The sequence below is a fragment of the Gallinula chloropus genome (genome assembly GCF_964237585.1).
Source record: "Gallinula chloropus genome assembly, chromosome: 17".
Classification (NCBI taxonomy): domain Eukaryota; kingdom Metazoa; phylum Chordata; class Aves; order Gruiformes; family Rallidae; genus Gallinula; species Gallinula chloropus.
In genome coordinates this window covers 15,542,274-15,610,354 of record NC_140102.1, presented here as the reverse complement: position 1 = coordinate 15,610,354, position 68,081 = coordinate 15,542,274, and the positions used below count along the sequence as shown (strand labels likewise).

General features: G+C 61.2%; 3 protein-coding genes across 3 annotated transcripts in view; all 3 read right to left on the bottom strand.

Annotated features, from left to right (window-relative positions):
• Positions 1 to 4,029, bottom strand: part of DGCR6L (DiGeorge syndrome critical region gene 6 like) — a gene marked incomplete at its 5' end in the record, with an annotated part of 9,565 nt that extends 5,536 nt beyond the window's left edge. The window contains 3 exons of the mRNA XM_084272246.1: positions 1,707 to 1,807; positions 3,586 to 3,746; positions 3,911 to 4,029. Coding sequence (XP_084128372.1) covers positions 1,707 to 1,807; positions 3,586 to 3,746; positions 3,911 to 4,029 — 381 coding nt within the window. The remainder of the gene's footprint in view (positions 1 to 1,706; positions 1,808 to 3,585; positions 3,747 to 3,910) is intronic.
• A 12,470-nt stretch (positions 4,030 to 16,499) lies between these two features.
• SCARF2 (scavenger receptor class F member 2) lies at positions 16,500 to 38,845 on the bottom strand. Its single transcript, XM_084271909.1, is given in 12 exon segments — positions 16,500 to 18,486; positions 18,812 to 18,964; positions 23,265 to 23,386; positions 24,698 to 24,815; positions 24,902 to 25,005; positions 29,027 to 29,155; positions 29,981 to 30,199; positions 30,327 to 30,846; positions 31,130 to 31,231; positions 32,883 to 32,941; positions 38,416 to 38,648; positions 38,651 to 38,845. Coding segments are annotated over 12 exon segments (3,153 nt in total). The 5' UTR covers positions 38,843 to 38,845; the 3' UTR covers positions 16,500 to 17,284.
• A 5,234-nt stretch (positions 38,846 to 44,079) lies between these two features.
• On the bottom strand, positions 44,080 to 56,499 carry PRODH (proline dehydrogenase 1). Its single transcript, XM_084272077.1, has 14 exons — positions 56,435 to 56,499; positions 55,274 to 55,464; positions 50,271 to 50,302; positions 49,799 to 49,942; positions 49,606 to 49,670; positions 49,013 to 49,129; positions 48,851 to 48,930; positions 48,517 to 48,598; positions 47,436 to 47,528; positions 47,190 to 47,336; positions 46,860 to 47,035; positions 46,672 to 46,770; positions 46,213 to 46,301; positions 44,080 to 44,399 (listed from the first exon to the last, which is right to left on the bottom strand). The coding sequence occupies exons 2-14, from the start codon at positions 55,411 to 55,413 to the stop codon at positions 44,212 to 44,214; spliced, it is 1,452 nt and encodes a 483-aa protein (XP_084128203.1). The 5' UTR covers positions 55,414 to 55,464; positions 56,435 to 56,499; the 3' UTR covers positions 44,080 to 44,211.
• Positions 56,500 to 68,081: the final 11,582 nt, after the last annotated feature.

The following is a 68,081-nucleotide window of genomic DNA, read 5'->3' as shown; positions in this document are numbered from 1 at the left end:
GGGGCAAGGCCCTGCCAGCACCTGCAGCCCGTGGGGAGAGACAGAGACACAGAGAGGTGGGGGAAGCTGCTCTGAGATCTGGTCCCACTTCTCATCCCCCGACTCTGGTGTCACTGGGGGTGCAGGGCAGGGGCATCAATTAGAGAGTTTTCTGCCCTTTATCCTGTGCTGAGTCTGTTCTGCCCGTGACACTGACTGCAGAATGATCTCTCCCTGTCCTTAGCTCCACTCCTCTGCCTCTCAATAGGTATTTTCTCCCCTGTCCAGCTGAGAAGGGGAGTGATAGAGTGACTTTGGTGGGTGTCTGGCCTCCAGCTGGGGTCAAACCACCACAGAAGTGCTGAAATCTTGGAGAAAAACACAGTTCAAACACAAGCTTTTGCCTCAGCTCTGGTGGCTGGTGACCCTGCATGATGGGCAAAGCCCAGTGGAAACCCAACATCTAAATACTGCACCTTGTAGTACCCCTCTCAGGTGCCCAGTGCCAAGCCAGCTCACAGGGGCAGCTCTCTGAAGCCTGAAACCACAGAGGGCAGCTCCAATTAAACAGGCACTAATTGTTACTGTGCTGATCCCCAAATGCTCTGGCAGCACAAATACCAGGGGATTAAAGACAAAACAATCCAACCCCCAAACCCAAAAGTAAAGAAATAACTCTAACAACACCTGGCAGGAGAAAACCAAAGAGAAAAGGGGGGTGAGGTGGGAAGAAGGTGCCCATCCTGAAGCTGCTCATCCCTCAGGATGAGGAGTGACACTGATATGGTCTGTTTAATGAGTGAAGAGGAGACTGGGAACACATTAACCCAGGCAGTGTAGCTCATTACTTGCCACAAGTGTAAGTTACTTGGAGTCAGAAGCGACAGGGACAGCTAAGAGAGGTGCAGCCTGGCTTCAGCCAGCTTGATAGCTGAATGAGTGACACAGAAAACACCCCACAGGTGAACTGATGCAGTGCTGGGCACAGGCAAAGGTCAGGGAACTTCTCTGTTTGCCTTATGCTGAGGCAAGTACCCACCCCTCTGTGTTGAACCTCCATGGATGAGGATAAATAACCAGCTCCTTGCCATTTCCTTGCCCTCACAGAGCAGCCTCTGTCTTCTCACAACTAGATAAAGCCTTTGGCTCTGACAGGTGGCTCCTAGTAATAGGTGAATGGTTGGACTGGATGATCTTTTAGGTCTTTTCCAACCTTGATAATTCTGTGATTCTGATTCTGTCTTTCTCCAAACACCTCAGGATGCTTGAAGAAACAATTTCTATCCCTAGGTACCTCAGGGCAGCTCCTCCTTCTCAGTGCTCCTGAGCACAGGGGGATTTTTGGGGTATTCTCTGCTTCCAACTTGCTACAAGGCAGATTCACCAGCCCCCCCCACCCTGTGCTTTTTATCAACCCCATGCAGGCTCCAGCCTGGCTTATCCCAAACCCTGTGGAAAGCACAGATCTTCCAGGGCAGGCTCACAAGATTCCCAGATCACATCTGGACCTTAGATGGCATGAGCCTGGGAGCCTGGATCTGGGGAGCACAAGGGGCAGAGGAAGGAGGGGACCCCCAAATTGGGATGGGGAGGCTGAGCAGGCAGGGCAGCTGGTGGCTGTGGAGGTGACACAGCTGGTTAAGCTGCCTGGAGACAGGCTGTCAGCCCCTGGGAAGGGCCACAGCCCCCATGGCAGGGAGGGGGGGCTGCCCCTGGCCTCCCCTTACCTCCATCTCCCGCTGCTGCGCGGCGCGGAGGAGCGGCAGGTTGTGGGGTCTGCAGCACTGCTGGGCCTCCTTGTGCCGGTGGAACAGCTCCTGCTTCATCCCTGCCACGAGCTGAGGGTCAGGGGGCAGCACCACCACAGCCCCTCCCACCCCACAGCCCCCTCACAGCCCCCCCCAACTATGGGCACCCCCCCACCCACCCAGCCACTACCCCCCAACCCAGGGGCACCCGGTCCCCATCACCTGCGGGGTCCTCATCGGCTGCTGCCCCTTCCCCATGACCCCCCCCCAGCCCCAATCCCCCCAGGGGTCCCCCCAGAAGCTCCCTGGGATTGCTGCTTCCCCCTGCCACCCTCCCACCGTGCCCCTCACCCGGTACCCCCACCTCCCTGCAGCCCCACAGGTTCTGCCCCGGCACCCCAGGACCCCCAAGCTCAGCCCAGTCCCCCCAAGATCAGCCCAGCCCCGCCCCAGGGCCCACCCCCAGCTCAGCCCAGCCCCAGGGTCCCCCTCCAGCCCAGCCCAGCCCAGCCCAGCCCTAGGGCCCCCCCCAGCTCAGCCCAGCCCAGCCCCAGGGCCCCTCCCCAGCTCAGCCCAGCCCCAGGGCCCCTCCCCAGCTCAGCTCAGCCCCAGGGCCCTCTCCAGCTCAGCTCAGCCCAGCCCCAGGGCCCCTCCCGAGCCCAGCTCAGACCCAGGGCCCCCTCCCAGCCCAGCCCAGCCCCAGGCCCCAGGGCCCCCCCAGCCCAGCCCAGCCCAGCCCAGCCCCAGGGCCCCCTCCCAGCTCAGCCCAGCCCAGCCCCAGGGCCCCCTCCCAGCTCAGCCCAGCCCAGCCCCAGGGCCCCCTCCCAGCTCAGCCCAGCCCAGCCCCAGGGCCCCCTCCCAGCCCAGCCCAGCCCCAGGGCGCCCACCCCCCAGCTCAGCCCCAGGGCCCCTCCCCAGCCCAGCCCCAGGGCCCCTCCCCAGCCCAGCCCAGCCCCAGGGCCCCCCCCTCCCCAGCCCAGCCCAGCCCCAGGGCCCCCCCCTCCCCAGCCCAGCCCAGCCCCAGGGCCCCTCCCCAGCCCAGCCCAGCCCCAGGGTCCCCCCCCCCCAAGCTCAGCCCAGCCCCAGGGCCCCCCCCAGCCCAGCCCAGCCCCAGGGCCCCTCCCCAGCCCAGCCCCAGGGCCCCCCCCCAGCTCAGCCCAGCCCCAGGGCCCCCCCCCAGCTCAGCCCAGCCCCAGGGCCCCCCCCCAGCTCAGCCCCAGGGCCCCCCCCCAGCTCAGCCCCAGGGCCCCCCCCCAGCCCAGCCCAGTCCCAGGGCGCCCCCCCCCCAGCCCAGCCCAGCCCCAGGGCGCCCCCCCCCCAGCCCAGCCCCAGGGCCCCCCCCCCAGCCCAACCCAGCCCCAGGGCCCCCCCCAGCTCAGCCCAGCCCCAGGGCCCCCCCCAGCTCAGCCCAGCCCCAGGGCCCCCCCAGCCCAGCCCAGCCCTAGGGCCCCTCCCCAGCCCAGCCCAGCCCTAGGGCCCCTCCCCAGCCCAGCCCAGCCCTAGGGCCCCTCCCCAGCTCAGCCCAGCCCCAGGGCCCCTCCCCAGCCCAGCCCAGCCCCAGGGCCCCCTCCCAGCTCAGCCCAGCCCCAGGGCCCCCTCCCCTCCCCAGCTCAGCCCCAGGGCCCCCCCAGCCCAGCTCAGCCCAGCCCAGCCCCAGGCCCCTCCCCAGCCCAGCCCAGCCCAGCCCCAGGGCCCCCCCCCGCCCAGCTCAGCTCAGCCCCAGGGCCGCCCCTCCCCAGCCCAGCCCAGCCCCAGGGCCCCTCCTCAGCTCAGCCCAGCCCAGCCCCAGGGTCCCCTCCCAGCCCAGCCCCTGCTCCCCCCCAGCCCCACCCCGGCCCCCCCGGTGCCCGCCGCGCACCGCGGTGCTCGCTGTGCAGCTGCAGGCGCTGGCTGTAGAGGTTCTTCTCGGTGAGGTGCTGGATCTCCAGCAGGCCCTGCACGATCTCGAAGACGGTGCCGTCCAGCAGCGCCAGCGCCAGGTCGCTCAGCGTGGTGTAGGAGAGGCGCTGCTGGCAGGGGCTGCGCGGCGGGGCGGGGCGGCTCAGCTCGGCCCCGGCCCCCGGCCCCCGGCCCCCGGCCCCCGGCCCCGGCCCCGGCCCCGGCCCCGGCCCCCGGCCCCGGCCCCGGCCCCGGCCCCGGCCCCGGCCCCGGCCCCCGGCCCCCGGCCCCCGGCCCCCGCTCACCTGGGCAGCGCCTTCACCAGCGCCTGCAGCTCCGAGAGCAGCCGGTAGTGCCGCTCCTGCTGCCGGGACAGCTGCTGCTGCTCCGCCGCCTCGTACCGCTCCATCGCCCCACTGCGCATGCGCCGAGCCACCCTGACCCTTCCCCTTCCCTCTGCCGAGCCGCCGATCACACCGCCCGCTGGCCACGCCCCCGCAGCCCGGCCCGCCAATCGATCTGCACCACCCCCAGATGGCCACGCCCCCTCAGCATGCTCCTCCAATCACCCTTCATCGCCCCCAGATGGCCACGCCCCCTCAGCCCGCTCCTTCCATCGCCCTGCCCCACTAACGCCTGACCCAGCTCTGGCCACGCCCCCTCAGCCCGCCCCTCCAGCCGCCCTGCATCACCCCCAGCTGGCCACGCCCCCTCAACCCGCTCCTCCAATCACCCTGCATCACCTCCAGCTGGCCACGCCCCCTCGGCCAGCTCCTCCAATCATCCTGCATCACCGCCCCGCTGGCCACGCCCCCTCAGCACGCCCCTTCCATCGCCCCGCATCACTACCGCCTCATCTCCCTCTGGCCACGCCCCCTCAGCCCGCCCCTCCAATCACCCTGCATCACCCCCCGCTGGCCACGCCCCCCTCATCCCGCCCCCTCTCCGCACGCCGGTAGCGGCGCAGGGCGGTGGCGGTGCCCGGCAGCCCCGCTCCGCTCCCCCCCTCCCTCCCTCCCTCCCTCCCCGGGGAGGCGGCCGCGGCCGCCCCGCTGCCCCGGCCCGAGAGCGGTTCGGGGTCCTGGAGCCGCAGGGCGCCCTGTGCTGCGCGGGGCCCGTGAGGAGCAGCGAGCCCCGCGGGCTGCGGGGACTGAGGGGGGTTAATGACCTGGGTTAATGAGGGTAATTAAGAGAGCGGGGAGGGGCTGGAACAGGCTGCCCAGAGAGGGGGTGGGTGCCCCATCCCTGGGGCTGTCCAAGGCCAGGTTGGATGGGGCCCTGGGCAACCTTGTGTAGCTCCAGGCCTGGAGGTTGGTGTCCCTGCCTGTGGCAGGGGGTTGGAGCTCTGTGACCCTTGGGGTCCAACCCAGCCCAGGCTGGGATTCTGGGGTTAAACCTCTGTTGCATCCACAGCTGCTCTTGGGGGGGAAGTGGGTTCAAGAGAGATGCTGCTAGGTCATCTGATTTTTGGGAGGGGGGGGGGTAGCAGAGCCCTTGTTATAACCAATGTGTTCAGAATAATATGCTCTGATACCTCTGAGATGGGTGTTACGGTAATAGAAGCAACTTCTTTGCCTAAATCCAAGTCTTTTGTATTGAAAACTCTGTGTTTCCACAGTCGATGACTCTGTATGAGCGCTGCCTCAGGAGATGGATCTGGTACCGCCAGGAGCAGAAAGAACAGGTGGGACAGGCAAGTATTAAAATCTCCATGTGTTTGTTCAGAAACCAAATCACAGTGTCACCTCAGTGCCAAAGCTGGAGCAATCAGCTCTCCACTGGAAACACCTCTCTGCTTTGCTGGCTCCAGGCTTTATCACTAAAGCTAAAAGTTATTTTATTTGTATATCTATCCTATTTGTATCAGAAATAGGTCTGGGGAGGGGATTGTGCCCCTGGGCTGGGCACTGGGGAGGCTGCACCTCCAGTGCTGGGTCCAGTTCTGGGCTCCCCACCATCAGAAGGACATTGAGGTCCTGAAGCGAGTCCAGAGAAGGGCAGCCAGGCTGGGGAAGGGGCTGGAGGGCAAATCCTCTGAGGAGCAGCTGAGGGAGCTGGGGGTGTTCAGCCTGGAGAAGAGGAGGCTGAGGGGAGACCTTATCACCACCGCCACTGCCCTGCCAGGAGGGTGCAGAGAGGTGGGCGATGGTCTCTTCAGCCAGGGGACAGGAGATGGGACAAGGGGCAATGGGCTCAAGCTGCCCCAGGGCAGGGTCAGAGCAGATGGGAGGGAAAAGTTCTTCCTTGACAGAGCTGTGGGGCTGTGGCACAGGCTGCCCAGGGAGGGGGCTGAGTCCCTGCCCCTGAGCATTTAACAGAGGGGAGATGAGGTGCTCAGGAATCTGGGTCAGCACAGGATGGGAATGGTTGGACTGGATGATCTTAAAGGTCTTTTCCAACCTGGTGACTCTGTGACTCCCTGTCATGAGCAAAACCCACATCAACACTTGCCATTCCAATTTGAAACTGCACTGGAAAGCCTTTTTCTTATCCATGCTGCTTTCTTGTTGCTTTAAAGTTCCAGGCCTGCTGCTTCCCTGCCTGTAGCATTGGCCTCCTCAGCTGTTAACTGACCACAGCAACACGATTACACTGAGAAACCACCCAAAATGAGATTCCCCTTTTGCAGGCTTACATTGACTCCTGTGTGGATATCAGCACTGTAAAGTCAAAAGGGTTTCTTAACAAGATATCAGGATAAACATGAATTAATCCTCCAGCTCCTTACCAAGCCAGTAGCTGCAGTTGCACTTCCAGGTGTGTGTGTGCAGCAGGACTCAGTTGCTGTTTCATTTGTGTTTTCAGACAATCCCATTCCCTTGGAAGTGATTCAGGGAGATGTAATGATGCTGAATAGATTGATGTAGATGCCACTTGAGACAATTAATACAACTTCAATCTGTGTATTTGAAGAAGAGGTTTGGTTTGGATTGCAGTAGGATCTGGCTGTGACTGTGTGGGCTCCAAAACTGAGCCACAACAGTGCAAGAGCCTTGAAGATAAAGGAAGTGAGGATGGGGAGTCATAACTAATGAGACCCACGACCAATTAAGAGACAGAGTGTATCTTGTTTCCAGTTAAAAGGGGCTCCTAACTAGTTTGTGCAGGAATGTGTTTTGGTAACTATGGAGAGAACCATAAAGAGCATGTGCTGAGAGAGAGGAAGATGTCCAGCCTTCATCCCTGAAGACACCAGAAGCCCCCCTGAGTGTCCCTGAGCATCCTCTGCCTGGGAGGAGTGAATCTAAATGACTTCCTGGGAATAATCTGCATAACCCTGCCTTTTCTTAGCAGTGATAGTGAATATGCAGAGTTCATCTGTATCAACAGGAGACATCTGGCTTTAAACTGCACACGGGCTGCGTGCCCAGCGCTGCAGGAAAGGATCCCAGCTTCACAGGCACCGAGGCTCAGGAGTTCTCATTCCAACTTTCTGGGGCACTGGGGAGCCCTGGGAAGGGCAAGAGCTGCCCTGAGGGTTCTGCTGTGCTGCTGCAGGCAGAGCTGCAGCTCAGGGCCCCTGGGGTCAGGGGGTGGGGGGCTGCTGGGGGATGGAATGAAGGGTGTTTTAATGAGAAGCTGTTGGCTGTGCTGCTCAGCTCTGGCTGCAGAGAGGTGGGAGAGCAGGATTAAAAAAAACCCCAACCCAACACTTGGCTCTCCTCAGCTGGGAAGAACTGAGGGCAGGTTTTGCCAGCTGCCCTTCTGCAGGGGTCACCTGAAGCCAGGGTTTTGCTGTGGCAGGGTTGCACTGTGCCAGAGTATTCATTCCCCTGGCAATACAACACAATATCTCCTCAGGAGCCATTTATGCTTTGAGTGTTGGTGGCCAAGGCTTCACTTCTTCACCAGGTACCAGCCCAGGACCAGTGCAGCTGTGGCCCCTCCAAGTGCCACATCCCCATAGGCACAGTGCAGAACACACCCTGCTGTGATCTGGTCCCCTTGCTGGGGCTTCTGCTCTCTCCCCCAGGCTGTTTTGGGGAGGGGAGGGGGGTGAAGTGTGGGAGTGTTTGGGCATGGGGAGGGTTGTCTTCACCCTGGCCACCCTGGAAGAGCCAGCAGGGCCACAAGAGCTGTGCTCAGCAGCTGTGGGGTGCCCTGTGCACACCTGTGAATGGAAAAAGGGGGGTGTGGGGGGGGCTCAACCCAGGGAAGAGAGCATCATGTTCCCCACCACAAGCTCCAGCAGCGCTGGGTGCCAGCGGGTGCCTTGGCACTCTGTAGCAAAGGCATCGTGGCTGAGCTGGCTGAGGGAGGAGGGGAGATGCTGGGGCCCCTGTGCCGCTGGGCTGCGGACGTTCCTCCTCCCCCCTCCTTTGTGCTGCAGGAAATCTCTGCTTCCTCCCTTCCCAGCGCTGCTCCCAGCTCAATCGCTACCAGATGTGGATCCCATGCGCTTCCCATTATCCCTGCTGGCTCCAGGCACTGCCTTCCTCCTGCCTCCTCCTCCTCCTCCTGCAGGCTCTGGGCACTGCAGGCTGGTCTCTGCAGAGGCTGAGCTGTGCTGCACATACCTGAGCTGGTCTGCATGGGGCTGATGCTGCCTGGGTGCTGAGCAGGGATGCTGGCAGTGATGGAGAGGGGCTGGAGCTGGAGCTGGGACCTGCACGAGTGCCATGGGGACAGAGAGTCACCTGCTGAGGGCAATCCACACCCCTGGGCTGGGGGGAGAGGGGGAGATGGGTGGGAAGGTGGCTGGAGAGCATGGGTGACCTGTGGATGTCTTCCATGCCCCAGGGAGGGAGCACATCATGATGTGTTGGGACATGCAGAGGGCTTCTGGAGTGTGGGCTCGGCTTGAGGAGTGTGTCCCTGGCCACAGTGGTGCCACAAGCAGCTGAGGTGGCACAGCATGGGTGGAGGAACCACAGGCCCTTCTGACACTCCCCAGAACCTCCTGGCACCTCAAAGGTGATCACAGTGGCTGGACCTGGGGGCTTGAGAGCAGAAACAACCCCACAGCTGGCTTCTGATGCACAGTAAGAGCCTTAAACTGGCCTGGATGGAGCTTCAGAGGGACAGATGGACTGAGAAAGCTCCTGTCCTACCTCACCATGGAGCTTTTTCGGGCAAGAGGGACTGGGGAAGAGTGCAGTGGGGTCTGAACATGATCCCTCCCTGCCCCAGCTGCTGCTGGCCTGATGTGCCCCACCGAGCAAGGTGAGGCCACTCTGAGTGCTCATGGTCACAGGGCTCTGTGCTGGGAGAGTGGGATGCTCCCCACCTGGGCACAGAGGGAGCCAGGGGCTGCTCCCGACCTGCTGCTTCTTCCTGAGCCCCCAGCCCAACTGCAGGGCTGTCCTCATGCTGCTGGTGCAGAGGTGGGTGGTGAGAAGCTGGGGGACAAGCACTTGTTGTGGGACAGAGCCCCTACCCTGGGATGGGATGGGATGGGATGGGATGGGATGGGATGGGATGGGATGGGATGGGATGGGATGGGATGGGATGGGTGGGGGCATCCAGGGGACCAAAGGCTCTGTTACCCAGCAGAGCTGCTTGCCTCACCCCCGGGGTTCAGGGGGTTCAGGCTTCCTGCACTCACCTGCAGGGGAAAATATTTCCCAGGATGAAGAGATTTGGCAAAGGTGTCTGCTGCCTCTTTAGGGGAGGGATGATTGGACAATCCCCTTCCCCAAAGGGCATGTTTGCCTGTTCATAAACACTGGAATACAGCATTTTGTATGGCCCCAAGTTGAGCAGAGATGGCAGCAGGAGTGCAGTGCCCACATCCACGGAGCAGGATGGGCTGTTGTTACAACCAGAGCACCCTGCAGTCAGGAATAATCCCCCAGAAAAACCCAAGCACAAACCCGTTTGCCAGAGACAGCTGCCCCAGCCTGGTGTCCCAGTGGGAGAGCGGCCACGTCACCACGGCTCTGAGTCACCACCACGGAGCCTGGAGCTCCCCCTGCCCCGCAGCAGCTCAGCCTGGGTTCTCTGGGCTGACACACAGCAGCTTTTGCACCGACTGTGGCTCTGCTGTGTGGAGGGGGAAGTGGCAGCAGCATCATCTGGGGCTCAGGCCAGGAGCTGGCGAGCATCCCAGCAGCGGCTCTGCACGCCGCGGCACCGCTCCGGACTGAGGCAGTGGTCCTGGATTTGGGGGTTCCAGTGCTGGGCCCTGGGGTGCTTGGTTCATCCTCTGCTGGTACCAGAGCTGGGGATGGAGTCAGTCAGCTCCTGCAGCAGCAAATCCCACAGGGTCAGGTCTCAGTGTGGCTCCTCTGCACCAGGCTGCATCCTGCCCTCCTCACCCAGCTGGGTTTGGATGCTTTCCCCAAGTCTCACCCTTCAAGAGCTGGACCAGCCCCCTGCACCCCTGGGGAAGGGGTTCCAGCATCAGACCCCTGACTCCATCCTGCCCTGGGTCATCATCACCCACCATGGTGCTTTGCTGCCCATCCCCAGCCTCCTCCCCACCTTGTTTGGGCCACTTGAACCTCGTGTCTTCCTCAGCCCCCTGCACGCTCATCCCCTGGGCCAGGGGACCACGTGGCTGGGACCACCGGAGCCTCATGGCCTCAGGCTCACCAGATTTCTTCCAATTTCAACACTGCAGAGTAAATGTGTTTCCCCTGCTCTGGCCCCTGGAGCTGAAACATCTGAACGGGATTTTCACCCCTGAGCTGCAGCTAAAATAAGAGCTGGATTGAGGTGGGCGCTGGCTCTCGGTGGTGCTGGGTGAAACGTCCACGCTCCCTTCCTGGCCAGCAGACCAAGGGCTACTGGGCTGGAAAAGCTGGGTCTGACCTGCTGGGAGGAGTGTGCATGGTCAGGAACACGGTGGAAAAGATGGCTGGGCTTTGGCTGGCTGAGCTGAGCAGCTGCTGGGTCTCAGAGGAGATGGTGCACAAGCACATCCTGACCTCATGTCCTGCCCTGGGAGAAGACACAGATGCTTGGCCAGGGCAAATCCATGCTGGTTGTGGCTCAGCAGCCCAGGAGCTTCTCATGTCTCCACTCTCTGCAGGGGAGAGGGGCTGTCAGAAGGTCTGTCTGACACAGGGTAATGGGTCACACAGATGACCCTGCCTACCCAGCCAGGGCTTGCTCTGAGCAAGGGACAGGAGCTGCTGCTGGAGGGGCTCCCAACCACTGCTATGGGTGGTCTTGGGTCACTGCATGGCACTTCATACCTGGGGGTGGGAGAGGAGAAGTTTGTGGGCTTGGCTGGGAGTTATGCACAGGGACCATAGGCTGCAAGGGGTGGAAAGGATGCAAAGGGTGTGGTGGGCAGCAAGGGATGCAAACAGTGCAGAGGATAAAAGGGATGCAAAGAGTCCAGTGATGTACAAAGGGTACAGTGGGATGCAAGGGATGCAGTGAGGTGCAAGGGATGCAGGGGTGTTGTAGTTTTGCCTGGCAGGGTTCTGGTGGAGAAGGGGGGCTGCAGGGGTGGCTGCTGCAGGAAGCAGCCAGCAGCTCTCTGCAGCCCCACAGAGCAAACACCAGCTGGCTCAAGGCCGGAGTCGCTGCTGACCAAGGCCGAGCCCATCAGCGATGGGCACAGCACCTCTGGGAGTCACAGTGAGGAGAGAAAAACCACAAGCAGCTGCTTTGTGCCCCCAGAGAAGGAGTGAGAAGATGTGAGGAGCTGTGCAGACACCAAGGCCAGGGAAGATGTGGGGCAGGGGAGGAAATGAGGCGCTCCAGGTGCCAGAGGTTCCCCTGCAGCCATCATGAAGCAAATCAGGCTGTCCCCCTGCAGCCCATGGATGATGATGGGGAGCAGAGACCATCTGCAGCCTGTGGAGAGACTGACCCACGCTGCAGCAGGTTTGCTGGGGGACTTGTGACTGTCGGGGATCCAGCTGGTGCAGTCTGGGCCTGAAGGTCAGCACCCCATGGAAGGAGCCATGTTGGGGCAATAGGTGAGGAGATGACACCCCAACAGAAAGGACTCCCGCTGGAGAAGCTCCTGGAGGACTGTCTGCTGTGGGTGGGACCCCAGGGTGCAGCAGGGGAAGGGGGTGAGGAAAACATCTGGTGAGGAACTGACCCAAACCCCCATTGCCCCAGTCCCTGCCCCTCCCTGTGCCACAGTGGGGGGAAGAAGGGAGCGAAACCCTGACTAAAGTGCAGTCTGCTGAGAAGGGAGGGGTGGGGGGAGCTGCTCTGAGATCTGGTCCCACTTCTCATCCCCCGACTCTGGTGTCACTGGGGGTGCAGGGCAGGGGCATCAATTAGAGAGTTTTCTGTCCTTTATCCTGTGCTGAGTCTGTTCTGCCCGTGACACTGACTGCAGGATGATCTCTCCCTGTCCTTAGCTCCACTCCTCAGCCTCTCAATAGGTATTTTCTCCCCTGTCCAGCTGAAAAAGGGAGAGATAGAGTGACTTTGGTGGGTGTCTGGCTTCCAGCCAGGGTCAAACCAACACAAAGGGGTGAAGGGATGCAGTGGGGTGCAAAAGGGTGCACGATACACAGTGAGCTGCAAGGGTCTCTCTCCTGTGCCCCAGTCACCACGCCAGCGGGGACAGAGTCAGGCCACACTCCTGTGGATATCCCCTATGGATATTTTCAGGGTCTTCAAACATCCTGTGAAGGACCAAACCCCCATCCCAGCGAGGTGCCTGCTGCTCCTCACCTGCAGACAAGGCGCCTATTCAGCCCCGTGCCCCGAGCCGTCGCTCCACCATCCTGTGCAGCTCTGGGGAGGGTGAAGGGGGGGAGCCCAGCCAGCCCCCAGCAGCAGCCCAGGCTGCTCATGTGGCTCCTAATGAAATCCAGAGCCTGGCAGAGCGATGACATCGTGCTGTGATTTGTGCTCCCACACAGACTAAACAAGGCCGGGCGCCTTACGGCGTGAGGCCCGGCCAGCCCCCGGCCCTCAGATCAATCAGGCAGCGGCCATGCCGGTGCCTCTGCCCATCTTCTGCCTAATTATTCTTCCTCTCCTGCTCCAAGCCCTTGGATCCAAGAGCACTCCTGCTTTCCAGAATGCAAAACTAAGGGCTTTTCCAACTGCTGATGGACAGAGCTGCTTCCAGAGGCTGGGATAAAGACCCTTGGGCCTGCTCGGAGATGGTTCCCTGGGCTCGAAATGCATATGCAGCCCCCAAAGTGCCACAGGGGCTGAGCTTTACCCCCTGTCTCGGTTCAGTTCGTTACTGCTGGGGGATTAATTAGTGCCCTGGGTCACATGCAAATGCTTCCACTGCTCTGTTGGGTGAGGGAGGGTCTTAAATTGGAGCCAGCCTGGGTAAGGTGTTGCATGCGTGGCCAGTGCCTGCCATGTGGGGGGCTCCAGCTCCCCTGAGCTGCTCCAGCTTGCTCAGAGCACAGCCTCATCCCCCTGAAACAGCACATTCCCACACATCCCATCCTTCACCCTGCCCCGTGAGACCCTGACAAGCCAGGGGCAGGTCTGCAGTTGGAAGCCCACCCCTCACATCCAGCAGCAAGGACAGGAGCAGAGCCACACTACCACAGCCTTTTGCCCAGGCCCACTGACAGCCAAATGGCCAGATCCTGCTCCCAGCACCCACAGCAGCTGCTGGGATGATGCAGGAGGTGAAGTCCCTGCAAGATGACCTGCTGCCCTGACCCCCCCACACCCCCACCCCTGTGGCTCCCTGAAGCCCAGCTCTCCAGGAAGATGCTCAGCGTGGTGCTTGGGCTCAGCATCGTGTGGGCATGGGGTCAGGAGGTGGCACTGCCACGTGTCTGGCACTGATGGGGTGCCTCTGCTGACAGAGTGCCCAGCCTGGCCATCCTCACCTTCTGCTCCTGGAGCTTATAGGATGTGTATATATGTATCCCCTCCCCAATATGTATATAAAATAGATAGATTAAAAATAGGTGGGGGGATATATGTGTATAAGTGTATATACTTGTATAGGAGGAGTATATGGGAGAGAGAGTGACTTGTATAGGAGGAGTATATGAGAGAGAGAGTGTGTATGTACGTGTGTATGTGTATATATATACACATATATGAAATAGTATATGTATATATGTGTATATATATACACACACACAAATAAAAGTGTTACTCCTGGAGTATAGAGTGTCTATATATATATATATTTATTTATAAACAAATGGATTTGCATGTGTTTGTGTGCATATATACACATCTAAACCCCCAGGCATACACACTCCTGCAGTAGGTATTTCTGATGATGTCCTGTGGCTTGTTGCATCTCAGGCACAGGGAAAGGCTGCAAGGACAGAAGTTCCCCCTCACCCCAAACTTTGCCTCCCCCCCAAAGGCTCTGCCATCCCAAGGCAGTGCTGCAGGTGCTGCCTGAGGTGTTCATGCAGCTCCAGGGCTGGTGGCAGAGTGTCCATGGAGCTGAGGACTTCTGCCCACCCCCATCCCACACCCCACTGGGGCTGAGCATCCCACTGGACCACAGTGCTTGTGGCACTGCAGGCTCCTTGGTGCCCCTCTGAGCCCCACCACTGGCACAGAGATGGGCAGAGCATGGATGCAGAAGTGGGAGGTGATGCCTGCAGAAAGGCTTCTTCTGTTTACTGCAGCTCAGATGCCACTGGAGTCCTCCAGATCACCTGGTCCAGTCCAGCAGTCTGGAATATGAAGTTATTTGATGCAGCAGCTGCTCCTCTTTGAGGTCCCAGTCTGTGGGCTGATGCGCTCAGCCTGGCTGCAGGAGCTCCATGCTACCTGGGTGCTGGCAGCATGGGGACATCAACCCTGTGGCTGGGGGACATCCCAGTGCCCTCAGCTTGGCCACCCCTGGAGGGAGGGCAGGTATCCCTGGGAAAGGTGGCTGGGAGCACCCACTTTTGGGGGAAAAGAAGGAAAGGGCTATTTCCCTGCGTGTATGTACCCACATGGAGCCACTACGTGGATAGGTAGGGATATCCCCATACCCTGATTTGTGCTGTGGAGCTGGTGGAGCTCCCCAAGCCTCCCACAAACTCCCCTCCCCAGCATGACATACCCCTGACTCTGCCATGCCCCCTCCCAGGGAGCACTGGGAAACTCCCTGCGTGAGCTCAGGGCGCCGCTGCCTCGTGCCTGCTGCATTCCCAGTGGAGTTTCCCTTCCCAGTTTATTTTTGGTAGGGCCTGAAATAGGAAATGAGGTTGGCAGTGAGCTCGCTGTTATCTGCTCGCCAGCCAAGCCAGAACAAAGGCACCGTTGTCCAACCCCACAGCTCCTTCTTTGGCCTGGGAAATTGGGACAAAAACGGGAAGAAGAGGGATGATCCCAGGTCACAGGTACCTCCACGCTCTGCTGCTTCCCCTGGCTGATGTTCCAGTGGAGAGGAAGGATGGTGGCCAGCAGGCAGGTGCTGCTCCATCACATCAGCTTCTTGCCAGCCTCACCCACTGCTCATGGGAGGCTGTGTGTGCCACACAAGCAGCCACATCGTCACCTGGCTGTCAGGGAAGGTTGCTCAGGGATGATGGCTCCTTCAGGAGGAAGCTTCTGCTCCACCTCAGGTGAACAGAAGACCTGGATGTGCTCCACATTAATGGCTTTCTCCTGTGGTTGGGTTTGTCTGCTTTTCCCTTGAGGTCAAAGGTCCAAGAGGGTGGTGGAAAGCAGCTCAGGGGAGCCAGTGTCTTTACCTGATGTGCAGCCTCTGGTGGGACTAAGAGCTACAGGGGAAATTGTTTGGTGGCTGCTCATTTGTGGACCCCCTAAATGAAGCCCCTCCCTGGTGTCTATCACAGGGTGCTGTCAGACAGAGGTAACTGAGGTGTGGTGGTGGGAGGGAAGCTCAGGAAAGAGATTCCTGGTCACCTTGTGCAGATCCATCAGCCCTTCACCAGGCCTCACCCACTGCAGAGGTGGCAGCACAGGAGATCAGAAGCACCTGCCCCATCTGAGCTGGAAGGAGCTGGTTGTCCTTCATCTTCCCAAGTAAAAAGGGGAGGGTGAGTGAAGGCACTCTGAAGGGTGCTCCACCAAGTTGCCTTTTTTTCCATCCTATTTCTGCTCTGAGATCATGCTGCTGGCTCCAGCTCCAGCTCCAGGATGCTGAGCTGTGCCCAGGAACATGCCAGAGCCCTGAGTGCCATGCTGGGTGGCTGTGGTCCTGGTGGGCTCATCCCATCCCGCTGCCCACCAGCTACCTCCATCGCCCAGGACTGCACTGGGGATGGTCTGTTGCTCTGGTGCTCTTCTCCTGGGCCATCATCACCCTCTGTGGTCAGAGCTTGGGGTGGCTCAGTGGTGGGCACCAACGCTCCCAGCTCTCCCAGGAGCTCTCCTTTCCTTTGGCAGGGAGGGTCCCTTGCAGCCCACAGCTCCAGCTCCTCCAGGCAGAGCCAGGCAGGGCTGTGGGTGCTGCAGCCCCAGGGTGGCTGAGGCTCTGCTGGAGGAGCTTGGGGTGGTGGAGGGGCAGAGCCACTGCTCCAAGGGACATGGCATTTACAGCCCCACAGGCAAGTAAGCTGCAGGGCTGGCAGAGCTTCCTGGGGCTGGAATCCCAGGCAGGAGCTGTGCAAGGGAAGCCAACTCACCTGCAGCCTGGGCTTGTCCCCTCTTGGCAGCACCACGCTCTGGGGCTCCATGGGGGAGCCCAAATGCTGCCAGGAGTGGCAGCTGGGACCAGAGACCCACACCCCACTGCCAGCCCCACATTTGTGTCCCAGCACCTTGAGCCAGAGCTCTCATGAGCCCCTGGGTCCTATCCTGGCTACGCTGGAGAGGGTCTGACCACGGAGCCATGCCCCCTGGGAGAGAATGCTGGATATGGGGCCGGGAGGGAGGGTGGTAGAGGTGGTGGTGCCTCCCCACCCTGCCTACCTGCCACGAGGTCACCCATCTCCCCACTGCATCCCGCTCAGGACCTGGCTGAGCACCTGAGGGAGAGCAGGTGATGCTGGGCACGTCGCCTGCCCGCGGGGGGCACGGGGCACGGAGAGGCAGTACCCAGCCATGAAGAAATACATTTTTTATTAGGAAAGCGCTCTGCAGAGAGGTGCCAGGCTCTGTCGTACCAAAGTGATCTCTCCAACTCCACCGGGTGGGGCGCAGGACCCCAGAGGGCATCCAGCTCCAGCCAGAAATAGTGCTTTGCTCCTGGCCAGAAGCAGCCCCGGGGGGGAGGGCAGATGGGAGGGTGGCATCGGTCGAAACCAGCTCGACCCCCACACCAGGCACAGTGTGGCTGTGGTGGGACCGGCAATGGAGAGCTGTTCCTGGAGCCCACGGAGGGGGTGTGATGCCAGGGAGGGATGGGAAGCGCATCCCTGGCAATGCCCCGGGCGCTGAGCAGCAGCACCCTCCCTCTCCCGTGCTCCTTGAGCCTGCCGGACCGGAGTGGAGTTGCAGGAAGCGAGCGGCTCCGTTACTGCAGGATACACCGTGGGTACAACAAGCGCTGCTTATGCGGTCGATAATACTGCTATAAACAAGTGGGAGGGACGTGCCACACGCAGATTTCCCCCCCTCCAGGTCGGTGGCCGAGCTGGCTCCCTGTGGTCCTGCCCTGTGTGGGGAGGGAGAGCTGCCAGACCCGGGCAGGGAGCAGGCAGCAGGGCACGGATGGGGAGGGCTGGGTCCTGTGGGAGGGGAGACTAAGGGAATAAAAAAAAAGGGGATGAGAGAGATGGAGCGGGGAGGAAATCGGAGGCTCAAGGCTTTTCCAGTGCCCCCTCACCAGTCCAGGCTTCCACGTTGGCTGGTCATGCCAGCAAACGTCCTTCCTCCCCAGTGCTCAGCTGGCCAGCACGGGGCCAGCGCCCGGCTCCTGGTCACTGCACTGCGGGCACGGCGGCTGCTCTGGGCTGCTCCAGGCTGGCTTCCCGGCTCTTCTTCCTGGGAGGCTTTTTAATGGGGGTTTTCTTGGCCACTTGCTCGTTGGGGAGAGCCTGGTCCTGGTTGCTGCCGCCGGCATTGGGCTTCTCCACCCGCTTGGGCTCCCCAGCCACTGGCTCAGTCACCCCAGGGATCAGTTTTTGCAGGTGGGGAGAGGTTGGCAGCAGGGCCTTGCTGCTCTTCTGGCCGCCGGTGGCTGCCGAGCGCTTGGCTTTCTGTGGAGGGGTGGGCTTCTCCCTCTGGGCACCCACTCCGTTCGCCCGGCTGCTTCCTTCGCCCTTGTTGAGGCTCTGAGTCTTTTCCTTCAGCTGGGCAGCCAGCTCGGAGGCCAGGTGGGGATGGAGGGGCTCGGAGCGGGATTTGCTGGCGCCGGGGCTGCGAGGAGCATCCCTGCTGTCTCCGCCCCGCCGCTCGGGCTGGAAGGCCCCCATCTTTCGGAAGGCGTTCTGCACCACCCCGTTGATGCTCTCCGTGGGCTCAGAGCTGCCTTTGCTCCTCTGCTTGGGCTTGGAGGGGGACTGGGGCTCCCCAGCAAGGCTGGCTTTGCTCTCGGGGAGGCCAGGCTCCTTCGGTGGCCTCTGCGCTTTCTCCTTGCCCCGCGTGCCGCCCTTCTCCTCCGCTCTGCCCTGCACGCTGGCTGAGGTCTCACTGGGGCTCCTCTTCCTCTTGGCCAAGCCCTGGCCTTGCTCAGGGGTGCTGGACTGGGTGGCCGCCCGCTCCGGGGACCGGCTGGGTGCCGGCAGCGAGTTGGATTGGCTGGAGTTGTACCTGCCGTGGATCCAGGAGACTTTGGGCTTCGTGGCTGGGTCTGGGGGACGGGGCTTGGTCCTCTCTGGGGATGGGGGCTTCCCGGGGCTGCGGGCTTCTGTCACAGCATCCTCCTCCTCTTTGGACTGTTTGGAGAGCCGGGCCACCCGGGCGTAGAGCGCGGCGCCGGCGGAGCCGGAGCCACAGGAGGAGCGCTCGCTGTCCGAGGACTTGAGCAGGGGAGTTTCGCTGCTGTCGGCTGGGAAAGCCCTGACCGAGCCCGTCTCCTTCAGGAAGGTGTATTCACCTGCTTCCTCCCCGCCACCTGGGGCCACCAGCTTGTCTGCGGGGCTGGCGGGGGTCCCCCGGTCCCTGCTGTCACCCACGCTCTCTGTGGAGTTGGGGGGGGAGAGCACAGGGGCATCAGGGGGATGTGTGCCCAGGGAGGGGAAGGACTGAGGTGCTCCTGCGTCCCACCCAGCTCTCCCCACACCTTGGGGTGTCACCCTCCCCCCCAGCCTGGGACCCCAGCATATGAGGGTGATTAAAACAACCCCAGAGCAGCCAGCGTGGGAAGAGGCAGCTCTGAGACCCCATGGGAGGCACCATCAGCACCTGCATCCCTTTTTGGGGAGAGGAGCCACGGTCCCCACCTTGGCACCCAGCAGGAGATGGCCCTGAAGTCCCCTGGGGAAGCACCCTGTCTCCCTGCTCACCTTCGTGGGGGACACAGTACACTGGCCCCTCATCCATGGTGTCGAAGGAGGAGAAGGAGCCACGGGATGACCATGATGGGGAAGGCTGCTCCACCACGGAGGGCGGCTCGATGAAGCTGCAGTTCAGGGTGTTCTCCAGGTCGTGGTGGGCCACTGTGAGGGCAAGGGAACTGCTGTCAGTGCCCATTCTGCCAGCCCCCCCTCACCCCCATGCTGGCTGGGAGGATGGGATGCTGCACAGCTCCCTCCTGCCCAACCTGCTGGGGGGGGGGAGGGTCATGGGGATGGGGGCAGCATCCCCAGGGCAGGGGTACATTTCTGGTGCATCCCCATCAGGCTCCCAGCCAAGTGCCTGCAGGCAGAGGCCATGAACAACCATTCCCTGTGCCTGGGGACAAGTGGCCACAGCCAGACACCCTTAGACCTCCTGTCTATCCCCCTCTGCATGGCAGGACTCCAGCTGCCTGCATGGAGGACTGTCCCCTTCACAGGGAAGGAAATGCTGCCCTTAACTGCACTGATTTCCACCCCAGCATCACTGTTTGCATTTCCCTTCTGCTTTTGCTTCTGCAAAAGGAGGCTGGTTTTTCCCAATTCTGCCCCTTTTTAAGCCTTCTGACAGCTTCTCCCATCCCAAAGCTGAGGAGGAGCATCCACACCCTTGCCTCAGCATTGCCCCCCCCCCCCTTGCTGTGGGGGTCCATCTGCAGAGATATCAAGCAGATGAGAAAAAAAACAAGGAAAAAATTGCTGTTAAAGATATAAAAGCAGAGCAGTGGCAGTTGTCTGGGCTTAGGAGGGGCTGCTGCTTCTGTCTGCCTGTTTGAAAGGCTTTTTCCTGGATACCTTCTCATCCCAACACACCTCATGCTGCTTTTCCTGGGTACCTGCAGCTCTGGCACCATCCTCAGGGTACCCACAGCTGGGCAGAGAGCAGCAACCCTCCCTGAGAGCCAAGCAGAATCAGATGCTCTTGGCTTTGGTCCTTGGGGGGGGGGTGGTGGCAAGGGCTGCAACCCAGGGAGAGCCCTGGAGCAGCAAGGGCTGCAAAAACCCAGTGTGTGTGTGTGTTTGGGGGTGGGGATGGGGGGCAGGATGCCCCTTGTACCTTGATACCTCCAGCTATCTGTTACCTCCAGCTAAGTCATGGTGTAATTTCTGGCTCAGGCTGTTTGGTTCTTGCACCCTGTCCCTGTTTTTGTAATGAAATAACTCTGGAGTGGCATTAGGATGCCCACTGGAACGTTTGTTCTTGATGAGGGGATCTGGCTTCAGAGCTGCAGGACCATCCCAAGTTTGGCTTCTTGGAGAAAGGGGAAAAAAAAAGAAGCAAAAAAGAAAAGCAGCAGCAGCTCTATTTAAAGAGCAATGGCCTGGAGAGGGGGGAAGAGGCAGTTTCAACGTGGCTTTCCTTGGAATAGAAACCAACAAGGGAAAATTAAAAGCAGCCGGCTGGAAGTGGATGAAGGGAGATGCTTCCTGAGAGGGGGTGTGAGGAGTGCTCAGGACTGTGGCCACCAGGAGTCTCTGGGATTCGGGTGAGACCCAGGATACAGCCAGAGGATAAAAAGAGGATGTTTGGTGCACCCAGAGCCAGGTCTGGGGGCTCCTGGATCCCCTGGGATTCATCCTTCCCAGAGCTCCTGGGCCCCTGGGATTCATCCTTCCCAGGGCTCCTGGATCCCCTGGGATTGATCCTTCCCAGGGCTCCTGGGTCCCCTGGGATTGATCCTTCCCAGAGCTCCTGGGCCCCTGGGATTGATCCTTCCCAGGGTTCCTGGGTCCCTGGGATTCATCCTTCCCAGGGCTCCTGGGTCCCCTGGGATTGATCCTTCCCAGAGCTCCTGGGTCCCCTGGGATTGATCCTTCCCAGGGCTCCTGGGTCCCCTGGGATTGATCCTTCCCAGAGCTCCTGGGCCCCTGGGATTGATCCTTCCCAGGGCTCCTGGGTCCCCTGAGATTCATCCTTCCCAGGGCTCCTGGGTCCCCTGGAATTCATCCTTTCCAGGGCTCCTGGGTCCCCTGGGATTCATCCTTCCCAAAGCTCCTGGGCCCCTGGGATTCATCCTTCCCAGGGTTCCTGGGTCTTCTGGGATTCATCCTTCCCAGAGCTCCTGGGCCCCTGGGATTCATCCTTCCCAGGGCTTCTGGGTCCCCTGGGATTGATCCTTCCCAGAGCTCCTGGGCCCCTGGGATTCATCCTTCCCAGGGCTCCTGGGCCCCTGGGATTCATCCTTCCCAGGCAGATGGGGCTGGGAGAAATGTGGGTGCTTCCCATGGGTCCCCTCCTGCTGCCTGTCCCCCAAACCTCCTGGGTGCAGGTCCCAACCCCGCGTCCACATTGGGCAATTGGTTCTGAGACCAAGATGACACAGTGAGGAACCACAGAAGGGCTGGGGGGGTGACCCTGAGCCCTCCTGGCCCCTGCTCCTGGTCATCCCAAGCTCCCCATTGTCAGTGTCCCCTGTGGGGCCAGTCAAACTTTGCTGCTTGGAGAGATGTGTCAGGGGGGTGGGTGCTGGAGCAGGCACCCCATGGTGCCCTGGCACCCCCAGCACCACCTGGGCCAGACCCACACCAGTACCCACACCAGTACCACTGACATCTTGGGCCAGCAAACCCAGTGACAGCCACACACATGGTGATGCCCAGGCCCTGGCACTGTGGCTGAGGACATCAGCCCAGGACAGGGCTGTGCCAGCTTGGGTGTGGGCTCAGATCCTGTGGGTACAAAGCCAGTGCTGAGGCTGAGGAGCACCTGAGGCTCCAGGCACCCAACCAGCCTTGGCAGGGCTTGTGTGACCAGGGTGATGCTGGAGCCCAGAGGTGAAAGCACCCCAGCACCAGCCAACACACAGCTGTGATGGGGAACCTGCAAGGGTGTCAGCAAACCCAGAGTCACCATCTACTTGGTGTCCTCAGCTTTGGTCAGCGCTGGTTTCACTGGGACATCCCTGCAGGGTGCTGGATGAGCACCTCCAGCACTCACCTGGCACCTCAGCAGCCCCAGACCCTCCTGCCAGGGTGGTGAACAGGCAGCCATTGCCACCACGGCCTCCAGGAGAAGCCACACACTGATGTGGCACCACTGTCACCAGGCATCACAAGGCTGCAGCTGCCACAGGCACCCCTGGGTGTCCCCAGACCTGTCAGAAGCTGGAGCCAGCATCAGGTCATGGCCCAGCAGGACCAGGAGCATCCATGGGAGAACACAGCCTTCAGTCACATGGCAAGCCCTGAGCAAAGCTCTCCCCTGCCAGAGAAACAACAACCCCCAACCCCACCACAAGGCCCCAGGAACAGCCCCAGGACCCTGCAGCCCATCCCAGGGCTGCTGCTGCCCTGTGTACACACAGCAGCTGGGTGGGTGCCAGCTGCCTCCGGGCTGGTGCAGGGAAAGCAGAGGCAGCCCCCACGAGCCCCCCTGCCCTCAGCACACACAGGCACCCTCTGTCCTCCCCGAGCCCTGCCTGGCCCCTTCCACAAACACAGCCTCTGTTATCCTCTGTTATCCTTGCAGCAGGAATGTTTCTCCAGCCCGGGTGCATCCTGCTCCAGGGTTGGGCTGTGCTGTGCCCCACACAACAAGGAGTCTTTCCCTGCTCCCCTCCTCCCCCTGCCCTCCATGCTGTGGAGCTTGGGCATGGTGTGCCAGAATTGGGGGGCCACTTCCCTGCTCCTCCTGGGATGGGGGGGGATCTGGCCTCCTGCCGAGCTGCTGCGTGCCAGGATGGGGCTGTTTGGGGTGTGCTGCCAGCACTGCACACCCTGGGGGGTGCTGGGCTTGGGGAGGGGGACACAAGGCAAGGTGTGCTGCCTTCACCCCACGCTGTGTTCAGCAGATCCTCAGCTCCTTGTGTTGGGCACAGGATGATTTCAGACTGGGGGGAAACAATGTTCCCCAACTGCTGGGATGCAGGGGGTCCCCAACAGCTGTGGGTCAGGGGCTTTGTTGGGTGTGAGTGTCCCCCTACAAGCCCAGTTCGTGCCTGGACAGCACAGGGAGGTGATGCAAAGTCTCTTCCCCCCTGGCCTTACTTCACCTGATCATGGCAGCAAGGCAGGCTCTGGCTCAGGTGCTCTGGCCCCAGGCAAAGCCAAGGCAGGATTGGGACCAAAAGGGTGAACAAGGCGTTTTGTTGCCACAGCAGGGTACCAGTCCTCTACCTCAAAAACTGGAAAAGCAGCTCAGCAGAGCTCCAGGCACCAGGCACTCATCCCCTGCAAAGCACAGGGATGTGCTTTGAGATGCAGAAGCTGCCAAGGGACTGAGCCCCTGCGAGCCACGCAGCGCTGCCATGGTCCTGAGCACCCACCTGTCCCTGTCACAGCTCTGCTCACCACCAGCTGGGGGCTGGACAGGGTGCAGCAAGACACCTGCACCGTCCTGCCAGGAGTAAAAAACCCCCCAGGGTCTGTGTCTTTATTCCTCCTTGAGCCCCCAGCACCTTACCCACGACCTTGGGCAGCTTCTGGCGGCGCAGGGGGATGCGTGGGAGCTTCATGCTGATCCGGCTGAAGCGCCCGCACAAGCGTCTTGGTGGCTTCTTGGCTGCTGCTGGGTCCTGGCTGGAGCTACAAGAGGAAAACCCATTAGAGAGGCACCAGCACCTGCCCTGCAGTGGGGACAGCTTTCAAGGGGACACACAGAGCAAGTCAGGAGCTCAGGCATGCCTTAAATGAGAAGAGATTTGGGGGAATCTCTGGGCAGGGGTTGCCCAGGGATGCAGAGCCAGAGGATGATGGCAGGGCCAGATTCCCCATGGGCTTTAAACCCCCCCCCCAAAGCTCATCCCAACCCAAAAGCAAACACGTGGTTCCTCTTTATTTGCTCTCTGGTTTTCAAACCTCCCAGGCAGGAGGTTTCAAGCCACTATCTGCAGCTGCAGGATGCACCATGCCCACCGCACCGCTGCTGCAGGCACTGGGGTTGCTCCAGCCAGGGGCTGCTGCTGGGACAGCACCATGGGGGATCCATCTCTTTGGGGACACTGGGCACCCAGGGAGAGAGGAGTTTTGAGCTGGTTTCCCCTCCTCCTGGGTGACACTTCACCATGCAGAGCTGCCTTTGTGCTGTTACTGGTGGGATAATTCCATGCAGCCCCCACCCCGGCTCTCCAAGCCAGATGCCTTTGGCTGGGATTGAGCTGGCAGGGCTGCAAGGAAGGCTTCTGGAAAATTCCCCTGCAGTGGCCAGTGGCACAGGGGGGAGGCTTTCTCTGCAGCCAGAGGAGCTCTTGTGGCCTGCTTAATCCCTATCTGAGCAGCACAAGCTTTCTCCCCCTGCAACAGGGCTGTCCCCATCCCTGTCCCTGTGGCAGGATGTCACCCAGTGCTGCAGAGGTACAGCTGGCATTCTGACCCCACTGTATGAACTCACCCTCCCTGCTTCAAGCATCCCTGGGCAGGGCAACTGGCAGCCCTGCAGCCCATCACCTGCACCCCAGGGGCTTTGTCCATGGCTCATGGGTTTGTTCTGGGGGTCTTGGCCACGACTTGATGCCCTTACTGTGTTTTAGGGTTCCCTTTGCAGATCAGCTCCAGCCCCTCAGAGACTGAAGGGAGCCTGGTGGGTCTCCATGAAGTGATGGCCCATGAGAGGGAGACAAAGTGAAGGAGAAGACAGAAGGGGTCCCCAGAAAGGGGAGCACCCCCACCCATCCCCCCAGCTGGGTGCTGCCCTGAGTGGGACCTGCTCAGACCTTGGCGACCCACAGGACACACGGTGCCAGGCAGGCAGTGCTGCCCTGCCTCAGTTTCCCTGCAGCACCACTGTCCCAGCGCAGCCCCTGCATCCCTCACAGTGGTCCCCCATGTCCCCAGCTGTTCCCAGACCTACAGCTCCCCGCTCAGGTTCAGTGGCAGAGCCCAGCAGGAGCCACTTACCCTCGGGCTTCATCCTTCTTGCGGCAGACACAGCAGCAGCAAAGCAGCGAGAGCAGGAGGATGAGCAGCAGCGCCAGCAGGGCTCCTGCCCCGATCACCCCCATCCGCTGGTTGGCCTCTACAAGGCAAAGACAAGCGGCTCAGCCCCACGCTGGGCTCGGGGGGCGGAGCACAGCACCCCTGCCTGTGCCTGCTGGCACTCACCCATGTGGCAGGCACCTGTCAGCGGGTCGCAGGCACCGTCGTGGCAGCTGCAGGCTTCGGCACAGTTGGCTCCGAAGTGTCCAGGTGGGCAAGTGAGGTTACAGCTGGAGGGAAGGGGATGGATGAGAGCTGAGCGTTCCACCCCCAGGCAGAGCGATCTGGGGGCAGTTGGGCTGCTGCCACTGCCCAAACCTTCCCTTAGAGCAGGGAAAAGGTGGGGGGGGATGTTCCTCCAGCCTGTTCCCACACAGCCCCACACCCTGTGGGTCCTGTGGGAAACAGGAGCCCATTGCCCACACCCAGCCGCTTCGCCCAGCGCTCCAGGGATTCTGCCCTGCTGGAGCTTGGCCACTCTCACTGCTCCCTCAGAGGGGGTTGTGGGGAGGAACTCACAATTAGGCACAGTAATTACAAAAGGTCATTAACCCAGAAGTGCATCTAACAACACCAGGACACCCTGTCATCATGCATGGGGTTTCCAGCTCAGCCCAGTGGTGACGTGGCTGTGGCACTGCTGGGTGCCCCCTCAGCTGGGCAGAGCTACCATGGGCCATGGGCATGAGCTGGGAAGGTGCCAGATTGATTTGGTTGGGGCTTTTTTTTGGCCTCCAAGAAGGAAAAAACCCAACAATGGAGTGGTGCTGAGACATCCATCTGTCAAGGCAGAGCATCCTGGTTGGGCTAAACTGGTACAATGAGCACTTCTTGGTGCTGCCACCGAGATGATGGGGACACACAAGTGGGCACCGACCTCTGAGCATCAAGGGCTCGAGCACAGAAAACACATCAAAGCACCCAGGACTGCCCTGCCCTGCCCCAGCTGTGGGACAGGCTCTGTGGTGGCCCTGAGCAGCTGTGGGAATGGCATAGGTGGGGCTGGGTGTGAGGATGCCACGTCTTGTACCCAGCACCAAACCATCAGCTGGCAGCAGCACCCCGGCCAGAGCAGCTGCAGCCACACAGAGCCAACAAGGCTCAGCCCAAACCCACCTGCCCCAGCTCACAGCTGCTCCCCAGCCCTGGGCACCCTGCCCGGGGGCAGCTCAGCCCATTTCACACTCTGCAGACTCACAAAGTGCCGCTCTGGCTCAGCCTTGTGCCTGCCAGGCGCTGGGTACCCGCGGGAGGGATGCTGACTAAGCCTCTGCAGGTGCTGGGTACCCATGGGAGGGATGCTGAGCCTCTGCAGGTGCTGGGTACCCACGGGAGGGATGCTGACTGAGCCTCTGCCCGTGCTGGGTACCCATAGGAGGGATGCTGACTGAGCCTCTGCAGGTGCTGGGTACCCATGGGAGGGATGCTGAGCCTCTGCAGGTGCTGGGTACCCACGGGAGGGATGCTGACTGAGCCTCTGCAGGCGCTGGGTACCCGTGGGGAGGGATGCTGAGCCTCTACAGGTGCTGGGTACCTGCAAGAGGGATGCTGAGCCTCTGCAGGTGCTGGGTACCCATGGGAGGGATGCTGACTGAGCCTCTGCAGGTGCTGGGTACCCGCGGGAGGGATGCTGACTGAGCCTCTGCAGGCGCTGGGTACCCGTGGGAGGGATGCTGAGCCTCTGCAGGTGCTGGGTACCCGTGGGAAGGATGCTGACTGAGCCTCTGCAGGTGCTGGGTACCCATGGGAGGGATGCTGAGCCTCTGCAGGTGTTGGGTACCAGTGGGGGGGATGCTGAGCCTCTGCAGGTGCTGGGTACCCACAGGAGGGATGCTGAGCCTCAGCAGGTGCTGAGTACCCATGGGAGGGATGCTGAGCCTCCACAGGTGCTGGGTACCCATGGGAGGGATGCTGAGCCTCTGCAGGCGCTGGGTACCCATGGGAGGGATGCTGAGCCTCTGCAGGTGCTGGGTACCCATGGGAGGGATGCTGACTGAGCCTCTGCAGGTGCTGAGTACCCATGGGAGGGATGCTGACTGAGCCTCTGCAGGTGCTGAGTACCCATGGGAGGGATGCTGAGCCTCTGCAGGTGCTGGGTACCCACGGGAGGGATGCTGACTGAGCCTCTGCAGGTGCTGAGTACCCATGGGAGGGATGCTGAGCCTCTGCAGGTGCTGGGTACCCACGGGAGGGATGCTGACTGAGCCTCTGCAGGTGCTGAGTACCCATGGGAGGGATGCTGAGCCTCTGCAGGTGCTGGGTACCAGTGGGGGGGGATGCTGAGCCTCTACAGGTGCTGGGTACCCACGGGAGGGATGCTGACTGAGCCTCTGCAGGTGCTGAGTACCCATGGGAGGGATGCTGAGCCTCTGCAGGTGCTGGGTACCAGTGGGGGGGGATGCTGAGCCTCTACAGGTGCTGGGTACCCACGGGAGGGATGCTGAGCCTCTGCAGGTGCTGGGTACCCACAGGAGGGATGCTGAGCCTCAGCAGGTGCTGAGTACCCATGGGAGGGATGCTGAGCCTCCGCAGGTGCTGAGTACCCATGGGAGGGATGCTGACTGAGCCTCTGCAGGTGCTGGGTACCCGTGGGGGGGATGCTGACTGAGCCTCTGCAGGTGCTGGGTACCTGCAAGAGGGATGCTGACTGAGCCTCTGCAGGTGCTTGGTACCGGTGGGGGGGGATGCTGAGCCTCTGCAGGTGCTGGGTACCCATGGGAGGGATGCTGACTGAGCCTCTGCAGGTGCTGGGTACCCGCGGGGGGGATGCTGACTGAGCCTCTGCAGGTGCTGGGTACCCGCGGGAGGGATGCTGAGCCTCTGCAGGTGCTGGGTACCCATGGGAGGGATGCTGAGCCTCTGCAGCTGCTCCCAGCACCTGTGCTGGGACAGCAAACGCAGCAGGACATGAGCAGGGGTATTTCCCTGGCAATGCCAAACTCCTCACTCCACTAGTGGGCCCCACACTTCTGAGATTTTGGAAGAGCAGAGGGGTGTGATTTTTTTCCCAAGAGAGTCTTGACATGGCTGGGAGTGACAGAGGAGATGAACTGCTTTGTGCAGGACATAAATATTTTAGCAGCTTTTCTTTTAGCATCATCCTAGTATAGACCTGAGAGGCCATCTGCTCTGCCTTCCTTGCAAAAACTGTCCCCTTTTTCAGCAAACCTGTCCCCTTTTCCCCCCTGCTACCGACAAAACCCATGTTTGTAGTTACAGGAAGCCACCCAAGCACCAAGAAAGTCCCCAAGCCTGCCTGGCATGCACACCTATGGCACAGCTCTGCCCTGGGACCAGGGCTGCATCCCCAAGCATCGCCAGTCCCTGCATTCCCAGCCCTGTTCTGGGACCTCAGAACAGCTTAATTCATGTACTGCTATGCTGAAACTCCTGCCCCACACCCCTAGAGAGCCCTGAGACCTGCTTACCTCTGGCTTTGCTACTGCAGATGGTGATGGTGCCCAGCCAGCTCTTCCTGCAGCACGAGTAGTTGGCAAAGCCCCCCCAAAAACCTCAGGTGAAACACAAATGCTCCCTCTTTACCTGCCCCAAGTGAAATGCTGGCACGGGCAGTGTGCCAGCTCCAAATCCCTGTGGCTGCCATCACCCTGCAGTTTAATTGCTGGGAAAATCCAAGCAACACCCAGCAGGACCTGGGGAGTAGAACACGTGCCTGGGCCAGGTGGGAAATGCTTCTCTCGCCTTTTCAAACAGCATTTCAGCTCCACACTGGAAAAAAAAACTGCCAGGGAAAGCAAAGGGGCTGGTGCCAACCTTTGGGCCCCTTCCTTGGGCAGGGGTAAAGGGGGAGAAGTGGGTGGCTCTTTCCTGGGGTGTGGAAGACCCAGGCCAGAGCTTGCAGCTCGCAGCAGGGGCACCCCACAGCTGCCATGCCCATGAAGCTATTTGCTATTCTGGGATGTGGTTTTCTCTCTCTTTTCAGCTGGCAATTCCACCCTGGACTTAAAAAAAAAACCCCAAAACCAAACAAACCCCAAACCCCACTGTTTTGTCAACAGCATTTGTTTGTGCCAAACAGCCACTGCCTACAGCAGCCCCCCCTGCCTCACAGCACTACCCTGCTGCTAACACCCCTCCAGTGGTTCTGTGTCCCCCCCCTTACTCCCAAAACACCCCAATTCCTGCTCCCACTGCAGAAAACCTCTGGGCTTTGGAACTGAGGAGGTCCCAAGGGCACAGGAGGTGCCTGAGCATCACCCTGGGGTGCAGCCCGAGGCGTGGCTCACTCACTAGGTGCCGTGGGAGCCCGGGCGGCAGAGGCAGCGGCCGGTCTCGAAGTGGCACTGCCCGTTGGCGCAGTCGCTGCAGACGAAGGCGCAGTTCTCCCCGTACGTCCCGTTCCGGCACTTGGTTTCACACCTGGGGGGAGGGATGAGGGGGGGTGGCTGGAGCACCTGCCATTCCCAGGGGACCCTGGCATAGGGGAGCATCTCCCCTGTGAGGAGAGGTTAAATAAGCTGGGGCTGTTCAGACTTGAGAAGAGAAGGCTAAGGGGGGGATCTAATTAATGTCTGTAAGTATCTGAAGCAGGGGATGCAGGGGGAATCAGCCAGCCCCTTTTCAGTGTCTGTGGAGACAGGACAAAGGGGCAATGGCTGCAAGTTGGAGCACAGGGAGTTCCACACCAACGTGGGGAAGAACTTTTCCCCAGTGAGGGTGAGGGAGCCCTGGGACAGGCTGCCCAGGGGGTGTAGAGTCTCCTTCTCTGGAGAGATTCCAGCCCCGTCTGGACACCGACCTGTGCAATATGAGCTGGGGAGCTGCTCTGGCAGGGGGTTGGACCTGATGAGCTCTGGAGGTCCCTTCCAACCCCTGGGATTCTGTGATTCTGTGACATGTCCCCCTGCCCTCCTGCCTGCAGGCAGGGGAGATGGGGCTGCGCATTGTCAGCCCTCTTTGGGTGCTGCCAAGTCCTGACCCTGATCCTAGCACAAGAGCCCTCTGGGAAGCATCCCAGTTTCAGAGCTGAGCTCTACCACAAGCAGCCAATGTTACCCAGGGGCACAGGGCAGGGGTTTTTCAGGCTCTCTCCTGTCCCACAGCCATGCAGGTGGGCTCAGTCCACCCCTGCCCTCCTCTGCTAGCCGTAGAGACCCACAGCCACCCCTGGACCACAGGCAGGGAGCAGCAGGGAGGGCAAGCATCACTCTGCCAGAACCCAACCCCGCACCCAGCCACACTCACCGGTCTCCGATCCAGCCAGGGTTGCAATGGGAGCACTTGCCATTGATGTGGTTGCAGGTGTGGCCATCCTTGCAGGGGGGGCAGAGCCTCTCACAACCCTCTCCGTAGAAGCCCGGCGAACAGGGCTGGTCGCACTTGGTGCCGTTCCAACCCGCCTCACAGGTCAGGCAGCGCCCATCCGCCACGGTGCAGGGCTGTAGGCTCTTGCACTGCCCACACCTGTGATAGCCAAAGGAGGGGGGGGGGAAAAAAACCCATCACCTGGCATATCATCCCTCCCAAAACCCACCCCCTGTCGCCGCCACCCACCGTGCCGGGGGAAGCCTGGCAGGGTCTGAGCACTCACCGCCTCCTGCAGCCTTGGCCGTAGAAGCCAGCTGGGCAGGGCTCCCGGCAGTACTTGCCCCGGTAGCCCGGTTCACAGGTGCAGGTCCCATCCACCTGGTTGCACTTGCCCTTGTAGCACTGGCAGTAGCGGTCGCAGCGGGGCCCGAAGGTCCGCTCGCGGCACTGGCAGCGCCCGGTGAACTGCTCGCAGGGGGAGCCGTTGCAGGAGCACTGGTTGTTGCACCCGCGGCCCCACCACCCCGGCTGGCACAGGCAGTTGCCCGTCTGCTGGTCGCACTGGGAGTTGTGGCTGCAGTAGCAGGAGCTGGAGCACTGGGGGCCCCACCAGTTGGGCTCGCAGGTGCACTTGCCCGTCTTCTGGTCGCACTTGCCGTGCTTGCAGAGGCAGATGTTCTCGCACTTGGGGCCCCAGCGGTTGGGGTTGCAGGTGCACTGGCCCGTCACGTCCTCGCATTGCCCGTTGGGGTGGCAGCTGCACATCTCCTTGCAGTCGGGACCCCAGAACTGACGGGGACACTCTGTGGGCAGAGAGGCATCAGCCTGAGCACTGCCTGTGGGACAGCCCCCACCAGCGTGCACCGGAGGAGACCCCACATCCCGTGAGAACCCACCTACCACAGCCCCTCCTCCCAGACCCCTCCCTTTGTCCCTGTAGACAAAGCCCAGGAGGATGGACAAGGGCAGGGCAAGAGCAGCTGCAGCCCCATCCCTGATGCTCCTGCTGTGGGAAGTTGCCTCAGGATGAGCCAACGCCCCAGGGCCACCCCCCCTGAACCCCACTGAAGCCAGGCTGGTACTCACTGGTGTCGCAGTTGGCACCGAAGTAGCCATGTCGGCAGCGGCACTCGCCAGGCCTGACGCACACCTCGTTCTCCTTGCAGGTGAAGTTCCCCTCACAGATGGCTGGATAGATGGACAGATGGCAGCTGTGAGTGCAAGAGTCCCCAGGCTCGTCCCTGCTCCCACAGCCTCCCCCCCCTGCCACCCAGCACTGCAGGGAAGAGGTGGGTGGTGGCACACTGGGTGCTGCTGGGCTGTGGCACTGCGGCTGTCCTGGCGAATGGATGGGTGGGCAGGATGGGACCCTCGCCAGGAAAATACTGCCAGCCCAGCACCTGCCAGTGGCATCCTGTCACCCAGCTCAGCTCCATCCTGGCCCCAGCCCTGTCCCTCCACCAGCATCCCTTGCTCAGCTCCCTATCGCCAGTAGGCAGGCACTGGGGAGGGACAGGAAGGTGGGGCGGGGAGGTTGCAAGCAGCCACCAGCACGGTTCCCCCTGTCACCCATCCCCCTCTCTGCACTCCTTACAGACCACGGTGGTGTCACTGCCACCCCCAGCACCACCTCTCCCACACGGGTCACCAGCCCCCAAAGGCCCCAGCCCCTCTCCTGCCAAGGGGCCCATGTGCTGGGCTGGCACAGGACCCGCAGCAGGCAGCACTGAGGTGCAGGCAGGCGCAGGCAGATCCTGCATGGCCCTGGACCAGTCTCCTTAGGCACTGGGAGAGGGAGAGCAGACCACCCATCCCATCCACCTTACCTGGGAGTTGTTAGACCTACGGTGATGGATACTATAGAAACCCCTAAAATAGACAGATCACACAGGTTAGGAGCAGTGAGTCTAATGGTTAGAGCAGGTTGGGGGCAGGGGGAGGGCAAAGAGATGGGGACAGCTTGCTTGTGGGACCATCCTCCCCCCCAGCTGTCCCAGCAGACCCTATCCTTCTCCCTTCCTGCTGGCACATGGCAGGGACTGCATCCTGCTCCCAGCCCCCATGGCATGCAGCGAGCGGTTACGAGGGCTCATGCACGGTGGGTTAGTTGGTTACGTGGTCTCTGTTGCCTGCTGCAGACTGACGATGCCCCAGGCCTGTGCACAGGGTTCCTCTGGCTTTCTTAGGGCAAAGTGAGCCCCACGGCCAGCTGAGACTGTGGGGAGTAGCAGAGGAACCCCAAACAGTGGTTGAGAGGTGCTGAGGCTTCATGCTGAGCATCTGTACCCAGCCCACTGCGGCCCCGGTAAGAGCTGCCCTGCCTGACAGCCTGTCTGTCCTGCAGCCCCTCCCAGCAGGACATGTGTCTGGTCCCAGCAGCTTCTCCCCTACCAACAGCCCTGGCTTGGCTCCCCACGCTGCTGCAGCACCCCTGAGAACCCTCCAGGTCCCACCCCTTCACCCTGGGGGACACCTCATTGTCCCTCAGGTCCCAGAGCAGCATCCCCAGATCCTTAAGAGCCAAAGCTGGCTGTCATGGAGAGAGAAACCCCACAGCCTGGGCATGGGGGATGCTCCTGCAGAGGAGCACCCCAAGGCATCACTGTGGGGGTACCCACATCCAGCCCCACTCCCAGCTTTGAGCACTGCAGGAGGCAGGCCAGCCCCCCCCCCCCCAGCATTGCCAGGGAGCCTGGCTGCAGTCAGAGGTGCTGGGGATACAGGGTTCCCACCACAGGTCACATCAGGGTAGCCCCTGGCAGTGGTGGTGAGGCCAGGAGGGCTCAGCAAAGGATGGGCAGATGAGCAGTGTCTGAGGAAGCAAAGTGGGGGTGCTTACCTATTAAACACTCGCTGCCTTGTTGCTTCCACCCTGGGCAGCATGTGAGCGCTGAGGAGCTGTGGGGGGGGAACAAAAAAAAAACCAACCTGCAAATGCTTATAACTCTCAGAAAGTCCTGGTTCTTCCCAAAAACTCACCAGGAGCACTGGTGCTGTGATGGTGAGAGGTCCCACTCCCGGCCAGCTGAACCCTGGCTGCACCCCAGGGGGCAAAGAGAACTGTCAGCTCTTCCTCTGCCTCCCAGGGAGGGCAGATCTGCTGGGGGGGGGTCCTATGGGCACTGCCTTGAGATGCCCCAGCAGCCAGACAAGGCAACAGCTGGCAGTGAGGACAGGACCAGTTCATCCCCTTAATCAACAAGAACCACATTTGCAACAATTATTGTCTAAAAACTGTAACCCCCAAAGACTCCTGAAAGCTGGGGGAAGAAGATAAGGCTCTGAATGCCCCAAGGGAAACCAACTGCTCTGCCCAGAGGTACCCACCAAGCTCCTGGGTGCCTGGTTTGTCTCCCCTTGGTGCTGGACCTCCCTGCACCACCAGCATCCCCATGCTGCCCTCCCCTGCTGCCTGCATGGACCCCCTGTGCCAGGTGCCAACAGGAGCCCAGGGCAGAGGAAAGGAGCCCCTGGGTGCTGGCAGCACCTGCACCCCCCACCCCACAGGCACAGGGGCAGCACAGCTCAAGGGACCACATCTCCCCTCCGTGCTGCCTGGCTGCTGCAAGAGGACAGAACACGCCCTAAAGCCTGGGTTCAGCACCAAGGGCAGGATGGACATCAGCAGTGGCAGGTCCAGCCATCTATCTCCCTGGGGACATCATCCAGGAGCTGGGAAATGCCAACTGCAGGCAGCTGGGACATCCCCTGAGCCTTCTGTTGTCCTGGAGTGCCCCCACTTCCAGGGAGCACCATGCACAGGCTCAAAAGACAAAGCTTTTTCTGGCACAAGCTTGACCCCAGCCAGCACCAGGATGGGGACTGGGACACCTGTGGGAGCTCAGCCCAAGGTGCTCAGCTCCATGTGGGGATGGGACCCACTGGGATTAAGCAGGGACACCTCACTCAAGCTGAGTGAGGGAAGTGAATACCTGGGGCTCACAAACCTGCAACCCAGCATAACCCCCCCACCCTGCAAGGCACAGGGAACACCCTTTCCCCTTGCAGTGCCACTACAGGGACCTCCTGGCTGGGTGACCCCAGCTCATCCCTGGGGTGCTGCTCCCAGCGAGGGGAGCAGTGCTGGAGGCTGACAGCAGCTCTGGGTGGACGCTGCAGTGGAGGCAGCTTCTCCAGGGCTGGGGCTGGTGCTGCAGCCTGGAATGTGTTCTGCTGCCTTGGTTTTTTTCTTTTCCTTTCCCCCCCCCCCTCCCCCCCCCCTTCTTTATATGTAACAAATGCAGAAGAGGAGGAGGAGACAGAGAGGAAGTATTTGCTCAAAACCCAGCGCAGTCACAGGACCACGTCTGGCTGCCAGACTGCCTTGTCCTGGGGCCGGGGAGGGAGCTGCCAGCAGCCCCCCAACTCCCCCACCCCCAGCCAAACACGGGTACCAGGGAGGCTGGATGCAGCTCCCACCCCCCCCCCCCCAAGCCCTGGGTGGGCAGCACCCCCCAGCCAGGCTGGGTGCATCCCGTACCCCCTTTTTTTGCGGCGGAGGGTGAAAAGTTGGAAAGGAGGCAGAAAAGAACCACAAAAATGATTCAAGGCCTGGAAAAAATGCACTGCAGCCTGAGCCCAAAATAGCTCCAGCTCCTCAGCCTGTCGAAGCAGTCGCAGCCATGGCAGCTGCTGTACCCTCCCACACGGGGACCCCAGGGCTTGAGGAGGGGGTCTGCTTTGGCTGAGCACGGTGCTAATGGCAAAGCAGGGGGGGGTCAACCACCAACCCACCTCCCCATGGACCAGGTGGGCTGGAGATGAGGTTCTTCTCTGCAAAACCCTCCAGGCTGCCCTCTCACAAAGCCCTGTGGACTGTGTCAGGATGCTGTAGTGTGGGCAGGGAGGGTCTGCAGTGCCCTGTCCATCCTACAGCGTGGAGAAAGCCCCCCCTGTCCCATCTGGGGTTGTTGCTTTCACTACTCCACCCTTTAGAATTCCAGTGGTTTAGGGATTTTAGATGAAAGAGTTGCAGGTTTGCAAGGGGAAACCCATCAGCTTGGGAAACGTCCTCCCTCAGACAGCTCAGCCTGGCCACCAAATCAGGCACCACAGATGATGGACCGAAAAGCATCACCCGTGAGGAGAGCCCTGAACCAAGAGTGGGGAGCTGGGACCTGCTGGAACACAGTGGCAGGAAGGAAAACCCTTCCCCTGCTGTGAGCCAGAGGAGGCTCCACTGGCTGAGACCCCAGCCCATCACCTTCTCACCCATAGCTAACCTGCCCTTGGCCATGCCCACCCATGGCACCCTGCACCCCTCCACCCATCCTCTGCCTCGGTTCCCATCGGCTTTGACAGCAAATAAACTCCCTCCCCTTGCAAGAGGAGGCAGGATCTGGGTAACTGGTTCTCCCAGTGCAGCACAGGGACTGGTCTCCAAGCATAGGCAGCCCCAGACAGGACCAGTGCTGGCTGCAGAGGTGAGCAGCACCCATCAGGACATGGGGCTGAAGCATCTCTTGTCATCTCAGCTCCTCAAAGAGGGCTCACTCCATGTGCCCTGTGACCATTGCCACTGGGATAACTGGGAGATGTATTTAAGGTCTCACTCCTGACCACATGGACACACCAGTGCAGACATGCCCAGTGCAACCACAGTTCCTGCTTCTCTTTTCTTCAAAGCACCACAAATTCTGGGGGAAAAAAAGAAAGAAAAGCCCCTTCCAAGACATAACTGGGACTTGGGAGCTTTGCTGATGTGGAGGAAGAGGAGCAGGGATGTGGGCAGAGGCAGAGCAGGGACGGGTGCCCCTGGCACAGAGACACATCCTGCTCACACCATATCTCATCAGGACATGGGACCTCTGCAAAGCAGAATCCCAGCCTGGGCTGGGTTGGGAGGGACCCCAAGGGTCACAGAGCTCCAACCCCCTGCCACAGGCAGGGACACCAACCTCCAGGCCTGGAGCTACACAAGGCTGCCCAGGGCCCCATCCAACCTGGGCTTGAACACCCCCAGGGATGGGGCACCCACCCCCTCTCTGGGCAGCCTGTTCCAGCCCCTCACCACTCTCTCTGGAAAGAACTTCCCCCTAATATCTCATCTCACCCTTCCCCCCTGTAGCTGCTCCACAGGTTTCTAGGCAGGCAGGATATTGTGCTCCCCAAAGCAGGAGGCTGCAGGAGGGCTCCTGAGGCAGGAGGGATGACCCCTCCTTTGCACCAGTACACCCTCCCTAATTAATGAGGTGCAGGATCAACCCCTGAAAGCAGGAACAAGACCCCAAGGCTCAGGTGGGAGCTGCTGCCTGTGCTCCCAGGTGAGTCCTGCCCACTCTCAGCCCACCAGGTGCAGGGGTGGGGACCCTTCAGACAAGGGAAACCCTTCAGACAGAGGGGGGAAAAGAAGGAAAATGAGTTGAAACCCAAAGATTACCACAGGAGAGTGTTGGTGGCAGCTGAACAGGGACAAAGCCCCCACAGGGCTCTCACCAGCCTGCACCTGAATGGCAGCTTGGGAGGGGATCACACCGACTTGGAACTGATTATAAACCAGCTTCAAATTTAGTAGCATACAGGGCACAGGAATTTAACACCAAGTACCCCCCAAGTATGTCCTTTTCTCCTGCCTGAAACAGTTCCCTGAATCCCTGCCAGGTCTCAGGAGAGGCTGAATCCTCCTCTCCAGTCCTCCAACCCTCCTGGGCCAGCAGCCCCAGGGGATGCCTGGATGTGCTCAGCACAGCCCAGCACTTGCACAGCCACCTGATCCAGAGCTGACCAGCAGCTTCACCATGCCTGGGTGAGACACACTGGGACATCCCCAAGCCACGTCCAGCCCAGCTGCCCCCAGCCCAGGGTAGAGTCCCCCTGGCTCAGGTTCTTGGGGCCACAGAGGTGGATTTGGATGGTGACACATGGGGTGAGCTGGGGGTGGGTGCCAGGTGTGTGGGGGGGAAGTAGGGTTTGCAGAAGGGTGAGGGAGGGGTGGAAAGAGATTGCAAACATCATCTCAGCTTCTTAGGACTGTCCCCTTCTCACCTGGTCTGGCTCCCAGGCTGCCACCAGACCCTGTTTGCTATGGGAGGATGGACACCACGTCCATCCTGTTCACCCTCTCCACCCAGGCACCCCAGACCCAGCACCCAGGGCAAGATACTGGGAACAGGGAGGGACACTGCTTACATCCCCTCTGCCACCCCAGGACACGGTGGCTGTTTTCCTGGGAAGCAAGTGGGCAGATCACAGGCAGCAGAGGGGGGACTGCTCCCTGCATCCTCCCCTGGAGAGGAACTGCACAGGGCTGGGAGCTGCGGCCTCGCTGGCTCCTGAAATGCCTCCTTAGGAAACTCAGCCTGTAATTTGAGGAGGGGGCACCAGCGCCCTGCAGCCCTGCTGAATGGAGCCATTATGTGGGCCCCTCTGGCTCACAGCACATGTTTTCCTTGTGGACTCCTCTGACCTCATGGGCGAGATGTAAAGGTGCATTTATGGCCTGGGCCCCCCATAAAGAGCTGGGGATCCTGCTCTCCTAGCCAGGAGGGAGCGGCTGTGGGCGCTCTCCCTCCCCTTATTGGGGCCAGCCTGGCCCAAAAACCTGGCTAGCACCAAGCCCAGGGGCTGTGGAGAAGCTGTGGACTGAAGTGATGCTTTACAAAGTGACCTAGAGAGCACCAGGAGTGGGGACAAGGCTCTGAGAGCCCTGCCTCCCCTCCAGGCAAGCAGGATGTGACTCCCAGGGCCAGCCAGGCAGTGTCAGCACCCACTTTCTGAAGGCAAATCTAAAGGGCCTGGACTTACCAACTCTGTCATCCCAAGAAGCAGCCCTGGAAGGGGGGAGGGAGCTCCACCAGGATACCCAGAGCATCCTGCATCCTGCCAGCCCAGCCTCGGAAGTGGGACTGGCACCGGGGAGGGGGGGTGTGGGGTGTGCAGGACCGGCCCCTCATTCTGCAACCCACCCCATGGAAGCACCCAAGGCAGAGCCAGCCCAGGGGATGCAGGATTGCCCCCCTCACCCCCCAGCACGGCTCGACACCCCAATACCCGCTCCTCGCTGCAGGACCGGCCCCGGAGGCATCCAGGACCAGCTCCCAGCACCACGCCCGACCCCCGGCGGGGTGCAGGACCGGTGCTGGGACTCTCCGGGCTCCTCTCTCCCCAGCGGGAGCAGCCTCAGTGTCCTCAGCACCCGCTCCCATCAGCACCCCCGCCGATCAGGATCCCCCCCCCCCCTTCTCCCCACCCCCACCCCATCTCCCGGCCTCATCCCCGGCTCCCCCCGCCTCAGCTCCGCACTTTGTGTCGGAAGGAGCCGGGGAAAGGGGAGCGGCGGGTCCCGTCCCCCCCCCAGCATCCCCCAAACAGCGGGGGCACCGGGCGGTCCCATCCCGCCCGGGGACACCTGCCCGCCCCGCCGCTCCCCTTACCCGCCGGCCCTGCAGACGTTCCTGCCGCGGGGGCTCAGGTCCTGGGCGGCTCCGCGGCTCAGCAGCACCAGCAGCAGCGGCAGCAGCAGCGGCGGCGGCGGCAGCACCGCGGCTCCAGCCCGGGCGCGGTGGGGCGGTCGCAGCCCACGGGCCGCCATGACCGTCGGAGCGGCGGGGCCCGGCTTGACCCGGCCCATCCCATATGGGGCCGGGCGCTTCTCCTCCCTCCCTCCCTCCCTCCGCTTCCTCCACCTCCTCCTCCTCCTTCTTCTTCTCCCCGGCTCCGCCGGGCCCGGTACCCGCCCTGCCCCGGCTGCTGCTGGGCTCGGCGGAAGCCGCAGCGTGAGCGCCCCGCAGCCGCCGCCTCCCCCGCGCCCCTCTCGGCAGCGGCGGGAGGGGCCCCGCCGCCAGCCAGGAAATTCCGCATTGGTTCCCCCTGCCTGGCGGGCCAGGCTCCGGGGGCCGCCGGCCACAGCTGCCCCGACCCTCCCGGGGGTCTCCACCCGCTAGGCAGCCCCGCAGAACCGGCCGTGGCTTGGCCAAGGCAGGAGGGGATGGGATGTCCTGGCACCCAGTGCAGCCCGGGGGTCCGGTAGCTCCTGGGAGTCCCGGGAGATGCTCAACAGCCGCAGGGTTCTGTGGTGCCGGTGGTCTGGCAGTTCCCGGTGCCAGGGAGTGCCGGGAACCCGGTAGCCCCCGGGTTCCTGCTGTCTCTGGCATCTGGCAGCCCCCGAGTGTGTGACAGCCCCAGTGCCGGGCATCTGGTGGCTCCAGGGGTCCCACAGTATCCAGCTGACCCAGCGAGCCTGAAGAGACAGATGCCTGACAGCCCTTGGGTGCCTGACAGCCCCTGGATGTGGCTGTCCTGCAATCCAGCAGCCCCACAGCCCCGAGGTCTGGTTGTCCTGGGGGGTCTGGGATCTCTAGGTGTGTGGCAGCCCCAGGGTCCCGCTGTCCTGGGGACACTGATCCGTGCTGGGTATCCAACAGAACCTGGATCAACCTGTTGGGAGCTGTGCAGGGACCAGTGGGAGCCAAGAGCATCCTCAGCAGCAGGGCCAAGGGAGCACGACCCTGACTGAGCAGGACCCTGAACAGTGGCAGCCACTGGTTAACCCCCCCATAAACACACAGCTTGGAACTGGGGGGGAACAGGACACTGGGTGGTCCCACACCCCATGCAGGGCAGTTACCCTCCTCAGCCTGACAACACAACAGCGAAGGGGCCAGGTCTCTGTTGGCCACCACCCTGGGCCAGGTCTCTGTTGGCCACCACCCTGGGCCAGCTGTCTAATGGTCACTGCAAGAGATGCTGCAAGCTTGTCTGAACTCCAGGGACATCCCATAGCTGGGGGGGTGAAATCATGGATGGAGGATAGATACTCCAACCACCTCCCACGGGGTAGTAGCAGCTGAATGGCTCTGTGAGTCTCACTGAGTGCTTGGCTGCATCCAAGGGCTTGTGTCAGGCTCTAAGGACAAGATGCTTCTCTGCACAGCTGGGGCTGAGGGCCACACACCTCTGGGGTTTTTCTTGGGGATGTGGAGCCTCTATCACACTGGGGATGAGTTGGGCAGCATCCTCTGGGAGAGGACTGGGGAGTCCTGGTTGGCATCCTGAGCACCTTCCCAGCCCTGGGATCCTTCACCAAGCAAAGAGTAAATTGAGTGCTGTGAGTTCTCACCACCACCCCCCTCCTGTGTTTGCAGTGCCTGGGGCTGATGTCCAGGGAAGGTTTCTGCCCAGCTCAGACAAGAGCTCCCAGTGAGAAGTCTCTGGTGGCCTTACTGGTGGGAATGACTCTCTTTATTTTGTAGTTGCATCCAAATAAATGTGCCTGCAAGAGTCTCAGCCACCTGCCAGTGCCCAGCCACAGGTGGTTTCACATCCACAAGACTGGTCCCTGCCAGCACCTGGCTGGTGCCCTGGCTCTCAGAGACCACCCCAGGTGCCACCAACAACCTGCAGCTTCCACAGTCAGGGTTTGTAAGGTCCTGACCCACCAGCTTGCCTAGCAGGGGGCCCAGGCACCCCATGGGCTCTGCACGTGTGATGCCAGAGCAGGGGCCACCAGGACCCTCCACAGCATGAAACTGGGAAGGCAAAACCCCAAGTGTATCCCTCCTTTCTGGTGAGTGACATTGACACTGGGCCACTGGTGAGGACTGGGGTGGCACTGGCCATGCCTGAGACTGCCCTCTCCTGTTTCCCTGTGCCAGGGGGGTTGGCAGGTTGCAGGCAGCATCCTTCTGGCAGCATCCTTGGTGCAGATGAAAGGGCTGGTGGTTCACTCACTACAACCAACCCACCAGTTTTCCTTGTCAGATCTGAGCTTTCACGTGGACTTGTGACCACTGGGTAGCCCCCCCCTCCTCCCCCTCATCCCCCCTTTCCCCCTCTGCAGCCCTGGCACCTTTCACTTGTCCTGGGTCCCCTCCCAGCAGCAGCCCTGGGAAGCAGCATCCCTCACCCAGCTTCCCCTGTCTCTGCATCCCTGTCCTGCTCACAGCCCTGTCTGGAGGGTGCCCAGGGTGGGCAGAACTGACAGGCTTGTGGCAGTCTGGCTGTGCTGAGACACCCTCAGCCCTGGGTTGAGCTCTGCATCCCTTTCTGTCCAGAAAAGCAGGCTGGGGAGGTGGATAACCTTAAAGAAGCCAGGCTTGGTGGTCACATCCCCACACCTCTCCTGGCAGCTGTGCCTACCTGGAGCTGTGACCTTACTCTGATAACCTGCATTCCCTTCCTATCCACTCTCCCCATCCCATCCCATCCCATCCCATCCCATCCCATCCCATCCCCTCCATGCTGAGCATGCCTGGTGCTCCCCTACCCCACTCCTGACCAGCTAGGGTGGGCTCCTACTGCCCCACCTTTCCCAAGCTGTTGGTTTCTGCAAGGATGCATCTGATTTTGTCTGGTTTCTGGCCTCAGCAAACAGCTCTCCTCCTCTTCCTGCAGGCAGGCACCACATCCCATGCTGCTCCATTTTTACCAGGTCTCACCCAGGCCAGGTCAGAGCTTGGGCTGTAGCTGGGGAGATAAATTGCTCCCTTGGAAGATGCTGCTGGCTGGTAGCCAGAGGCTGGAGAGAAGCTGATGAGGATGCTGTGAGGAGCAGGGAGGATTTCTGGTGCCCAGAGAGGTGGAATGCTCTGGGCTTGTTGGTGCTTCCAGGGCTGGGGGGGGTTGCACATCCCATGGGTATCAGCCACCCATCCTGCCTCTCCTTCTGGTCCCAGTGAGGCTGTTGCCCATGTCTCTGTGCAGAGCACCCTGCAAACATGGCTTGATGCTTTCCATCCAGTTTCTTTTGCAGACTTGAGGCTGGAAATGCCCTGTCAAGGTGCCTGCCCACCATTGAACTGTGTGTTGGAAAATGTTAGAGACAAAAGAACCCCCAGCACTGTAGTATTCCCAAAGAGAAAACTAAGGAAAACCATGTTGCTTTGCCAACAGCTCAGAGATCTTTGTGGCTGTTTCAGCAGGTGAGACTGCACAGCATGGCAGTGAAGAACCCTGTGCTGCCACCTGCTTGTCACCATCCTCCTGAGATGTGGCCAGGCTCCTCTCCTTGGTGGAAGCCCCTACACATCAAGGCATTTGAGTGTGAGATGGTTGCTGCAAGGACACAGCCCCTTCCCCTTGCAACTCCCCCCTGGTGCTGTAACCAGCATCCTCCCAGGCAGGTGTGCTGCAGCAAGGGCTAAGGTGTCCCTGCCACCACTTCAGGCCTCCTTTTCCTTTGGGACAAGCAGAGAGCAGCTTTCAGCAGCAAGAGCTAAAACTGACAGGGAAAACCTGAGCTATAGGGAGGGCTGGGTTGACTCATGGCACCCAGAAATAAGAGCAGTTGCTGTTTCCTTGGCTGAGTGTGGACAGAGACTGCTGGGTACATGGGGGTTTGGGGGGTGTCAAGGGCATCCAGTGTCTTGGGTAGACAGGAGGCAGCACCCTGCACCCTGACCCAGCAAACAGAAGCTCACCCATTGCAGAGGGATGCTACACAGCTGCCTGGAGGTGCACAAGTCCCTTCTGTCCTGGAAAGAGGGCTGGGTGGGGGGTGGGGGGGGGTGTGTGGGACAGGATGGTTAACTCTAAAAAAAGAGGAGGCAAGAGATGCATGAAGCTGCTGGCATGTGGGCAGCAAGGTCTGCTCCTGCAATAGCTACACAGGTGCCCAAGGGTCTGTGCAGGAGCCTGCAGTGGGTGATGGCTGCTCATGCACCCAGCCATGGGACCAGCTGCATGGGCAAAGCCCAGGCTGTGGGGCAGCAGTGCACTCCATGCCCCTGCCACAGCATCCTGCACGGGCTGCAGAGCCAGCCCAGTGCCAGGAGCACTTCTGCTCTCCAAAATACCAGGATCCCAGCTGCTACCAGCTCTGGCACCACTTTGAAATACCAGTAGCCTTGGCCCTACTCTTCAGCCCTGCTCCCTGCTCCTCCACGTGTTTAAGACAAGGGAGCCTCACCTAGAGGAAAAGGCAGGAGGTGAAGATCTCTGGGAAGCCCAAGCTTCACCCCTTTGGCTTGGGTGGCTTGCCAGCAGCAGAGGGAACACCACAGAAAAGGAGATGCTGTCTCAACTGCCAGGCAGAGAAGACCAGAGATGCTCCTGCAGACCCCAAAACCAGCCCAGGAGAAACTGTCCCTAACTTCAGGCAGTGAAAGCCTGCAGGATGCATGTCCCACAAAAACAGATCCCAGGAGGGGTGAGAGTCTCTCTGACAGCTGCCACCCCCTCTCTGTGGGAAGCTGAGGATGCTCCAGGGCTCCCCTGAGCCCATCCCATACAGCTCCACAGCTTCTCTATTCTCAGGCCTGGGGCAGTTTGGTCCATTGCTGGCTCCTTGCCCCAGTCCCTGGCTCCAGCTCAGGCCAAAGCAGGTAGCTGGAGGGGGCTGTGAAGGCATTCCCCCCCCCCCCACTTTGAGCCCGGGGCCAGACAGCTGTGCAGCAACTCCAAGAGAGAAACAGGCCCAGTTACAATTTAATCATCACCATTCCCTGCAAACCTTGTGTAGAGCCAAGCCAAGCTGGGGGCTGCTGGATCCCATCACCCCTGCCCCACAGCTCAGCCCCAGGCTGGCCTTGGGCCCTGCAGCAGGTTGGGAGCAGCATGGAAGGGATGACAGGGCTGGTCAGCAACCCCAACCCCTTCCCAGGTGCCTGCCCCAGGCAGCTCTGGCTCTGCTCAGCCTGGAGGGACAAGGGAAGAGCCTGGGTGCTGCCCAGGCCCTGGCCAGCCCTGGTCTGTGCAAAGATGAGCACAGGGACAGGCCACAGGCACTCGTCCTGCCCGGCCCCAGCGACCCTCCCCAGGGCACATGGCCTCTGCCTCTTCATCTGCCTCCAGGGAGTAGGAAGAGCCCCAAAAAGAGCCCTGGCTGAGGCTGGAGGAGCTTGTGGCCAAGGCCAGCTTGGCCTAGGGGCACCTGGCCCCATCCTGAGCCCTTGGCATGAGGCAGGACATGAGTCTCCCTGCACAGCCCCACAGGGGAACAGCCCAGGCCAGTGTATCCCTTGGGATGTGGTGGTGGGAGAGCCCTGGCATCCCCTGAGACAGCCAAGGGCCAAGCACAGCTTGGAGGGACATCCCTCCAGGCCATACCAGCTGGGACCACCCTCCATTGGGACTCCCAGAAGCAGCACCAAGGACACTCCTCCTCCTCCTCCTCCTCCTCCTCCTCCCAGGGCTGAAGGGGCCAGAGGGGGGAAACTGCAGCAGAACTAGACTGGGGAAGGGGCACAGTGGTTAGAGGTGAAGGCACAGGAGCCCGGGCCAGGCTGCCATGGTTAGTGGGGGGGGCTGAAGAGGCTGCCTGTGAGGAGACGCCGCTTCACCTCCCTCCAGAGCAGGTCCCGCTCCCGGTTCGCCCTCTTCATGAAGCCCCGGTTCTCCTGGGCCCGCCGGGACAGGTAGGGCAGCACCTCATTCACCGGCCCGTAGGGAACGTACTTGTAGACGGGGAAGCCGGCCTGACCTGCAGGGAGAGAGACCGGTCAGGGGAGGGTGAGGGAGAGGAAGGGAAGAGGAAGAAGGGGGGGCGAGGAGGAGGAGGGGGGGGCGAGGAGGAGGAGGGGGGGGCGAGGAGGAGGAGGGGGGGGCAAGGAGGAGGAGGGCAAGAAGGAGGGGGGGAGCGAGAAGGAGGGGGGAGCGAGAAGGAGAAGGGGGGAGGCAAGAAGGGGGGGGAGCAAGAAGGGGGGGGAGCAAGAAGGAGGGGGGAGCAAGAAGGAGGGGGGGGAGCAAGAAGGAGGGGCAAGGAGGAGGGGGGGCAAGGAGGAGGGGGGGCAAGGAGGGGGGAGGGGCAAGGAGGGGGGAGGGGCAAGGAGGGGGGAGGGGCAAGGAGGGGGGGGGCAAGGAGGAGGGGGGGCAAGGAGGAGGGGGGGCAAGGAGGAGGGGGAGGCAAGGGGGGGGCAAGGAGGGGGGGCAAGGAGGGGGGGGCAAGAAGGAGGGGGGGCAAGGAGGAGGGGGGGCAAGGAGGAGGGGGGAGCAAGAAGGGGGGGCAAGGAGGAAGGGGGGGCAAGGAGGAAGGGGGGGCAAGGAAGAGAAGGGGGGAGCAAGGAAGAGAAGGGGGGGCAAGGAAGAGAAGGGGGGGCAAGGGAGAGAAGGGGGGAGCAAGGAAGAGAAGGGGGGGCAAGGAAGAGAAGGGGGGGCAAGGGAGAGAAGGGGGGGCAAGGGAGAGAAGGGGGGGCAAGGGAGAGAAGGGGGGGCAAGGGAGAGGGGGGGGGCAAGGGAGAGAAGGGGGGGCAAGGGAGAGAAGGGGGGGCAAGGGAGAGAAGGGGGGGCAAGGGAGAGAAGGGGGGGCAAGGGAGAGAGGGGGGGGCAAGGGAGAGGGGGGGGGCAAGGAGGAGAAGGGGGGGCAAGGAGGAGAAGGGGGGCAAGGAGGAGAAGGGGGGGAGGCAAGAAGGAGAAGGGGGGGAGGCAAGAAGGAGAAGACTGGTGGAAAAAGAGAGGGGGAAAGCCTCCCTTAACCCCAACTCTCCTGAGCCCCTTGAGCCGAGATGCTGGAGGAAGGGTCGGTAGGCAGGAGAGTTGCAGTGGTCAGGGATGGGTGTGTGTGTGGGGGGGGGGGGGTGGGGGGGGTGCAGGGGCTGGGGGCTGCAGCTGAGGATGGGGGAGCAGCAGCCTGGGAGTGGGTCTGGCCAGAGGCAGCTCAGTGCTGGGGAAGCAGTGGCACATCCCTCCCTCCTCCCACTTCACACTGGGAGCTTGGGAATGCCCTGGGGGAAGCTGGACAAGGTCACTGGGAGCCCTGGGAATGGCAGCAGCCAGGGGATCAAGTCCCTGACCTGAGCTGGGCAGTCTGGACCTTCACATATGCCTCTGTCCAGGCTCCTGGGTGCTCTGCTTCTCTGCCTGGGCCAGCAGCAGAGGAGAGGACACCCAAGAGCCTGCTGCCACCCCACTAGCAAGGAGGCCAGGACTCGGTGGGCACCTCCAGCTGAGGTGGGGGCAGCACTCCCACCACACCAAGGCGGGACAGGAGGGCTTTGTGGGCTGCCAGGACCCCCATCCCAGCTCACAGTCCAAAGCAGGGATCTCTCTGCTCAGTCACCACCATCTCATGGGGTCTCCAGATGTGATTCTCCATCTAAACCCTCCCCAAACCCTATGGTGGAGACACAGCACCCCACACAGCTGGGGAAGAGGCATCAAGACACTGTCCTCAGCCAACCCTGTCCTCTGGCAGACACAGAGTCTGGCTCCATCCTTCAGGCTCCTTGGGGAGACCTCAAGGGGCAAGGTGGGGCAGGAGCCCACCTGCCAAGGTCCCCCCCACTGCTGACACTCACCCAGGGGAAAGGTGATCTGGTCACACATGCCCAGCAGCTGGCCAAAGTACACCTTCTTCTCTGAGGGATGGATACCAAGCTCTACCATCCTGCAAGCCAAGCCTCAGAGTTAGGGAAGAGCAGAGAGAGCAGAGCACTCAGGGGCAGTGTGTCCCATCAGGGGAGTGGGATCATCTCTAAATATGAGCCCTGACCACATCCCACATGGGTGCTGGGGTGTGAGGACCCAATGGATTCTTAAAACAGCCTCTGGGCTGGGCTGTGGGGTCAGCTCTGCAGCTGCTGTGGGGTTGTTGCTGTGGCCCAGCTCCAAGCCCCAAACTGAAGCCCTGAGCACCAGATGGAGCTGGAATCCCACTGGGTGAGTGCAGAGGAGACCTGATGAGCCACAGCACATCTCACTGCATCTCTGCTGAGCCCCTGGCCCCTGCCATGCCACGCTGCCTCCCCAGCACTCACCTGTGCAGGGTGAACCTCACTGTGTCCTCATTGTGAGATGCCACCATCACGTTGGCTTTCCTGCTGTGCTTGATGTCCTCCAGGATGTAGTTCAGGCACCTGCAGGACAGTACAGGGCTGCATGGTGAGGCTGCCTGAGCCCTGGCAGGGCTGGAAGGAGGAGGAGTGTGGCTGGGGCTGTGCCCTACCTGTGGTACATCTCGTTGGTCTTCTCATAGGTGGGGTTGATGGGATCCTCATAGCCCATCTGGGCAGCTCTCTCCCTCTCCTGCTCCATATAGGCACCACGGACCAGCTTGGTGCTGAAGTGCCAGCCCTCCCTGTGTGCCAGCTCCACATCCACTGTCAGGTTGTCATAAGCCTCCTGGGACCAGTCAGAAGAGACAGCACAAGGTGGTTTCATCAGTGCCTGAGCCTTCAGCCAGCCAGACCTGGAGTTGTGCCATTGCAGCACCATGGCTTCAGGAGCCTGTGTCTCCATCCAGGCACTCCAGCAGGTCCTTCCTGGCAGAGCTCACCTTCAGGTAGCACTGGTAGGTGTTGAAGATGATTGCCTGATCCCTGTTGAAGCGACGCTGCATCTCCAGGGTGAGGCGGCTGATGGCTGGCTGGAAGTAGCTCTGCTCTGCGTCCACCATCAGCCTCACCCCCTTCTCTCTGGCTCTCTGGTGAGGAGGATGAATGACATGCAGGTTGGGCTGATGGGGCCACGCTTCCTCCTAGCTCTGCAATGCCCTGCTTCCCCATCCCTAGCAACCCCTCACCTTGGCAAGGACATCCATCCGCTGCAGCACCCGCTCCCTCTGCTGATCCTCCTCCTCTGTGAAGCAGGAGAACAGGGGCTCAAGCTGCCCTGTCTGAAAGAAGACCAGGCTCTGGCACCCTGCCTGGCTGCAGCAAGGCAGAAACCTGCACCAGGGAGGCACAGGGTGTCTACCAAAGGCAGGAAGGAGGCAAACTGGTGTTGCACTTGGGCTGGAAGCATCCCAGACACAGATACAGACTGGGAGAAGAGCTTCTTGAGAGTAGCCCTGCTGAGAAGGACTTGGGGATTGTGGTGGATGAGAAGCTGGACATGAGCCAGCAGTGGCTCTTGCAGCTCACAAGGCCAATGGGATCCTGGGCTCCATCAGCAGAGGGGTGGCAGCAGGGACAGGGAGGGGATTGTCCCTCTCTGCTCTGCCCTCGTGAGGCCCCATCTGGAGTCCTGTGTCCAGAGCTGGGGCCCCCAATACAAGAAGGATGTGGAACTGTTGGAGAGGGGTCAGAGGAGCCACAAGGATGATCAGAGGGCTGGAGCACCTGCCCTACAAAGAGAGGCTGAGGGAGCTGGGCTGGTTCAGCCTGGAGAAGAGAAGGCTGTGGGGGGACCTCATTGCAGCCTCCCAGTGCCTGAAGGGAGCAGAAACAGGAGGGGAATCAGCTTTTTACAAGGGCAGACAGTGGCAGGACCCAGAGGGATGGATTAAAGCTAAAGGAGGGAAGGTTTAAATGAGATCTTAGGGGGAAGTTCTTTCCAGAGAGAGTGATGAGGGGCTGGATTCCCCGTCCCTGGAGGTGTTCAAGGCCAGGTTGGCTGGGGCCCTGGGCAACCTTGTGTAGCTCCAGGCCTGGAGGTTGGTGTCCCTGCCTGTGGCAGGGGGTTGGAGCTCTGGGACCCTTGGGGTCCCTTCCAACCCAGACCATTCTATGATTCTATGAAACTCCCCAGAGGGACTCTTTGTGGCACTCTCTCCTTGGAGCAGCAGGAGGTGATCAGAGCAGGGGGGTGGGATGAGCTGCCCTGCACTGGCAGTGCTGTCCCTATGTGTGGCCACTCCAGGGGTGGCTGAGATGAGTCCCTACCTGCACGTTAGGGATGAGCAGCAGCTTGGAGAGCTTCCTGTGGCTGTCAATCAGGCTGTTCCAGTCCAGCAGGTCCACGGTACTGGGAGAAGAGAGTCAGGTGGCTTGCAGGGGGAGTCTCTACCAGCTCCCAACCCCCCTCCCCACCAGCAAACAGGGTGCACAGCACTTGTCACCATGACCCTTTCCTGTCACCCCCATCCAACCCCCTTCACCGTGCTGAGCCAGTGCTGGCCTTTGGAGATGTCCCCATACTGCTGCTGTCCCACCAGTGGGAACAAGGTGTCACATGGTGTCCCCACCCCACAGCACCCCCAGGTCACAGGCAGCTTACCCACTCAGGCCCAGGTTCTCACCCCTGAACCAGTGCTGGCTCTCCGTCCTGGTGGCGATGCCAAGGTTGGCCAAGGAATCCTGGCACCAAAAGGAGCATCAGTGCCAAGTGGCTACAGGCTCTGAGGACCCCACCAGCCACCTCAGATGTCACCTGCCTCACCTGCAGCTTCTCCACATCCAGCTTCATCTCCAGCACTGCCCGCCCAGCCTGGCCCTGCTCTGCAGCCAGCTGCTGGAAGAACCTCCTCCACTTCACCAGCACCTCTGAGAACTGCACCTGTGGGGACAGAGCTTGGGGTGCTGAGAATCAGAACCACAGGATTGTAAGGGATGGAAGGGACCTCGAGAGATCATCGGGTCCAACCCCCCCAGGCTGGAGCTCAGATGGTTTGGAACCTCTTGCAGGGGAGGTTCTGCAGGGTTGTGTCCTGCCTGAGGCAGACCCTGCCCCTATAAACAAGTGACCCTGCCCAAGCAGGGGGCCAAGCCTAGCAGAACAAAGCCTCTGCTCATGTTGGGACCTCCAAACTTGAGAGCTCTCCCTGTGTCCCCAGAATCAGAGGCAAGGTTCTCCAGGGTGATTTCAGGGACGCAGGGGACTGCTGGTGACTGTTCCTCTCTACCATCAGTTGAGATGCCACTGCAGCAAGTCTGGCACCCCAAAGCACCTGCCTCCCCCTCCTCCCAAATGCATCAGCTGTGGCCCTGCCACTCACCCACCCACCTTGCCTTGCTCACCACCCTGGCACTCACCAGGAACTGAGGTCTGCCCAGTGCTGTCAGCTTGATGGCTGAGAAACCGTCCTCAGAGCTGCCACCTGGACAGAGCCACACAGAGCTGGGTGCATTGGCAGGAGGCAAAGTCCCCAAGGTAACAGCAACGGGCTGCAGTGGCCCTGCAGTCCCCAGGCACAGCAGGGCTGCTCAGGACATGCAGAGTGCTTACTTGAGGCATCAATGCAGCCAAGGAAAGTCTCCATGTGCTGGTCACACTTGGCCTCGTCAGCGTAGAAATAGGTGTGGGTGCTGATGACCCCACCACCTCCAGGTCCCTGCTGAGCTGGGTGCTGCTTCTCCCTTTGTTCTGCTCCTGGAGTGGGAGAGGATGGATATATGAGCTGCACAGCCCTGCTGAGCTCCTCCAAACCTCCCCTGGAGCTCCTGCCACAGCCTCAGGGGAGAGGGTGTTGTCAAGGAGAGCCCCCAAGGGCTGCCAGGTGCCCTGCCTGCTCTGGTGCCCCAGCAGAGGCTGAGCCTTTGCTGATGAGAAGAGATGGCCAAGAAACAAGATGTTTCTCATCTAGCTCGTGTTTTGAGGCTGTGGGAGCTGGGTCCTTCACCCAAGCCAGGCCCCCAGTGCCCAGATCAGCTGGACCTTGAGGCTATCTCCTGTCAGCAGGAGAGGCTGGGTCACTCACCTCCCATCTTCTCGGCTGCAGAGGTGCAGGAGCTAAGAAGAGAAACAGGGAAGGTAAGGGCCAGGTCAGCAATGCCCCACAACCCCCCACTGGTGGCCAGGGCAGCTTTGAGGCTCTTCCCTTCACCATCCCATCACCAGTGGATCAAACACTGCTCAGCACAAGCTGTGCTGGCAGCTCAGATGCCCCAAACCCACTCATGGAAGGCAATGGGGTTGCAACATCCAGGCAGGCACTACCTGGAGCCCCTGAGGCAGCACAGGGATGATGCCCTGTCCCAGGATCCAGAGCTTCTTGGAGATATCCCACCCCATGGCAAGGACAAGGTCAGGCCTGCTGGGGCTGGGTGCTCTGTCTCCAACCACAACAGCCCAGAGTCATCACTGTGGTGGGACCAAGCCTCAGCCCCATGCCTCTCCACCTTGCTGGCACCAGCAGCCAGACCATGAAGCAAGGAGCTCCTCCAGACTCAGGGCACATCAAGCTGTAGGATACTCTGCTGTGGTTGAGCTATCCTGTGCTCCTCTGTGCCTTGGCATGAGCCAACACCACACAAACAAGGGCTCCACTCCAGCTGAACTGAGATGGCATTTCAAGCCCAAGTATTTTGCCACAATGGGTAACAGGACCCTGAGAGACTGAAGGGGGGATGCTGGCCAAGTCATGAGATCCTCCCTGAGATCAACCAGCTAAGCCTTCTTACATCCAGCCCATGAACCTGGGATCTCACCCAGGAACACTGCCAGACCCTGGAGATGAACTATGAGAGACAGCAGAGCCATCTCCTCCTTGGAGTCACTCCCCAAACTGGCCGTGCCCAACAGTGGGGACCCAGCAAAGCCACCCATGGGCTCACACAGGAAAGCAGACAGGCACATGGCATGCTCCCAGAACACGTTCCCCTGCACAGAAACCCTGTGACAGGGATTAGGGGACTGTTGGAAGCATAAACAAGTGGAGACAAGCCCTTCCCTCCTGCTCCCTGGTGCCAGGAACAGCCCTGCACTGCTCCAAGCAGAGCTAAGCCTGCTGTGAAGTGGGGCAGGGGCAGCTGGAGCTCCTGGGTAGCACCAGGCACCACGTCTGGCAGGCTGTGCTCTGTCATTTTGCTACTGTGCCAGGTCAAGCAGCTTTCTGTTCCTGAGTGTGGAGGGTAGAGGAAAAGGCAGGAGGGAGATGCATCCAGAGACGGATGCGACAGCAAAGCCCGTGGCAGATGGAAGCTCTCCCTGGAGTCAGCAGCATGGTGCAGGGGAAGACTTCAGCTGGACATGCTGCTGGGGTGCCAAGGACACACCAGGAGAGCTGGATCCTGTGGGCAGGTCCCAGCTGGAGCGCAGCAGGACAGCTCTGAGCCCTGGAGCACACCTTGCATACAAGATTGAGATGCTGGGGCAAGTGGGAGGCAGCACAAGCCTCCTCTGACCTACCAAGAAGGAGGGTGTGCAACTCAATCAGCAAACTGCACGGTTGCCAGAGCATTTTGTGCTCCTGAAGACACCCTCTGCAGCCCCCTTCCTGCTGCAGGGTTGCACTGAGCCCTCTGTCCCCAAAGGGGGACGTTGCCATCGTGCTCTCTTCGCTGTACTGCAGGAAGCAAAGGAAAAGGAAGCTCCTTCCAGCTGAAGGAGTCTTCCTTGGTATCATCTGCTTTCTTTGCAGCATGACTCTTGGCCAGCAAAGCCATTCCTACCCTAAATGCCACTTCACCCAGCTTATACCTGGCCATCCCTCCTTCAAACTGAGAGCAAGTCTCCCAAAGGAGGACACACCCCCCCCCCAGGCACAGCCCAATCCTTGTGGCAAAGCAGAGAGGAGCCCCCTGCAAGGAGTGCTCAGGACCTGTGAGCTCCTGCTCACCCAAAGCATGCACAAAGCAGGCTGGGAAGATGCCATGCAGCCTGATGGATTGCAGGGCTCAGGCTCAAATAAACTGTCCCTGAAGCACTAAGGTCCCTTTGTTCCCTTGTAGGTGGGCAAGAATCCCTTGCACCCTGGAGGTGACCAGGAGAGTGGCACCAGCAGAGTGTCTTTGCTCTGCTTATCAGCAGGTGGGGCATGAGAGAGGACACACCATGGAGAGGTTGTCTCTGGATTACCACATTCCAAGGAAAAAAAAACCCCATGGTCACATGAGCCCAGAGCAGAGCTATGGGCCATGCTTAAAGCCCTGCAGGACTCCAAGGGAGTCCTTCATGCAGGAGCCACTGGGTTGCACCAGCTAGGACCTCCCAAGCCACCAGCAGCACTGCAGGACCTCCTGAGCCAAGCAGAAACGGTCCCCTGATCCCAGGGACCCCTGATCCCAGGCAGAGCACTGGGCACAGTGGGAGCAGCACTGGGAGCAGGAGGAGGAGAAGAGGATGCTGCCCTGGGGGTTGCTTGGCCAGGCTGTGGGGTGTCTGGCTCGGGATGCCTGGGGCCAGCAGCACTCCTGAGGCTGCAAGGGGACCACAACCACATCCACTATGGGGGGGTGGGGTCCTTGTTTCCCCCCCCACACACACACACAGAGCAGAACCCCTGCCCAAGCACATCACTGCCTCTCTACACCCCTCCCAGGGCTGCCCCCATCCTGAAGCTCCCAGCCCACTCATCCCCCCCCCCCCCCCAGAAGCAGAGCAGCACCCAGGCTCTGCTGCCTGAGGACCTGGCAGCAGCCTTCAGCACATGGCTGAGGATTCCCAGGGCAGGCTGGCAGAGCTCTGGATGCCAGCCCAGGCAGGGTAAGCTGGGGTGTGCCACAGCACATCACTCTTCCCAGCCACACAGCCTGTGACAGGGGGCGGGGGGCAGCCAGGGCGCAGTGCTGGGCAGGAAAGGGCATTTCCCTGTGGATATCTATCTCCAGCTGGCTCCAGGAGAGCAGGCTGCACAGCTCTGCCTGCAGGAAACGACAGCAGAGGGCACCAGGAGGCCAAAAATCCCACTGGTTTGTAGCTCTGCTTGCCAGTGGGGAAGAGCCCCGAAGCGCTCAGGGGAGGGAGGGAAGCAGCTCCCAAGTCCAGCAGCCATGAGCCCTGGACCCCTCTCACCCCACTGACGCATCATCCCCGGCTAAAACAGCAGTAACTTGGGGCTTTGCCACTGAATGGAGCCAGGGTGGTGGCTGGCACAGGCCAGGGTCCACCACAGCCCTCCTGATGTCACTCAGACTTCCCCTGGGCTTTGTCCCCACTTGGTGACATCTGTGGCTGACAGCCAGGGTGGCATTTCCCCCCTCCTCCCCCCCACAGACCCCTTGTGGGAGCAGAGGAATCCTGCCAGGGCTTGGGCAGGTGACAGGAGAGGGCAGAAGGTCAGGTGTGTGGCTTCACCAAGCTCTCCTGGCTGGGAATGACCCAGGCAGAGCTCACTTAGCAAGGAGCCCCAATGCCTGCAACCCAGACATGCTCTGCAGGGTGGCCAGGGCAGAGCAGGCAGCTCACAAACCAGCCCCCCCCCCAATGAGCAGGCAGGGTACAGGTGCAGGCAAAACCCCCCTCAGTGCTCAACCTCAGCACAGGCACAGCCAGACCACACTGGGCTGGCAGCACCAGCACCACCAGCTCAGCTGGGATGGGCTGGGGGCCAAGTCAACCTCCCCACCCCCCCCTCCCCATGGAGATGCTGAGCAGTGTGCCTGGACCATGGCTGTGTGCCCATGGAGGAAAAGCAAAGCCATGCCTGCTCCTAAAGACACTGCTGCTCTGTGCCTTCAAAAGAGCTTCCCCCCCCCTCAAATCCCCCCAGAAAATGGGGTGTTTTGAAGCTTTCCCATGAAATAAAAGCTGTTTGCAGCTCGGTCTGCAAAGGGGCTGGGCTGGGTGCAGCTCCCACACCAGCGCTGCCCTCACAAGACACCCACTCTTGCTGCAGATGGGCAGCACCTCCGTGCCAAAGAGAATCTCCAGCAGCAAGGAGAGGCACCGTCACCCTGCCACCCCCGAGGGGAGGGTCCCTGATAAGCAGCACCCAGGTGGGGAGCAGAGATAAGGCTCCCCACACCGGCTGGAGGAGCCCAGCAGCAGCTGCATCACTGCTCTGACCTTAACCCCTGCTTGGAAGTCACCCCAAGAAGCTGTTCCCACTGTATTTTTAACACCATGTGACAAGCATGTGGCAGCTGGCCAGTGCCTCCTGCTGTGAATAGGGACACAGGGCTGCAGCAGCCTTGCCCAGGGGAGGGCTGTATCCCCCAGCCTGTGCCCTCTGGCAGGGCCAGCCTTGTCCTGGGGGGGTGGGGAGGGTGGGGGGGGCACACTGTCCAGCCCTGCTGAGCAGGGCTTGCTGGCCCACAGCCCATCAATGGGGTGAGGGGAGCTGCCCAAATAGTCTGCCCAAGTTTACCGGTGGCTTTTGGGCTGAGTGCCGGCACTTGGCAGAAGGTGGGAGGCAAGGGAAGGCTGCCCGGGGAGGGGGGGTGGGGCATGGGACATTGGGGGAAGGGGTGAGACCTGGAGAGGGGGCACCAGCCTGGCTTGGGGGATGGGGGGAATGGGGGTGGGGGGTGTTGGGGAGGGAGGGAGGGGGGTGGAGCGAGGAGCACTCCTGTGGGGGATGTGGGTGGGAGGAGCAGCACGCGAGGGGGGTAAACGGGGCAGCACATCGCCTGTGGAGGGGAGATGAGGAGCAGCACCCCAAAAAGAAGGGGGTGGGGGTGGGATGAGAGGGAGCAGCACCCCGGGGTGGGGAGGGGGGGGAGAATCGGGGTTGGGGGGGGGCAGCAGGGATGGGGGACTCGGGGGAGGGGGGAGGGTAGGGGGAGGAGGAGGGGGTGGGGGAGGCAGCATCCCCCCCCCAGCCTGCCGGGGCATCCCGGGGGGTGGGGGCAGCACACGGGGGCAAGGGCCGGGGCCGTGACGTGCCGCACCCCCGGCTCGGCAGCCAATGGGAGCGGGGGGACGGGCGCAGGCAACCAATAGCGGAGCGGCTGGGTCCCGCCCCGCCCCGCCTCCCCCACCCCCCTCCCCTCCCCTCCCCTCCCCATCACCCCCCCCCCCCCCACCCCATCCCGCACTCACCGCGCTGCGGGGCCCAGATCCTCCTCCACGCTGTAATCCAGCACGGCGCCCACCCCGAAGGCCTGGTTCCTCCGGATGAGCGGCTTGATGGCCTCCTGGTCTTCCCCGGCCACGAACTGCCCGTAGAACGTCATCTTCATCAGCCGCTCGAACAGGCTCTGCCCCAGCACCCGCCGGCACAGCTGCAGCAGCTGCGGGACAACGGCAGCTCCAGCGCAGCCCGCCGCGGAGCCAGACACCCCCGTGTCACCCCCTACCCAGCCCGGGACCCGCATCCCAAACCCGCAGCGGCGGCCACGGAGCCTGACACCCCCGTGTCACCCCCTACCCAGTGTTCACCCCCTACCCAGCCCGGGACCCGCATCCCAAACCCGCAGCGGCGGCCACAGAGCCAAACACCCCCGTATTCACCCCCTCTCCATCCCGGGACCGGCATCCCCACCCGGAGGGGCAGTCACGGAGCTTGATACCCCCGTGTTCACCCCCTACCCAGTGTTCACCCCCTACCCAGCCCGGGACCGGCATCCCCACCCGGAGCGGCGGCCACGGAGCCAAACACCCCCGTGTTCACCCCTTGCCCATCCCGGGACCGGCATCCCCACCCGGAGGGGCGGTCACGGAGTTAAACACCCCCGTGTCACCCCCTACCCAGCCCGGGACCCGCATCCCCACCCGAAGGGGCGGTCACGGAGCTTGATACCCCCGTGTTCACCCCCTACCCAGTGTTCACCCCCTACCCAGCCCGGGACTGGCATCCCAAACCCGGAGGGGCCGCCACAGAGCCAGACACCCCCGTGTTCACCCCCTACCCAGTGTTCACCCCCTACCCAGCCCGGGACCGGCATCCCCACCCGGAGCGGCGGCCACGGAGCCAAACACCCCCGTGTTCACCCCTTACCCATCCCGGGACCGGCATCCCCACCCGGAGGGGCGGTCACGGAGCTTGACACCCCCGTGTTCACCCCCTACCCAGCCCGGGACCGGCATCCCCACCCGGAGGGGCGGCCACGGAGCCAAACACCCCCGTATTCACCCCCTACCCATCCCGGGACCGGCATCCCCACCCGAAGCGGCGGCCTTTCCCCGGGCCCAGCATCCCTCCGGGGCCCGGCATCCCTCCCCCCCCCCACCCCCCCCTACCCGCCGCCCCCCTCCACCCACCTCCCGGTTGCGCTCCACCAGCGGCCCCACCGTGCACAGCCCCAGCACCACCAGCCCCCGCAGCAGCTCCGCGCTGCTCTTGCTGCGGAACGCCTCCTGCGTGTCCCCGAAATCCACGGCGGGGGGAGAGCGATGCGGGGCCGGAGCAACCCCCCGGGCTGGGGCGGGCAGGGAGCGCGGGCGGCGCGGGGGGGCGATGCCCAGGCGGGCGGCGGCGCGGAGCACCCGAGCCCCTCTCGGTAGCGCCATGGGCACGGCGGGGCTCCGGCTGCTCCACACGCCGCCTTAAGTACCAGGCGGCCGGCACCGCCCCGCGGGGCTTTCCGCCGCCCCAGCCCCGCCCCGGGCCCGGCACCAGCCTGCCCGGCGCGGCCCCGTTTCCCCGCAGCTCGGTGGTTTGCCCGGCTGCGTTCCCGCGGGGGCAGCTTGAAACGGGGACGCGCCCCCAGCGAGATGCCCTGGGAGGTCAAAAAGGCTCCTCTCAGACCCCTTGGAGGTGTTCTGTGGAGGGGGATGGATGTGGGGGAAGCCCCATCCCCTTGCAGGACCCCCAGAGAGCACTGTGGAGGTCGCAAGGGAGCCTTGAAGCGGTCACCATCCCACCGGAGGGGCAATGGGGGGAGCTCTGAGGCCAGCCCTACAGGATCAAGGGGCTCCTGACCCCTTAGAGAAACCTCAGGGAGGGTCAAAGAGTGCCCAAAAATGGTCCCTTGGCCCCTTGTAGCAATCCTGGGGGCAGGCTGCAGGCTGTCCAGCTCACAGAGCCCCTTGGGGAGGGTACCTGGAACCCCGTGGGAGGGGGTCTGGCACTGGAGAGATGTCATTGCAGCCCCTGTGTTTGTGCCTCTTGACCTGCACCAGGGTGGTTTGGGGATTTCAGCTGGACCTGCCTTTGTTTGGTCAGGGTTAGGGGTGCTGGGGTGCTTGGGGCAGCTGGAGCCAGTGGACTGGCTCCTTTGGCACAGGTTGGGGCAGTTGGGCTTCAGTGGCCCTACAGACCCCCACTGCTGAGGGGGCTGCTGAGCCCTCAACAGGTTCCCACGTAGGGCCAAGCTCTGACAGGCCTATGCCTGATCTGTCCCACCCAGGCACACCCAGTGCTGAACTCCAGAGATCACCCAGCACCTCCCTGGCACCCTGGGGCAGATACGATCCCGACTCTTGGCCCGGGGAACAGAGAGCAGGGACTGTCTCACAGCAGCACGTACCGCAGCTGCACTGCCTCTCCGTGCCCATATCCCCCTCTCCGTGCCCATGTCCCCCTGTCCATGCCCATGTCCCCCTCTCTTTGCCCATGTCCCCTCTCTGTGCCCGTGTCCCCCTCTCCGTGCCTGTGTCCCCATCTCTGTGCCCATGTCCCCTCTCCATGCCCGTGTCCCCCTCTCCGTGCCCGTGTCCCCCTCTCCATGCCCGTGACCCCCTCTCCGTGCCCCCATCTCTGTGCTCATGTCCCCTCTCCGTGCCCGTGTCCCCCTCTCCGTGCCCATGTCCCCTCTCCATGCCCATGTCCCCTTTCCGTGCCCATGTCCCCCTCTCCATGCCAGTGTCCTCTCTCCATGCCCATGTCCCCCTCTCCGTGCCCATGTCCCCTCTCCATGCCCGTTTCCCCTCTCCGTGCCCATATCCCCCTCTCCGTGCTCATGTCCCTCTCCGTGCCCGTGTCCCCCTCTCCGTGCCTGTGTCCCCATTTCCGTGCCTGTATCCCCTCTCCATGCCCATATCCCCCTCTCCATGCCCATATCCCCCTCTCCATGCCCGTGTCCCCCTCTCCATGCCCGCGTCCCCCTCTCTGTACCCATGTCCCCTCTCCATGCCAGTGTCCTCTCTCCATGCCCATGTCACCCTCTCCATGTCCCCTCTCCATGCCCGTGTCCCCCTGTCCATGCCCATGTCCCCCTCTCCATGCCCGTGTCCCCCTCTATGCCCGTGTCCCCTCTCAGTGCCCGTCTCCCCCTCTCCATGCCCGCTTCCCCAACCCCAGTTCCCCGGGGGTGACTCCGGGCTGCTGCAGACCCGCCCAAACCCAACTCCTCAGTGACATCTTGTGCCTGGGGATGCTCAACGCAGGCAGCACCGGGCGGGCGGGGTGATGGATGGGGCCAGGCAGCAGCAGGCGGCTTCCGAGGTTTGCTGGGGTGGGGGACCACGTCCTGTGCAGGCTGGAGAGGAAGACCCCGGAGCTTTGAGAGGCCTCCATCACCTGCAAACATTTCTTTTCCAGACCAACCCCTAGTCTATCCTTGTCTAGGTGAGGTGCATCTCCCCCCAGGGCTGGCAGTACAGGAAGAATTAGAACAAACACTTCTTTTCCTCCCCACCCCAGCACTGGCTTTGCTCCAACCACCCACGAAACCACAGGGGTTGCTGGAGCTCATTTGCAAGGTTTCCTTTTGGGACAGCCCATCCTTCCATGCTGAAGAGCTGGGCAGTGGCATTTCCCTGCCAGCAGCTGGGTAACAGCTATAAAACAAAAGGATTTACTTCCTTCCAAAATATTTCCTGCCCTGGATTAACTCTTCCCTCATTTTTCAGAGCAAAACAACCTGCAGGTCCTGGTGAGGTTGTGCAAGGGCAGCCTCAGGCTGCAGGGAGAAGAAAAGCCAACGTTGCAGCCCTGCATTGGAGCTGGAGGAGCTGATCCTGCAGCTGCAATTAAGCCTAATCAGGTTTAATTGCAATTAAACCTAATCAGGCAGAACTTTTGCTCCTTGTTTTTTTCCTCTCTTAGCCATGGTGGTGCCAGGTTGTGCCCTGAACCTTTGCTGATGAGGAGCTGTGGCTGGACTCTCCTGCCATGGCAGAGAGGTCACTTCTCACCCAGTGCCACAGAGAAAACACCCTGGAGAGGCTCTGCCAGCATCCCTTGCCCTGGAGAGGCTTTGCCTGGTCTGAGCAAGGGAAGGCTGCTGAGCTTTGCCTGTTCTGGCAGAAGAGCTGGCAGCCCCCTGGCCTCAGCAGGTTGTCTGGGCTGGGACAGGGGAGTTGTGGTGCACAACTAGGTGTGGTTTCCAGGGAAACTGCACTTCCTGATGCCTCTTAGCTGTGGGATTACATCCTTCAGGTCACTGTCCCCTCCACGTCCAGGCAAGATGCTGGTGGTAAAAGGAGGATGGTGTTGTGGTGGCTGCAGCTGGCCCATGTGAGGTGTGGGAAGGGGTGGTACCCACGTCATCAATACAACCACACTGCTGTATTCCTCACCAGGGATGTCTCCCAGGCCTGATAAACCTGCATCTGAGTCCTTCAGTGGGCAGGGTCACCCCATCATCAGCAGGCAGCAGCGCTGAGCCAGGGCCAGGCTGGTGGTGGTGGCTTGAGGGGCAGGTGAATGTGGGAGGAGACAGCAGCTTGGAAAGGGGTTGGCCACAGCAGGCACATGTCATGCCCAGCAGAGAGACATCTCTCCCACTGCAAAAATAACAGGTGGCAACAGGCAACAGCATCCAGGTGTGGCTCCTGGGGAGGGGAGAGCTGTGAGATGACAACTGCTCCTCCCACCTTTTGGGTCCTGCTGGGGTGGGGTGAACAGTGCAGACCCTCCTCAGCTGGCATCTGCTCATGTTAAATGTGCCCCTTGGAGTGGGATGTACTGGGGGTGGTGAGGAGCTGGAGCCTTTTCCCAGCCTGGGTCAAGGGCAGCCCAATGCTGAGGACACGCTGGGAGAACCTGGGAGAAGGTGGAAGTGGGGATGGAGCTTCCCAAACTGCCTGTGGCTGGGTGTCTGGGCTGGGGGTTATGTTTTGTGATGAGAGACTTTGTCCTGTGCTCTGCAGGGAGAGCCCCAGACCCCTTGGAGGAGTCCTGGGGAAGGCTGGGGAGGGGGGTGGATGTGGGGGAAGCCCCATGCCCTTGCAGGACCCCCAGAGAGCCCTGTGGAGGTCGCAAGGGAGCCTTGAAGTGGTCACCATCCCACCAGAGGGGCAATGGGGGGAGCTGAGGCCAACCCTAAGGGACCAAGGGGCTCCTGACCCCTTAGAGAAGCCTCAGGGAGGCTCAAAGGGTGCCCCAAAACGGTCCCTTGTCCCCTTGTAGCAATCCTGGGGGCAGGCTGCAGGCTGTCCAGCTCACAGAGCCCCTTGGGGAGGGTACCTGGAACCCCATGGGAGGGGGTCTGGCACAGGAGAGGTGTCATTGCAGCCCCTGTGTTTGTGCCTCTTGACCTGCACCAGGGTGGTTTGGGGATTTCAGCTGGACCTGCCTTTGTTTGGTCAGGGTTAGGGGTGCTGGGGTGCTTGGGGCAGCTGGAGCTCTGGGGACTTGCTGGTTGGCACCAGAGGAGTTGTAGGATGAAAGCTCCAGCTTCTGGGCTGTTTCTGTGGGTTGGGAGCCCTGGGGAGAGCAGCTTAGATGTGGCTACAGACTCTGATGGAGGGAAGAGATGCTGAGGGGCTCCTCCTTCACCTCTTGCAACCAATCTCCCAGCTCTCTTGGCCCTTGCTCCCACAACATGGTTGGGATTTGGGAAGCTGAGCTGGACTCTGATCCTGAGCATTGTCTGCTTGCATCCAATGGGGTTTTGCTGCATCACTTGCAGCTTCAGAAATAAAAAAGCCAACTCTTCTTCCTTGTTTCCCCCTCTGAGCTCCTGCAGGGCTGCTGGGGCTCAGCAGCCAAAGAAACAAACACCCAGGTGAATTCCCATCACCACCCATGTCAAAGCTACAGAAAAAAAAAAAAGGAAGGAAGTTGCCTCTGAAAGGACACACCTGGGAAAATACCAAGGCAGGGAAGGGCACATCAGCTTTCCCACAGCAAGTTTTGTTGTTTTCTTTGCTTATTTTTCTCAGAGGGTCCCTCTGGTTCCCCATCCCAGACTAGAGGTGGGTTGTGGGAGATGCTCATGACTGTGCCGGGGGGAGAAGGAAAATCAGCAAACGCCTGAGCCAGTTTTGCTGCACTTTAGAGCTGAGAAAGGCTCCTGCTGGAAGGTTTCTGTGGAAGTGGGGTCTGGGGAATAGACATAAAAAGCCTTTTTTTTCCCAGGCTGACTCCCTTGGCGGGTGGGTTGTTTATGGAGCTTGGATGCCAGAGCACCTGGAAGGGAGCCAGCCCTTCAGAAACAGCTCAGGCACCTCGTGCTGCTGGAGCAGCATTTCTGGGAAAGCAGCAGGGAGGGGAAGGAGAGGGAGAGGAGGAGTGCTTTGGGAAGAGGATGAATGCTTTGGGTAGAGGAGGAGAGCGTCAGGGCAGAGGCACGGCTGGCTGGAGGGAAGGAGCTACTAGGTTCTGCTTCCCTGGTGAAGCAGGGCTGTGGGTCCTCATGAGATGGGTGGAAAGGGCCAGCCCTCAGCAGGGATGGTGCAAAAGTTGTTGTTGTTGGTGGTGGTGGGGTTGGCTCTGCTCCTCCTGCTCCCCATTAAATGCTGCTGCAGAGACAAGAGCCCAGGGGGGTCTGTGTGCCTGGGGCTGCCAGCTCCCAGGACAGCTTCCCAAACCTCTCATCTCCCTCCCAGGTGATGCTACCAAAGGGTCCCTCTACTCCTGTAAGGAGCATCCCCTGGGACAGCAATCAGGGGCCCATCACTGGAGCTGGGATGAGCAGCGCTCTTGGTTCTCCAGCACGTTAACTCAGCCAACCCCTTACCCTTGAGAACCTGCTTGATCCTTATTGCTCAGTCCAGTGGCTTATTTGTCTAAAAATATTCCTCTTAATTACTGGCCTCAGGCAGCAGAAATATCTCCCAGGAAAACTTGATACAGCCCCACTGAAGCCCTTTTGTACGTTCACTGCCCAGAGATGCTCCTCTCCATAGGTGGGTTTTGGTCTGGGGCAGGGGATGAGTCACTCCCCAGCTCACAGCAGCTGGTTGATACTTGTCTTTTCCCCATGTGTCACTTATTTTTGCTTCTGAATATTCCTTGTATTTAACCTGAGAGCACATAGCACTGAGTGGCACCTGGACCTCTCTTCCAGTGGAAGGAAGGATGTTCCTTCTCCCCTTGTGCTCCCAAGTTGTCCTCAGGGAGAGGGGGAAGAACCATTCTGTTTCATTTTTTGTTGTTGTTTTCCTGCTTTCCCCCTTCCATGGGCAAGTTCTTTGCTAGAAACTTCATGGTTTTTCCTCATTCTGTGTCCCAGGGAAGCACTGAGCTGTCCCTCTCAAAGGGAGAGCACCCAGAGAAAGGGCCTGATGCTCTCCTCCATGCACAAGAGCCTGTAAAGCTGAAAAGAGGGAAGGAGGGGGAAAGAAAAAGGGAATAAAATTGAAAATAGATCGATTTTTTGGGGGTCATTTCACCTCTTCAGCCTCAGCCTCCTGCACTGGATGCAAGAGGCTGGCCAGGTCCCAGAGATGGAGAGGGGGTTTCTCAGGAGCCCTGTGGTCCCCTGTCCCCCACCAGCACCTTGAGCTCTCTGGCAGCCAGGCACAGCCCAGGAAGGGAGGACAGGAGCCAAATTAAGGAGGAAAAGGGACTGAGGCTGCTGGTGCTGGCTGTGCCTCCCTGCTTCCCCAGGCAGCAGCAGGGGATGCTCAAAGAGGGTTCACCCACTCCCACCCCTCCCTCATCTGCAGGTGTTTGGAGTCACCCCTAGACCTGCACCCCCAGAACCATGCACAGCTCACTGCACAGCCCCCAGGCCCTGGCAGACAGACTCCTGTTTCAATTCCCCCCCTTTATACCTTCTGTGTAGACACCACCCCTGTGCCCCCCACCCCCTCCAGACCAGCTCTCTGCTTCCCCACAGGCTTCTCTGTCCTGCTCCCATGGGGGAGCTGATGTGTTTCTCCAGGTTGAGATGCTCCCTTCCCTTGGCCCTTACTTTGCTGCAGGGTGTGCAGGCAGCAGCATCCTTCCTCCCTGTGATGAGCATCCTCCTTCCTTTGGGATGAGCACAGGCTGTGTGGCTGGAGTCCCTTTGGGATCAATGTTACTGCACAGGAGTGGTGATGTTCTCCAGGCAGGATCCCACCTTTCACTCTGACAGCTCCATGGCTTCATTTTTACACCTTTGAACTTCCTCCTGGTCAGAATTTTAGGCATAATTTCTTAATTGTTCTGCCTGAGCAGGTATCAAAGGGAGCAGCCCTCCTTGGAGAGGTCTGGTGCTCCTCTAAAGGGGAGGCTGACCTGAGGTGCCAGAGGTCTCCAGGGCTCTGCCATCCCTGAGCTCTGGGACCCATGAAAAGCCACCCTGGGACCACAGGACAAAGGAGACCCCAGCACTGAGCCCACCCCAGTGCTCTGGAGGATGCTCTGGAGGATGGTGAGAGGACACCAGCTCTGGGACAGCACTGCTGGCACCTGCATCCTGGCTGTGAGAACTCCAATCATCTTTCACCATCACTGTCCAACCTTCTGCAGTTTTTCCTGAGGACAGGAGGAGGCAACACTCCAAGTCCCTGCTCAACATGCTGGCGATGTGACAGCTCTCCAGGGGAGTGACTGAGTTCAGTCCTTTCATTTCTTAAGGCCAAACAAAGTCATTTTCTCTCCCTGGAGCTGCTGATACAGCTGGACAAAGTGGAGTCTGTCTCCAAAAGCTCCTCTGCTGCTCCACTGAAGGGCACTGTCCCCCCAGCAGACCTCTCAGGGTGTTTGGCTGTCCCACTTCAGTGCTCCCTGTCCCTCTGGCTGTGACTGTTTGAGCTGAAACTTGGACAGAAAAAGACTCTGGGATGGAAAATTTCAGCCCTGAAGTGAAAAGTTGGACAAAACTCAGGCAGGACTTGGGGACAGACCCAACAAAGGTGGTACCTCTTGCGGTCATTTTTGGCTCTGTGCTGTTGAGAGCCATCCTGTGGCTCTGCTCCAGCCAGGCTGTGTCCTGCTGCTGTAAGAGGTGACCACGACAGAGGATTTTCTCTGGGGTTCTCTGAGTTTTCCTGTCTCTGGGTCCAATGGTTTTCCAGCAGCAGGCACTACAGTGGCCTTGCAGCTTGTGTCCCATCACCCTGACCCACGTGCAGAGGTGGGCAGAGGCTCTGCTGCTCTGCCTGCTGTGTGCAGTGGGTGCTGCCCATCCCTTCCCCAGAGCACCCTTTGACTGGAGATGTGATGCTGGGAGCTCATAGCCAGCTCTGGGATGGCCACAGGGCTGCTCTCACCCAGGAACATCCTAGAAGCGTGGTGTGACTCCAGCTCTCCCCAGGGACCATCCTGCCAGGATGATTCAGCCCATCTCTGTGGGGCTGCAGAAGGACCTTGGTGGGCTGAGCTCCTCGGGGTGCTGCAGAGTCACCCCTCCAGGAAGCCCCCAGGCACTGGCGTGGGAGGCAAACCAGATTCACCCCCAAGGACCAGCTGTGAAAAGGAAACTGGACCCGAGCTGGCCCCAGTGTTTAACCCTTTTTGTTCCCATTGCTAAAAGTGCTGGTTTGGGGTGAGGAGAAGCAGGTTGAAGATGAGAACTGAGTCCTGGGAAGCTGTTGCCACACACTCTCGGCTCCTTCTCTCCGGCACATCCCGCATGTTGGAGAGAGCAGATTTGCGTGGCTTACCCAGAATCCAGCTCCAGCAGCTCCCCCCGGGGGGGTCTCTTGTCACCATCCCCCAGCCAGGTTCCTTCCTCCAGGGCAAGAGCCGCTCAAGAGCCGGGGGGGGGGCGGCAGATGCGGTCTCCGGGGATGCCGGTGCCGCGCCCCGGGTCGAGGGAGGGGGGCGGACGGGAGGGGCTCGCAGCGGTGTCCGTGGCTCCTGGCACGGGGGGTGCCGGTGGGATGCGGGAAGGATGCGGGAGGCGGCGGTAGAGCCTCGGGGCCGCTGGGCGGCGCTGCGGCTCCACGCCGGTGCTGGCGGCGGCAGCGGGAGGGCGCGGGGATGCCGGGGGTAGCGGGAGGGTGTGTGGGGGGTGGGTACCGGGGGTACCGGGGGGGGGGGATACCGGGGGTACCGGGAGGGTGTGGGGGGGATACCGGGGGATACCGGGGGGGGGAATACCGGGGGTAGCGGGAGGGTGTGGGGGGGAGTACGGGGGATACCGGGGGGGGGGATGCCGGGGGTACCGGGAGGGTGGGTGGGAGTACGGGGGATGCCGGGGGTACCGGGAGGGTGTGTGGGGGGGGAGTACCGGGGATACTGGGAGGGTGTGTGTGGGGGGTACCGGGAGGGTGTGGGGGGTGGGTACCAGGGGTACCGGGAGGGTGTGTATGTGGGAGTACCGGGGATGCCGGGAGGGCGGGGGGATACCGGGGGTACCGGGGGGGGGATATACCGGGGGTACCGGGAGGGTGGGGGGGGGTGGGTACCAGGGTGTGCCGGGAGGGTGTGGGGGTGCCGGGAGGGTGTGTGTGGGGGAGTACCGGGGATGCCGGGAGGGTGTGAGGGGTGGGTACCGGGAGAGTGTGATTGGGGGAGTACCGGGGGTACCGGGAGGTGTGTGTGTGGGGGGGGGGTACCGGGGGTGCGGTGGGCAGTACCGGGGTGGGGGTGGCGGCACCGGGAGGGCGGGGGGATACCGGGGGTACCGGGAGGGTGTATGTGGAGGAGTACCGGGGATGCCGGGAGGGTGTGGGGGGTGGGTACCGGGAGGGTGCGGTGGGCAGTACGGGGGGGGGGGGGGTGTGTGGCGGTAGCGGGAGGACTGTGGGGGTACCGTGAGGGGAAGAATAGGGAGAGTGTGTGTGTGTGTGTGGGGGGGGGGGGCGGGTACCGGAGGAGGCGGTACCGCGAGGGGCGGTTTGGGTACCGGGAGGGGAGGTACCGGGAGAGTGGTGGGCGGTACCGGGAGGGGCGGTGCGGGTGCAGCAGCGCTCTCGCAGGCATCCCCCGCTCTGCAGCCGCGCACGGCCCCGCACACCCGCCGGTCGCTCTCTAGTTTCCCTGCCTGGCCTCCCCGGAGGGCAGCGGTGCCGGGGATGCGGTGCTGGGGATGCGGTGCCGGGGATGCGGTGTTGGGGATGCGGTGCCGGGGATGCGCTGCCGGGGATGCGCTGCCGGGGATGCGGTGCCGGGGATGCGGTGCCGGGGATGCGCTGCCGGGGATGCTCCGCGGAGGGACGGCTCCTGCTTCCCTCTCGCCTTTCCCGCGGCTGCCTTCTCTCCCCGGCCCGGGGCCGCTCTTGGAGCGGCTTTTCCCCCCCACCGCCTTGCCCAGCCCAGCACTGGGGGCCCTTCAGCTCTGCAGCTCCTGCAGCCCGGTGTAGGGAACCGGGCGGCACGGAGATGCTGGGCTGCCCTTGGGTGGCTGCGCCCACTCCCCAGCTCCTCATCCCCTGTGTGCAGGGTGCTGGGAGAGGTGGGCTGGGGGATACAGCTCTCTGAACCAGCCCTCCTACCGGCCACGCTGTCTGCCAGCTCCACCAGTGTCCTTGTGCGCCTGGTGGGATGGAGGTGTGTGTGTGGGGGGGCTGCACACAACAGCCCGTGTGGCCGTGGCACTTTATTGCTTCTCCCAGGGACGGCCACAGGAGTTGCACCCTGGGAGAAGCTCCCAGCTCACCCATCATGCACTGACTCGGTGTTTATGAGGGATCCAAAGCGCTGAATTCTCCCTGGGCTGTCTCATACTGGGTGTCAAGGGTGGGCTTGGCAACCCCCCTCCCCTCCAGGTGCTGTGTGCCTGCACGGCAGTACCACAGAGCCCAGGCTCAGGACCACCCTTGGGCTGGCACAGGCTTGTTCCTGACCTTTAAGTGTCCCCTGGACCACGTTGCAGTGTGCCAACCTGCTGGCCTGGCCCTGTGCTGATGGCTGCTGGGTGGAGGTAGGGACATCTGTGGTTAGGAGCTCCTCTCCAGGATGGATGCAGCCTGTCTCTCTGAGGACAGCAGTTAAAGGGGAACTGGCTCTATTTGAAAGGCAAGCGAGGTGGCATCTGGAGTGCTGCACCCAGTTGGGAGTCCAACCAAGAGCTATGAGGATGATTCAGCTGTTTGAGGTCATTGTCATGAGAGAAGCAGCTCTCTCCATCTGCCCTGGGCAGCCTGCTCTAGGTGATGATGCCTGATTCATCTAGACCAGCTCTGCTTGCACTAGACCAAAGGTTCCTCCAGCCTCCACAGCTCTGTGAGCCTGTGATGAGGTTGCTGAGCCCTGGAAAACAAACAGAAGTAAGAAGATGGTCCACACCAGCTCATGGTTTATTTCTGCTGAAGCGTCTCTGCTTGCAGAGAGTGGACACCAACAAAGGGCCAAGCTGGGTGGTGGATGGAAGAAACACCCCACTCCCCCCAGACCCTCCTTTGGCTGTTCAGCATCACCAGAGTGATGTTCTGGGAATGTGCCACCTTCCCACAGACAACAGCTCAGGCCCAGTGATGAGTTTCTCCACCCATTACCAGATCATGGTAGTGAAAATGATGATAAACAATACACAGATTGTCCACACTTTGCCTTTTTTTTTCTTTTTTTTTGTTTTTTTTCCCCCCTGTGAAGGCTGCTGGGATTCTGATCAGCTCTGCTTTTACCCTGACATTTTGCTCTGTGAGCAAACTCTCCTTCTCTGTGCCCAACGCTGTGTGTTGCTCAGCAGAGCAGACGGCCTGGCAACAATCTGGCTGCTGAAACTTCTAAAAATAAGCCATCCTTTTCTTTTTTTTTCTTTTTTCAGGTTTTTTTTCTTATTCCTCTTCCAATGAAACACTGCAGCATCACCCCTTCCCCCCCTCCAGACCAAACTGCCCAGCCTCTTTGGGCAGAGGGGCTGCAGGCGCCACGCTGAACACCCAGATTGTGTCACTTCTGGCTTTCTGCAATGTTTTGCTC

Excerpts from the sequence above, each read along its gene's own strand:
- PRODH (XM_084272077.1), bottom strand. The coding sequence starts at position 55,413 with ATGAAGATGACGTTCTACGGGCAGTTCGTGGCCGGGGAAGACCAGGAG. Across the intron at positions 49,943-50,270 it reads TGCAGCCGAGAAGATGGGAG|GAGCAGAACAAAGGGAGAAG; the intron begins GTGAGTGACCCA and ends CTCCCACTCCAG. Across the intron at positions 46,302-46,671 it reads GTGAGGTTCACCCTGCACAG|GATGGTAGAGCTTGGTATCC; the intron begins GTGAGTGCTGGG and ends CTTGGCTTGCAG.